At 46.1% G+C, this 54,908-nt stretch overlaps 2 protein-coding genes across 15 annotated transcripts; one reads left to right on the forward strand and one right to left on the reverse strand.

Annotated features, from left to right (window-relative positions):
- Window positions 1–5,135: 5,135 nt before the first annotated feature.
- LOC133347596 (uncharacterized) lies at window positions 5,136–18,011 on the forward strand. 6 transcript variants are annotated; one of them, XM_061560005.1, is made up of 4 exons: window positions 5,136–5,427; window positions 10,948–11,020; window positions 12,240–12,479; window positions 15,175–18,011. In XM_061560005.1, the coding sequence occupies exons 1-4, from the start codon at window positions 5,400–5,402 to the stop codon at window positions 16,094–16,096; spliced, it is 1,263 nt and encodes a 420-aa protein (XP_061415989.1). In that variant the 5' UTR covers window positions 5,136–5,399; the 3' UTR covers window positions 16,097–18,011. The 6 variants fall into 6 exon arrangements, with proteins under 6 accessions (XP_061415989.1, XP_061415990.1, XP_061415991.1 ...); XM_061560006.1 differs by having other exon boundaries at window positions 12,249–12,479; XM_061560007.1 differs by having other exon boundaries at window positions 5,136–5,403.
- LOC133347584 (lethal(3)malignant brain tumor-like protein 4) lies at window positions 18,008–50,903 on the reverse strand. 9 transcript variants are annotated; one of them, XM_061559979.1, is made up of 21 exons: window positions 50,685–50,903; window positions 40,772–40,859; window positions 39,631–39,733; window positions 39,018–39,168; window positions 38,412–38,511; window positions 36,815–36,906; window positions 35,290–35,394; window positions 34,575–34,710; window positions 33,910–34,016; window positions 33,392–33,543; window positions 32,300–32,376; window positions 30,479–30,564; window positions 29,731–29,841; window positions 29,251–29,365; window positions 28,353–28,455; window positions 27,823–27,978; window positions 26,785–27,090; window positions 25,204–25,265; window positions 23,569–23,726; window positions 20,756–20,818; window positions 18,008–19,462 (listed from the first exon to the last, which is right to left on the reverse strand). In XM_061559979.1, the coding sequence occupies exons 2-21, from the start codon at window positions 40,851–40,853 to the stop codon at window positions 19,322–19,324; spliced, it is 2,406 nt and encodes an 801-aa protein (XP_061415963.1). In that variant the 5' UTR covers window positions 40,854–40,859; window positions 50,685–50,903; the 3' UTR covers window positions 18,008–19,321. The 9 variants fall into 9 exon arrangements, with proteins under 9 accessions (XP_061415963.1, XP_061415962.1, XP_061415960.1 ...); XM_061559978.1 differs by having other exon boundaries at window positions 39,631–39,736; XM_061559976.1 differs by lacking the exon at window positions 50,685–50,903 and adding an exon at window positions 41,372–41,754 and having other exon boundaries at window positions 39,018–39,165.
- Window positions 50,904–54,908: the final 4,005 nt, after the last annotated feature.

The raw sequence follows: 54,908 nt of genomic DNA on the forward strand, positions 1-54,908 counted from the left end.
TCTGCATATATAATACCACATTCAAATCCATTAGCCTGCGAGCCTTCCCGCATCAACGCGTCCAGCGGTGCGGTGACGTTCCCACTGCGTTATATTGTCTGACTCCACCGTCGTTTTCATATCGTCACGGATCACGTTTGTGTACCGCCGCTGCTGGATGAGGTCCCCCGCACACCGTGCATTTCCGTGAGGGGTGATTTCAGAACCGGCCCTAGACCTTTGGGGGCCCTAAGCAAAATTTGGTTGGAGGCCCCTTTGATGTATGATTGTTTTCACCCACTAGCTAGCAGTGACTCTAGGGGGCCCTCTGCTGGCCACGGGGCCCTTTGCAATTGCAAGGGTCGCTTAATGGCTGGGCCGGCTCTGGGTGATTTGACCGTGCCTCGCCACGCTGATCAACGCGGGTTGGTGAAGGTGGGGGAGCATAGGACGTCGAGGCATAGTACAGTACAACAATTGGTGTTTCTCCCACTACCCTCTGCTGGTTGACAACACCTGAATTTAACACGGAGGCTTTCTCGACCAATATTATTCATAATATAGGTTTTTGGGTCAGATCGCGTTATTTATAAATGTGTGTATATCTGATTCATTGTTTATGTGGCAGATGCTATATTGGACAGACGGGACGCAACATCAGCGTAAGATTAAAAGAACACTAAAGAAACATTAAATTATCTCAAACACAGCTGTCGGCAGTGATAGAGCATGCTTGTCAACAAGAACACTCAATTGATTTTGATAACGTTGAAGTGTTGTGTAAAACTAATTATTACCGGCCAAGACTAATTAGAGAATCCATTGAAATTGAGAGAAACAGAAATAACTTAAATCGCTCTGACAGCTACAGGCTTAGTGCGGCCTGGAAGCGTATTATACAGGTAGGAACAATGTTCCACACTGCCCACCAGGGATTTATTGTCTGTCTGTGTGTCTGACCATCTGTCTGTTTGTTTGTCGTGCATAAATAAATATATAACATAAACAGCTCTTTGATTGGTGGAAACCTATTCCGGGTACGGAGAGGGGAGGTGCCTAAGGGAGGAGGTTCAGGGGAGGGGCCTAAGGGAGGGGGGGCGATAGTTAAGCGGGCTGTCTGCCTGGCTACCTAAAGTCAAGTTATTTTTCTACATACAGGTAGGAACAACAGGTTCCACACTGCCCACCAGGGATTATTTGTCTGTCTGTCGTGCATCTTATTCGCTGCGTTAACTCTCCCATGCCACTCGACGCCATCTTGATGCCAGTCCTTTCCCACCCCACCACCTCTGTGCTCTCTCCCTCCCCCACCGATGGTGCTTCAAACAATGGCGAATAGGCTTCAACGTAAATATAAGTCTTCTATAAACAATGGCGAATAGGCTTCAACGTAAATATTAAGTCTTCTATTAAGAGTCTTCAAGGCGGTACGTGACTCCACAGATATTTGCTTTATCACTAAAAACACCATGAGTATATTGATACGCTTTTTTCTCGTATCTCTTGACGCAGAATAAGCTGCCTATGCACATATAATATCGTATTGTAAGTTAGAGTACTGGCGAAGCGTACTCAGTGTTTTGTATCTCCTGCACTTTTATTATCGATTTGTACCGTTTGCTTATGGAATATTGTATTGATTCCTAAGTCATGGAATCTATAATCTTCTACTTTTTGAGTACTTGATCAAACTGCTTGGCGCATGGCACGCATTTTTACAGACGCATCTTGCAATGTCATTGTTCTGATCATTATAGATACAATATAAACAATATAATAAACGTACACCACTTGGTCAAGCCACGGCTAGATGAAGGCCTAACCACGCCATGTCAGTCATTGAGCTTGTTTTGACCATATTTCACTCCGGTCATTGTGGGTGTGCTGAAGATTGGTAATGGTTTTTTTAATAAGCTTTTGTGCATGCAATTATCGCAACACCCTTAAAAATTCAATGAACATCCCTAACTGGACATGTGTGCATGGTGGCAATGGCTGCCTGTGGCCATGTTTACGATTCAACTGGAGCCCCCCCCCCCACTCCCAGCACACTTTCCAGTTTTTCAATTAATTGTGATAGATTTACAGTCATTATTTCATTATTATTATTTTTCATTTTGACCATCTCTATTTTAATTCATACAGTTATTTTTGGTTACTTTACTTTCTCCTCAATGCAACATTGCAAAAATGCAAGTAGAGTTTTAATTAGGCTTGGCCAAGACACATCGTGACTTAAAGGGATAATAGCAAGTGGACAGAACTTGGGATGGAATGTCAACCGATGGAGAAAACACGTGTGAGAAAATAACCACCACAGAGATGAAGCAATGAGATCATATCATGCGCATGAGCTGGGTGGATCACAAGATCATGAGGGATGGTGACAATATCGGGGAAAATATTGGGGAACCTTTTCTCCCAGCAGTATATTGAGCATGGCTGATGATGATGATGAACATTGGCATGTAATGTACATGCATTGTAAATAATCTAATCTCACGTGACTTGTTTATTTGTCAGGAGCATAATCAATTTCAGTTGATGAATTTATTTTACGTGCCTACTCAACGTTTTGGGTAGTTGCTACATTTGTGGGTAAGACACGAGGTTGCCATTTCTTAATTTGAAAAAAATAGATTTGGCATTTCTTATTTATAAATTATTCTGACATGTTACATACATCGTGAGTGTGAAAATGGATAATTGACAGTATTTTATTATAATACAGCTATTATTGACAGTATTTGAATCTTATACAGGGAGCGATTTTACCCCCCCGAGCCTTCAATATTGACATCTTGATAAGGGCCAGCCACATCAACGGGGAACGCCATTTGTTTCTTCCAAGACGGTCCTGTCGAGGTGCAACGCCCGCAGGTGACCTTTCTCGACTGCGGCGTCTACGCCCTGCTCAACATCATGCACCTGGTGCGCCATCACGACAACATCGTGGCCGTTCAAAGACCAGGTCAGGTGGATTGGCGCGCGTGGTACACGCAGGAGGTGGCGTCACAGCACAGGCGCAACCTGCTGCAGCAGCAGCATGAACTTTAAGACCTACAGCAATAAATCAACAATCATCATCAGATGCAATAGTAACAGCTACAACCTCCAACATGACTACGGTATCCAACACGGATCGCACGAATGCGCTGTCCAACCAAGTTCCTACCTGCCCACTCCGAAGGAACGTGTTGTTATATATTTATTTATGCACGACAAACAAACAGACAGATGGTCAGACACACAGACAGACAATAAATCCCTGGTGGGCAGTGTGGAACATGGTTCCTACCTGTATAATACGCTTCCAGGCCGCACTAAGCCTGTAGCTGTCAGAGCGATTTAAGTTATTTCTGTTTCTCTCAATTTCAATGGATTCTCTAATTAGTCTTGGCCGGTAATAATTAGTTTTACACAACACTTCAACGTTATCAAAATCAATTGAGTGTCCTTGTTGACAAGCATGCTCTATCACTGCCGACAGCTGTGTTTGAGCTAATTTAATGTTTCTTTAGTGTTCTTTTAATCTTACGCTGATGTTGCGTCCCGTCTGTCCAAAATAGCATCTGCCACATAAACAATGAATCAGATATACACACATTTATAAATAACGCGATCTGACCCAAAAACCTATATTATGAATACAATAAAAATTCCTTATAAGGGAAACATACCAATGAATAACAATTGAATGATTACCAATCTATATAATTACAATACCCTCCCCCTCTTTGCCTCGAATCACTGCACCAGATTGAATTAAATTAAATGATGACGTCACCCTGCTGCTGCTCTATTCTAAGACCGGAAGCAACAGGAGAGCTTCACCATTCTTGCCCGATGAAGCTGATTGTAATCACCAGCGAAACGTCGTACTCAAATAAAAAAATGCTGTTGATTCTCTCTTCAACACACCGGTGGGCTAAAGAAGTGAATTATTTTGTCCTTTGAAAAACGTGACACATTTTTACTGTTTGGCCGTGTCAGGTGGTGGAGGGTTACGACACATTTATAAATAACGCGATCTGACCCAAAACCTATATTATGAATAACACCTGAATTGTTGTGTTGGTTGCATCGTGAAGACGAAGAAAAATGAATGTGTCATTCTGTCATCGCGCCGCTGGTTGAATGTTGTTGGCGTGTTGGTGTTGGTCTGGGCATGTACGAAAGTCAAGGTCTCATTTTTAAAATTAGTCCTTCAATATTCAGCTCTTGTCCCACGGTGACCTCTGTGCATGGGCCGTGACCCCCACCCCACCCACCTCCACAACCCCCCCCCTCCACAGGCCCCCCCACCCCCCCTCACACGAGGCCATTCATTGAGCGCTGTTAAATTCAGGAGAGGGGTTTCACGAGGGGTGGTCATGACGACCACAGCTTTCAACAAACCGCAGTCTCAAAAGGGGGAAAATAGAGACAGAGACAAAGATCCCCCGTGTAGCCTTAACATGCCGTGGGGGCAAGTGCTATTAACGAGCACCTATGAAGGCCGACACGGCACACGAGGGGGGTGGGTGGCCAGCACCACACCCGGCCGCCTTTGTCTCCCCAGTGGCGATGTTTACACACCGTACCAGGTACTCATTTGAGGCTGAGTCGACCTAGGGGAGGCCCAGGACCGGTTCAGATAATCGTCACCGGTGTTGGTTGGGTCGATGGGTTCGTAGTGCGGCACGCTAACCACTACACTACCGATACACACAGAAAGACAAAGAGATACAAAGACAAAAATACAGATATATACAGAGTCATACACAGATACAAGACGCCTACATACACACATAGACGTACATACACAGATATTAAAAAAAAATACAAAGAGGCAGATATACATATGCAAGCATACAGAGGGACACATACATAGACATTGGTAAATATGTACAGACACACTGAAACATGTCCTCACACACATACTAAGATATTCCCATATATCCTACAACAACTTTTGAGGAAAGGGCTGTTAGCGAGCAACTATGAAGGCCGGAACTGGACGACTGACACACACACGCACCTCCTATCCACTATACACACACACACACTCCTAAACACACACACACACACGCACACTTTCACCAACCCCTCTCCCCTCCCCTACACACACACACTCCAAAAACACACACACACACAAATTCCACCCCAAACAAACCCAGAGAACGTGTTCACGATTTCCCGCACCCCTCCATCTCCCCACTCTCTGTCTTGTCCGTCTCCGTCTCTCTCTCTCTCTAACTGATCCGATCAGCCTCAACTTAGAGGTCTCGCCTGCATGAGCTCACGAACCATGTCGATTCTCTTAACGCGCGAGGGGGTTGCGGGCGAGAGGCGCGGGAGCGACTGATGAGCCGGCAGCGGTGACGGAGAGACGGGAAGGCAGCGCCGAGAGGAGAGACGCAAGGGAAGAGAGGACCGCAATGGGTGAGCTGGGACGTGGAGCCATCGGTATGTGCCCGCCACGGTGGCGAGATCTTAACTACCTCGCCTGCTACGCAAGGAGGTCGTGGGTTCGATCCCGTCGCGATCGCGACGCCCGCCGTATATTTGGAACTTGCGTGCTCTCGTGGTCGCGTGGAGTTTTTTTTCCCCCCTCCGGGTCCTCCGCGGTGTTTGCCTCCACATTTCGAAACGTGCGCTTCGAGGATTTGGCCGCTCAAAATCGCCACGCGCGATGAGCCACTTCGTTCCAGCTATCATTTGTCGGCCAGGTCGCTTCTGAAATAAAGAGCTGTACGGTCTATAGCTCAGCGGGCCTGACCTGGTCAAAACTTCAAAAGGAATTTTGTTTGGTTGGGTTGTCGGATCACGCTGAGATGGGAGGCGCGCCTAAATGCGGGCAGTACAGAAATTAGAAGAGGTGCCGCTGTATGTTTCGAGTGTTGCCCACACGCGTGTGTGTGTCTGAAGGGAGAGGGGGAGGGTGTAGGGGGGGGGAGTGATTTCTCCCGACACTCTCAGGTCTCATCCGAAACGCAAAATATGTGGTGGAACCTCCCCCGTCAGTATCCTCCTAACAACGAGTCTTGAACCTCAGAGAGGGCGCTTGCTCTCTCTCTCTCTTGCGACACACAGCATTGGCGAGTGCAGAGGTGGTTGTTAGTGCGCTGCGGCGATGCAAGTCCGATATAAGTTCGACCCTCCGAGCCGCGGCTAACGGCGAGTTATATCTGAACCGCAAGTCTGCACTAAGCAGTGTGGTCAAGTGTTGCTCGCTGTTGACGCACTTATGGTCGACTGATCGACGAGGGCACGCTGGGAGGCTGTCATCCAGCAGTGGATTGAGAGAGAAAAGGGGCTTTGGTTTCGTGCGCTCGTCACAGAGAAGGTCGCGGGTTCAAATCCCGGTCGGACTTAATCCGTCGACCAATGTGTACCACATGTACACATTCATATTATTGGTTCTTTCGGTAAAGTCACGTAGAAGGGAAACAACAAAACAATATAAACATAAAACAATACAAATTCTCACGACGTTTCGACTGCAACACAAGCAATCGTCATCAGGTGTGAAATCCACAGCAAGAAAATGTTTTAAAAAAAATCTTGTTTATATTGTTTTGTTGTTTCCCTTCTACGTGACTTTACCGAAAGAACCAATCATATGAATCCCTGCAGTCACGAAAGCTTTAAATCAAAATGTACACATTCGTTGAAGCGCTTACGAGTTAGGGACTTACTCAGGGACAGATAGTATTTAGACCTCACATTGAAGTTTGTATGTGTACGTATGTGCTTGCTTTACAGCACTTGCCACAACAGTCTGTGAAGACTTATACTAGGAGGGGGTGGGGGGGGGTCTTAGTGGCTTGAACAGGGAGACACTTGGATTTGATGTACAGCTACCAATGTCACATATTTTGTGCGCATCGATAATAATTAAAGCAAAATCACAACTCGTTCCAAGGTCATCAGTGGGGAGCTGTGATCGATCGCTAATAACTGTTATCATATACAGGCGCGTCGTTTTTGTCTGGCTTTTGTCGACTATGAAGATGCAATTCAAAATTAGAATATTCATACTGGAGGAATCCGATGAGCCACAGAGCTCTTTTTCACAAACGTCCAGTTTCGATTTAAAGCTTTCGTAACTGCAGGGATTCATCTTCTTGGTTCTTTCGGTAAAGTCACGTAGAATGGAAATAATAATGAATCCCACCCCGTAGTGGCGGTTAAATTTAGATTTAAAGCTTAAAATTTCGATTTAAAGCTTTAAATCGAAAGAACCAAGAAGATGAAACGTCCAGTTGTTTCGGTGGAACGTGAAGCGGTCATCCAGGCTCTCAAAAAACCGAAGCCCTTGTAGACGTAATTATATATATTTTAAAAAAGCTATGCTACATGGAGTTACTAGATTCCATGAAGAGAGTGGCAATTTACAAATCAGAAGAGCAGTTCCGTGAAAAGCATACGCAACTCGCCAAGGCTAGCCGCAGCGAAACATTTTTGAAAAAACATGTTGTCATGGAAAATTAATTGAATAGATAAAGGGACACGTAGAAAGTATTAGCAACGTTAAGATGCGTCGACTACACAGTCATCGTGCTCCTTACCCCGCCCACCCTTGGCAAACGATTTATTTATTTACGTGAAGCACGGCACTCTAAGTACTTCGTAGAAAGGCGTTTTACAAATGTAAATTTGAATGATCCATTATGATTATAACGAGTGATGAAAATTGCCTTGAGGATGTGGTTTGAAGAACACAATTACGGTTTGCAACGCGCATGGGCTCGAGGTAACTGCCGCACGAGCACAACACGAAGGGAAGTCAACAAAGCGTAAATCGTGCGCGCAGATGGAGACTCGTGTGATGACACGCAGGCGGACAGGAGGAGGCAGGATAGAGCGTTTTGGAAACCCGAAGATAGATCATGGAATAGCAGCACACCGATGTTGCCTGGAGGGGAACGTTATCGGAATATTTATCCTGGAGGAATCCGATGAGCTATAAAGCTTTTTTTTTCACAGATGTCCACTGGATGTTACCAGTTAGGACACGTTGATCCGAAACGCAGACAATGACGGAGAAAAATGGAGCGCAAAACGCACGGTTGGCTACGTACGGTGTTAAAGAAGTTCAACAAACACACATATGGGCTTAGGGGCCGTCCATAAATGACGTCACGCACCTAGGGGCTGGGGTTAGACATTTGTGACGATGTGTGACGAGGGGGGGGGGGTTGAAGCAAGTTTTATTTTCAAAATGGAAATATGGTTTTGGGGGGGGGGGGGCAGAGCTTTGCGACGTCATATTTGAGGGGGGGGGTCTGACTTTTTGTGACGCCGTGTAACGAGGGGGGGGGGTCAAAAATCGTCAAAAATCGTGTGACGTCATGTATGGACGGCCCCTTAGAGATGTGCGTGCTGGGAATTCCACGAAGAGTCAGAGACGAGGAACAGAACAGATGAAAGAACAAACGCAAGCAACCTACTTACTGTACTGCCACATATAAGCCGTGGAGATGGGTGTCGTAGCGGTGTGACGATGTATCGATTAATGTCCACTAACACCCATTAATGAAACCACAGTACACGCATCAAGTCGCCATGTATAATGTTCTTTTTAAATCCTTTATATTAAGTTCGCTTGCTTGCTTGCGTGCGTGCTTGCTTGCTTGCGTGCTTGCTTGCTTGCTTACGACCGTGCAAATCTTTCGGTCGTTTTTTAACCCACTTCCCGTGATCCAATCGAGCTGACATTTTCCACACAGACTCGTTGTGCCAGACAATTAATGTTCGTGAAAAAAAAAATTCCCTAAATGTTACACTTTTTAGGCAAAATTTTTTTATTTTACATATATTCAAATAGAACTCATTCATGGCTTTGGCTGAACGTCACAGTGTAAGAGCCCAGAGCGTAACCCCTCCACAGGCCGTGGCGGAGTAGCGCAGTTGGTAGCGCCCTTGCTTCCCATGCCAAAGGTCGCGAGATTGATCCCCGCGTCCTCCACAGGCGAATATATTTTTAAATCTTTTATATTAAGTTCGCTTGCTTGCTTAGGACCGTGCAAATCTTTCGCTCGTTTTTTAACCCACTTCCCGTGATCCAATCGAGCTGACATTTTCCACACAGACTCGTTGTGTGTGACAATTAATTTTCGTGAAAAAATTCCAAAATTTTACATTGTTTAGGGAAAACAAATTAAATATTTAATTACCAATTGCTTAATGGTGGCAGACAATCATCTGACCCATAGGTGGCAGCCATCTCAAGCCAGAGGACGAGAGGACTCTAGCCGCCACGCATATAAAGGATTTATAGTGAAAAACTTTGTTTTTACGGGTTTACTTGTTTTTTCAATTCCAATGCGCTGTATTGCAACGTACCCCCTTGCGGCCGCTAGAGGCCGCTATATTCACGGCAATAACTTCGTTCCAACCGATGCGTGATCCACAAACCCAATCTATGAGTTGAAATTGGCTGGACGTGATGCACCACCACTAACTACCGCCACCACCATCACCCACCACCACCATCACCCACCACCACCATCACCCACCACCAACACCACCATCACCCACCACCACCATCACCCACCACCCACCACCACCACCCTCCACCCACCACCACCCACCATCACCCACCACCACGACCATCAATAACAACACCACACCCGACGGTGTTGACATAAGGTCGTCACTTATGCGATGCAATTGAATGAGATCTCGGCAGCCTGGGTTAGCCTGAGACCACAGGGCATACAGGAGGGGTGGGGGGTCTCACGTTCTGAAGAGCACTCGAGTCTGGGTGCGGTATAAATCAGGCGAGAGTGCTCGTATGAGGTGCAGTCCAGTCCAGCCGACCGAGCAAAGGCAATTTACAAGCCGTCAAGCCAGTATGTAACGTGAGCCTCTGCTTTTTTTGCTCCTTTTCCGCACGTACAAATCGACGCACGTGCGCTGGTATGCGGTGGAGTAGTATCACGGGTTTTTTTTGTCTTAACAAAAAATGTTCAATTTTAACGTATGTCATTAACAATCTTGCCCGAAAGCAGAACAGATGTGGGCGTCGATGCTGGTGAGCCGTGTGGTATCAGAGTTGATTGGTTTTGGGATTTTGTGGTTTTCGGGAAATCATCGTGAGTAATCACGGACAGATGGAGAGACATGGACGTGATTAATTTCCTGGTTCGCAGCAATATGCATCCTCGTGGCTTTGTTGATAGCGTACGTTCTAATGTTGGGATCTTGCCAATGCAGAAAATGCAAGGCCCAATCGCATTTGCTTTGACAGGCAGCGATACGGTGAGCACATTGATAATGGAATTAAATGTTGCATTTTAGAAAAATGTTTACTTATTACAGAATATAGGTATATATTTGTTAAATCCATAGTATGCATGGTGGGTTTTTTCCAGGTACTCCAGTTTCATCTCACATGAAGACAAATACTCGTGAATAGCATTGGTAAAATGTCAAAATGTGGTAGGACCCTACATAATTTTTTTATTTAGATTCAGCAAGGCTTTTCTGGGCACACAAAGGAAATTATTATTAGGAAGGCTCAGTGCACTCAATGTGAAATGAGTGGCACGTAAACACTTTGATGTGATTTCACAAAAACGCAATGATACCGTAATAGAGGGCTACTTAAATGAAGCATAGCATATAATTACCATTGCCCGGTTATTGTTTATCTGGCTGAGTGCCGGGCTCGCAAATCCAGCATTGACCCAGCACATTGCCTTTCAAAAGTCAACATCAAATTCCCGATGAGTTATGTGTTGGTGTGTGTCAGGAGGCTGCATCCAGCAGTAGGTAGATCATGGCTGACGATGACGACGATGAGGATGAAGTGTAATGGACGTTTACGCCGGACCGCGAGAAAATCGAATGGATTGGGGAAAGCCATTGTCCAGCCGAAGACGATGGCCGTTGTGGTATTCATATTGCCGAGTCAAAGGCTCGCACGGCAGCAGGGCCGCGTTTTTCTCTAAATGTTCTCCTTGGGGTTGTGAGTGACAGATCCAGCGAGGGACGGGGTGGTGCTGGCGGAGAGGACGGCACCCCGGCCACTTCCACCCGGCAGCCGCCACAGGTGACCACGGTCTTGATTTGAAGCTCTCGTGACTGCAGGAATCCAGACTCTCTGGCTCTTTGGGTAAAATCACGTAGAAAATAATAAACCCGTAAAAACAAAGTTTTTCACTATAAATCCTTTATATGCGTGGCATCGGGGCGGCTAGAGTCATCTTGTCCTCTGGCTTGAGATGGCTGCCACCTATGGGTCAGATGATTGTCTGGCAGCATTAAACAATTGGTAATTAAATATTTAAAACATTTTCCCTAAACAGTGTAAAAATTTTGAATTTTTTTCACGAAAATGCATTGTTACGCACAACGAGTCTGTGTGCAAAATTTCAGCTCGATTGGATCACGGGAAGTGGGTTAAAAAACGACCGAAAGATTTGCACGGTCCTAAGCAAGCAAGCGAACTTAATATAAAGGATTAAAAAAAAAACCACGCCGTTTCGGTCGCAACACAAGCGTCCATCTTCAGGTGAGAAAATGATCTGCTGTTGTGGCTTCATATAAAGATCAGCAGATCATTTTGTCACCTGAAGACGGACGCTTGTGTTGCGACCGAAACGTCGTGTTTTCTTTTATAATTTTTTCTATCTACGTGACTTTACCGAAAGAACCAGAGAGTATAGGTGACCACATCTTTCTGATGGCTCCCAACGCAGTCAAAGGCCGACCCTTGCTTGGCGAGGTCGTACAAAATGCCCCCCCCCCCCCCCCACCGCTCCATCTCTGGAAACGTTCGGGAGATGTGTAATTCGCGCGAGTGGGCAACGCCAGCCGTGAGATCGATTCGTGATGGCGTGAGACAACCGTGGAGAGAGTTGTCCCCACCACAGTGGAGAGATGTTAACAACCTCGCCTGGTACACAGGAGGTCGTGGGTTCGATCCTGACCCCTGACGCCTGGATACGTGGAGAGCATGCTCTACCCATGGTCACGTGGATTGTTCTCTGGGTCCTCCGGTTTTTCCCTCCGCATTTAGAATCAAAGTGCGTTAAGAGTATTTGCCAGTTATACATTTCCACGCGATAACGCACTTTGTTGAGCTATCATTTGTGGCGAGGTCGTTTCCGAAAAAGAACGCTATAGCTCAGTGGGCCTTACTTAGCAAAATCAAAATAACTTAGTTTAGTTTCTCCATAGCAGAGATGCCAATGACAACTGTGTTGAGGTTTTGTTGTTTGTATGTGCCCATGCCAACTGGGCCACCGTGACCCACGGCCACCTGCAAGGGAGTTCAGCTTCGGGGCCCTCTCGCTGGGCGAGCCCCTGCCACCCATCGCCTCCGCCTCCCCGGGATTGAGCCGCACGGCCCCGGCCAGCCCGGCCACCTCCACGCGCCTCCCGGCCACCTCCACGCGCCTCCCGGCCAACCGGCCCAAGTCGGCAGTAGCCCGCAGACCGCCCAGCGGGGCCGTCACCACCGTCATCACCGTGTCGCCCAGGAACCCGCCACCGCACATGGTGATGGGGTGAGAGCAGGGTCGTCGACCGCCCCCCACCCGCCCCCTCCCCCCCGTGAGGGTTGTAGGGTTATCAACACTATATTGAGCAGGGGGTCACTGAACACGACCAGTGTTAAGCCTATAGGTTCTACATTCGCATATGGTTACTACGTTCAGTGCCGGATTGAGCTAGTGCGGGGTTTGTAGCAAATATTATAAAGTGGCCCTAAATAATAAAAAAAACACGTAAATATTTAAATACACATTTTTAACTTGCATAATAAAGTAATTGTATTATTTCATTTGCTATACAGCCAGACAATACGACAAATCGCTAACCTTAAACACCCAGTCGTTTATAAAAGTTGAAGGCAGTATAGTACTATAGTAATAGAGCATGTGTAGAATCACTGGACCGGAATTGATAGCTTGAAAGCATTTCACGCGGGGCCCTTCAAAGTGCGGGGCCCGTAGCATATGTAGCTACTTTTGCGACTAGGATAATCCGGCACTGACCACGTTAAGCATATGGGTCCCGTGTTAAAGTCCATGGGCCCAATGTTCGTCCGTAGTCCTCAAGTAAATTCCCAACCATCACTGCATTCATGCTCTTGCACACACACACACAATAACACTGCTAAAGTGAATTATTATTGTGTTATACTGCTCTGAACCTAAATTGTTGAAACAAGTGAAATGCATATTGTATGCCTATTTTTTCTTTTTCATCAAAGCGATAATTGATAATATCATTGATAGTCTTTGGTCGTTGATGGATCAGTGGTAATTGGTCTCTATTATTGTCTGGCTATGATGAGGGTCACGGTGTCCAAGCCAAAAGCCTCAGGCCGGTTCACCTTGCTGTGCAAAGGTCCCCGCTACGGCGTGCAATTAAGGCACTTTACACACCAATAACATCGCGCAAACACCACTTGTGTGCAAATTACCAAAGGTGCACACACACACACACACACGGGTGAACAAGCTGAAATGACCTTGGACCAGGGACTGTTTCGGGCGATCTGCGGCAGTGAAATTTAGCAGCGCGCTTGCGCACCTCCGACTGGCACGGTCGGCTACGCACGGCGAGAAATAAATTCAACAAAGCGATGCTGAACGACGATCAGGCAAATTTCGATGTAAAGCTTTCGTGACTGCAGGGATTCATATTCTTGGTTCTTTCGGTAAAGTCACGCAGAAGGGACTTTACCGAAAGAACCAAGAAGACGATCAAGCAGTTAACTCTCGATGATCTGTGAGCGGATTTAAATGGTGTTGCGGATTAAACGCGCTCGAGACAGGGCAAAATAAAGATACACGCGCGCCGGTTTATGATTAGCTGTTTCTCACTCGCAGAGTAGTCGGTGACCGTCTGCAAAGATCCACAAGTAAACGGATTACTTCAATAAGCAATACAATGGGCACATTCGACATCATCACGCCCCACTTCTACGTGAACATATACAGGGTGGGCCAAAAGTCAGGACACGTAGGGTTGTTATATTTATTTGAGCGAATCACACAGGGGTGATTCCATTCATTTAAACCAAATGTTCAAACCGACTTACCCATAACATAAATGCATGCATGAATTCTCTTTTGACATTAAATTCGGATTCGATTTTTATTTTTAACCATTACAAGTGTAAGCTTTGAACATTCATTAATTGTGTTTAGTCTCAACTCATTAATTCGGGGGGCTTGGTCGAGTTTTGTAAATTACGGATTTGAGGTCACCCCCCCACAGGAAGGAGAAGAACAATATATATTAATGATAACAGATACAAATATTAACTTAAAGAATAAACTATTAAAACAAAATGTTTCATGCGAGTGTTAGATAAATGAAATAACCCTGTCTCCTGACTTTCGGGCTAGCCTGTATTACATTTTCATGGCCTAATTTACGTACGTTTTCACGCACCAAATTAGTTCTCAGGCATTAATGAAAGCATAGTTTATGTTTTATTTCTGGAATTGTATTACATTTTAGTGCGACTTCTCATTGGCCAATATGGAGTCATTGTTCCACCTATTGTTAAACAATTCGAGGCATGAATACTTTTGATAACATTTGGAGTAGATGTCTCCTAGCAATTGTAAGTAGGCACTTAAGTTTTATAAATACACGACTGTTCAACGATTTAGCAATGTCTGTAAACAAAATATGTAAACACAGGGTTATACTTTGCACGCAACACATTTAAAACAACCTCCGTATCACGACCGCTACGTTTCAACGGTAATCCGTTCCCATTCTCAACATCAGTTTGAACTTTCAGTTGAAATTTGTATTCTAGTTCTGCCAAAAAATCTCGTCTCATTCCCAGTTGCCTGCCATTCACAAAATGCTTTCAATTCTGGTCCCACTGGTTCTAACTTGACGATAATAACGCTGCGCAGGACCCTGCTGAGAGAAGTTTGAGACTCGACGACACGTTTCTTGAATAGTCCTTCCATGCGTCATGTCCACCGCGGTGAACCGCTATGCAATTATACGAAGCGATGTCAACACATTCGACTCCTGGTTGATATCCACATGAAGGGCCTCGTTAAACAAAAAGACTGGTGAAACAAAAGTATTGGTTAAACAACAGGAGCAATGTTGCTCATACGTAACAGGGATACATCAATGACGTTGTCACCGCACCGTTTTACAACACGTGGCAGCACGGCCACCAGTGAGACCAATAACATCCGCGGGACGTTGCTGCCGTTACAGCCGGAGTTACACGCAGTTCCCGGACGGCACGGGCACCCCGCAGGCGTGGCGGGAGGTGCGGGCGGTGCACAACTTCCCCAGGGACGCGCCCGCGCCCATCGAGTCCCAGCCCAAGCGATCGGGCAATGTCGGTGGCGGCGCCAACACCAACATCGTGGGCGCCGCCAGCCGGGTGCAGGTGGTGCGCGAGGGCCGGCGGGGCCAAGACGTGGGCATCGCCATTCCCGTGTGGCCCAAGCCCGGAGGCAGGGTATCGGCAATCCGGCCGGACCCCCGCGGCAACGCCCAGCCTCAGCGCCAGCACGGCGCCGCCGCCGAGCGCCCGCCGCTCAGCCCGCTCGCCTCCTGCTGCGCCCGCATCTGGCACTACGACGACGGGCACCGCTGGTATTCGTTCCGCGGCAAGGGCGTGGGCTGGCTGTGCGTGCTGCTGCCGGCGTTGCTGGTGGCCGGCCCCGTGGTGCAGGCGCTCAAGCTGATGCAGCTCAACGGGCGCTGCGAGCGGTGCTGGGCGCGGTGCTGGGCCCGGGACCCGCTCTACGACTGGTTCAGCTGGCGCGACAAGGGCCCCGGTTGGCGTGCGATGCTGGCGCCGCTGTACGCCCTGCTTGTGCCCGCTCGTGGTCGTCTTCGTCATCTTCACCGTGCTGTCGCTGGCGTTCTGCGATTCGGGGACGGCGGGTGCGGACGTGGAGGCGGGCGGAGGTGTTGGTGGCGACGGCGGCGGCGGCGTGGGAGGGAGCACCATGCCCAACGGTCGACCGGATGCAACCAAGCCTCACGGCAAACAAGCAGCAGCGCGCGAGCCAGCCTGGTGACCGCTGGCACTCGCAACGCTCACGACAATAGCGGCGTGAAAAGCAGTCACACGTCTGCGGAAGCTCACACCGAAGAAAAACTGCAAACGATTGTAAAGCGATGAGTTGTGTCGACTGTTTTCTGAAGATGCAATGCTGCAAGGTTTTATGCGAAAGTGCTCGATCAAAACCTCTCCCTGAAAATGAGTCAACACCGAGTTGAGGATTTTTTTTTATGGGAAAGTAATTATTATGCAGAGGGATGGCATGTATTGAAAACATGAAAACGCAAAATACTCTTAAAAACATAATGCAATAGAGACAATGACAAATACGTAGAGGTTGTTACGCTGACAAACTTCACATGAAGTTGCTTTACGTGAATTTTTTTTAAAGAAACAATCAAAGCAACATTGTATGCACGTATGTGTGTTGCTGTAGTATAAGGGAGTGGTAGTGTGCTGCGCTACGAACCCGGCAATCCGGTTCGATTTCTGCTCACGGTCGACACCCAATGATGAAACGATCCTGGGCCTCCCCTTGGTCGACTCAGCCTCCAATGAGTACCTGGTGCAGTGTGTAAACATCACCACTGGGGAGACAAAGGCAGCCGGGCGTGGTGCTGGCCACCCACCCCCTCGTGTGCCATTCTGGGCTTCATAAATGCTCGCTAACAGAAATTGCCCCAACAGTCTGTTAAGGCTATACGTGGGATCTTTTGTCTTTTGCTGTAGTTCACGCAACCTAGGTCTACACTGCACTGTTTGCTGTGCGCTAGCAGTCATACAGTTGTTTGTAAACAATGTGCAGTAATGGAAAAGTGTCTTTTAAATACTCCGTTTGCGGGAAACGACACGAATTGCCAGCACGGCACGTTGATGCGAAATTAGGAGCAATGTGATAGTGCCCACTGAAGTGTCCAATTGCCTAAATGTCAAATGGCCCCAAAAGGCAATTTCCTGAAGCGCCTGTGATGTCATAAGCCTAATTAAAGTGCGCATTTAGAGAAGGGAAATAAAGCTTCGACAGAAAGGTCATCCTTCTACATTTTCAAGGCGCATGCTGTTTAGCACTCGAACGAGGTCTGTTTGGCACAACATCCGTACCCGCACATTTGGCTGCATTGTCTTTTAAGCACTTGAATCCATCAATTACACTTGGGTGCATCCCAACCAGGGCAACCGTTGTCTAAGACAGCTTCTCCAGCTCATGAATACTAAACAAGACTGCGATTGCCAGTTCATCTATTGGAGGCACATGAAGAGGCATTTTGCCTACATTAGAAAACAATATTTGCAAAATTGTATATTAAAAAAAACTAAATCGACCTGGCTACTTCTCCAGACCAGGTTTGAAAAAAAGAGCTCACTGCCTTGGGTGGCTAGACTACTTGTTGTAAGACATGTTAAGAAATATTCTCAAGGTGGTCATTTTGGCGAGGTCTCCTAAACTGCCAGTAGTCTCTCGTGACCCCTCAGCCCACGACACATTCTGGCTTAACCACATCCACCAGTATATTCCCACTCAATTGCAAGTCATGTCTACGGTGCACTATTTTAAGTGGTAAAACTACGAACGGAAATATGGCCCCAAGTGAGCTGTGGGGAAATTCTGCAACAGACAGTTAGTGTACATCGACACAATCACATTCGCATAAAGAGACATTTGTAGCCATCTGGGCAGCGGCCATTTCACCTTCTACATTTGAGAATGCTGATTAGGGAAACGTTGTTAATAGAAAGGCAACCCTGGGCTTCTAAACCAGGTGTCAATTTCCTGACTCCATGCTCACACCCTACAGAGACTATTTTTAATGAATTCTCAGGATGCATAAATTAAGACTTCAACTCTGCGTGGAACAAATTTTGCATTATACCCTCAACTTGCAATTTGTCATTATACGCTCAACTTGTAATGTGTAAATGCATTAGTGCACAATTTATGTAGCAATGCAAGCAACTCCATACTGACAGATGTTTGGTAATGTTTGCATGTAACATGTTACCACCTTTGGGACAAATGCAGAAGACAGTGCATGACTTTCCATCATCTCTCATTTATTAATGGTTACGGTACAATATCACCTTTTACAAGGGAACTGAGCATATGTTAAAAGTGGAAACTACAATTTGAACTTATCTCTGCACTTTTTGGTATCGTTGTAGATAATCAACTGAACTAAGCCCTCACCTAGTGTTTTTGTATTCAAAACACAACAGCAACGGTTTGCAAGCCGAATGAAAATATGGTCCCATACGATAGCAAAGTCAAAGTTCAAATCTGGTATAGTTTTAGCGACGGCACACAATCACAGGTTTTTAATTTAAAAATGGGAGTTTATTTATTTATTTCACGGTTAAAAAAATATAAAGACCTCACCTTAATAAACACAAGTTTACGAGAACAAAAACACAACGGTAGCACATCGAAAGCAACAAAACGGTTACAAATGTAAAGTGCTCTAAATAAAATGTAACAAGCGGAACCTTACTGTGGCACAGCCCAATATCACTCGCATGATTTTCTCAGTTTTCAGTATTAACGCTGTCGTGTTTTTTTTAAGAAATTGAAATAAATATCAACCATATATACAAACAACTCTGTAAGGAATCACGTGTGAAATTGCGTGTTTTTTTTTGTTTTTTAAAAATAAAATAAAAAATACTTCTGAACAACTTCTCTTTGCAAGGTCACGTGTACATGCACTCGTGTATTTACGCGGCGTTACACACACACACACAAAAACCCAACCCTGTCAGAAGTGGCAGCGAGGCCTGAACAGTACTGTCGCATACAAGTTCTGAACGCACAGTGTTTGGTGATGATACTGCCCTGTCATTTGCACCAAGGTCAACAGAGTTAATCGTTCTGCTTGAGGTGAATAGCGCGAGGCACAGTTGAAGCTCTTCGTGCTGTTATTTCACATTGAAAATAACATGCATTTCACTTGCTCTGCCCGTCACACTTAATAGCTGCCATCCCCACAGCGGTCGCCTGGATTCCTGTTACACTTATAGGTTATTTGCTGATGAGACATACATCCCCGAGACCGTATCTATAGTACTGAGTTATGAATATCCCCCGAATACAGACTCCCCGAACAAACTGCACTCAAACGCAGCGACAGCCGCAGCTTCGTCACCGTCAACTTAAGCTGCGTCTATGCGCCGATAAAAACACAACGTCTATTAGGGTCAGGCTTACGTAACATCACTCTACCCCCTAGCCCATTTTCCCGGCGTCGCCTGGCGGCCCTAAGCGAGCCTCTCGTGCACGCACCAGCGAGCGGCCCCTCTCCATCATGGGCGTTGGCAACGCTGGCAGCGCTGGCGGCGCTGACGGCGTTGGGGTCAGAGCTCGGTGCGCGAGTCGGCGTTCTGGAACATGAGGATGGAGTTGTAGATCTTGAGGGCGGGCCCCAACTTGATGGCCATGATCTTCACCAGGTCGCACTGAGTTAGCAGCAGGAAGGCGGGCCCGTCAATCTTCTGCTGGCACGGGGGGGGGGAGGGTGGAAACAGGAGTCACTCAAGATAACCAATGCATAAGGGGCTAGCTACACAGTGTTCACACACGCAGTGCTGGTTTTGCCAAGTCATCATCGGCCATGATCAGTTCAATGCCACATGAAGAAAACAACAACCGCCATTTGCCACTAAGTGGTGGTGATGTCACCACGGCGCTTGTGCCAGGCTATGTGCACGTTGAGGCCACATGAAGTGTCGAACGCCCGCTGTCCGGCAAAACAACCCCCTACCTCCTCGTTGGTGCCGGACGGTAACGCTGTGGTGAGCAGTGCCGTGGGGGGAGGGCCAATTTCGATTGGCCATCCCCCTTATGGCGTTTGTAGCCACCACAACGGCTAAATTGGGGCTCGGGACGGGTGCGAGGGGCTGGTAACCCCTCCACCTTCAAATAAATTACGATACCGTGGAAAAAAACATGAAGACACACGCATGAAGACATACAGTTGGCTGCGTATGGTGCTAAAGAAGTTCAACATACATATGTATCTCACGTTAGAATATCTGCATCTGCTCAGAAAATCCAGCATGGTAGGCTTGGCAGCGTTTAAGACAGCTGTGATAATTCCTCAGATTTTACCAAGAGCTCGCCGCTGCAATGATCTACATACAAACATTTTGGAAATAAGAGCGTTAAAAAAAATTCAACGTTATTACTTACTGACCCTTGCTCGACACAAAATTAAATAGTACAAATTAATTATATAATGCAAAGCCTATAGCACCTGGCAGTTCACAAGCATTATTTCAAGCAAGCCTAACTGTTGATAAAGACACTATGTTATTAATGGTCTAGAGTTTGATTCTACTGATGAATGATGCACTCTCAGAGGGCTGTGGGGCCACAATGGGTTGTGTAATAAACGCATAGCTTTTTTGTGTGGAGAGATACAAGGAGACATATTGTATGCTTATATATTGTTATTCACGTTCTCCACGACGACGCTGTTCATTATTGAGTCTAAATAGAAACGAGGGATATCAGGTTTTTCCAGGACACCCCTCAACTCGCAGATTCACAGCTACCAGTAGAACCCTGTGTTGTTCCATTGAGCTCATGGTTTAAAAAAAAACCCATCAGGGCAAAGCATTTCCGCAAGCACACACAACACTCCTCACACCTGCACAGTTGAGTATTGTGCAATTTGCATGCAGTATTGTGCAATTTGCATGCAGTGCTAATTGTTCATACTTAGCCAACTATTAAATCTGAACATGGAAAAAGCACAGCGGATGTCAAGAGTGTGTGTGTGGACTCACTTCATTTTGAAAGAACTTGGCTTGCTCATCACAACCCGGTAGGGCACTGATGAATTTGGCCACCTGCCGGAAGAGAACGCGGTTTCATAAAACGCTTCCCTGTCTCCCCTTATGCAACGCCACGTGGATCTACAATGAGCAGCAGCTGCCGGGGGCCGCCCCACAGGCTTCAACCGAGAGCCGTTTTCTCATCGCCCCCTGCTGTTTGTTCTCTCTCGTTGATCGTCAACCACGTGAAGTTAGCCCCCGGTGCCTTGTTTAAGCAGATAAAGAATGCAACCTTTAATTTGTTTCTTTTCTTGGCAGGAAGGAATTTTGCATTGCTTAAGAATGTACATGTGGCGGTGCTGTATCTAAAGACAATTGTGTTTTATTATTATTATTATAAAATAAGCTGCCAGCTCATTGGCCATGGTTATCACAATGGCAACAAAACAGAAGAACTGTTCCTCAAAAGTAAATATTACAAACACAATGAAAGCAGCTTTTCAAAGTATACAGAAAATGTCATGAGTGTCATGTTTCACACCTGCTAGGCATCCAAGTGCACATGCGTAATGAATCTAGATGCTTCCTGGACGCAATGGTGTACCATTGAATGTAACAAACATGGGGAAAGTGTATACACCATTGGAACCTCATTTGCCAGTAAAAAATATGATAATTGGTTTTTTACCCTTCTATCTGGCAACAAAACTGACACCTTTTTTACAAGGAGTCATCTGGTCCAACCCATGTGAGACTAGGCTCTAAGGAAAGCTGTCTCGGGTGTGGACCAATCAACTTCAAGGACAGTGCATATATAATCAGAGTTATGTTTTTTGTTTGCATTATGGCTGCAGGTATTGTGGTCTATGCAAACATGACTCCTTGTAAAAAAGGTGTCAGTTTTGTTGCCAGATAGAAGGGTAAAAAACCAATAATCATATTTTTTTACTGGCAAATGAGGTTCCAATGGTGTAAATGCTTACCCCGAGCTTTCATACTCTGATTGTGCATTGTCTTTGAGTTGTGCGCCTTTTGGCTTCATCTGGTCCAACCCATGTGAGAATAGGCTCTAAGGAAAGCTGTCTCGGGTGTGGACCAATCAATTTCAAGGACAGTGCATATATTATCAGAGTTATGTTTTTTGTTTGCATTATGGCTGCAGGTATTGTGGTCTATGCAAACATGTCTCCTTGTAAAAAAGGTGTCAGTTTTGTTGCCAGATAGAAGGGTAAAAAAACAATTATCATGGGGAAAGTGGTTCTAGATTTGAAGCTTTCGTGACTGCAAGGATTCATACTCTTAGGTTTTTTTTCGGTAAAGTCACGTAGGTAAAAAATTAAATAAAAATTACTAAAAGTAATAACAGAAATAAAATAATAAATCACGACGTTTCGGTGTCAACACAAGTCTCCGTCATCAGGTGGGACCGTCACAGCTAGATTTGCTGCATCAAGTGAGGCAGAGATTCCAAGATACAAATTCTTAAATACAATTTAACGGGGGAGGAGGGAGGGGCTTATCTGAATGTGGTGGTCAATGAAAGGAACGTATTGGGAGGGAGGGGGGGCTAAAAGAGAGTGAATGTGGAACTGTTGGACCTGTTGGTGCACATTCTAGAAGAGAACGAAAATGCCCATGTTGTTTTACCCAGTGTTGGTTGACAATCAAATACAAAAAGGAGAGTGATGTTAAACGCTGGGGATGTTAACACTCGGTAAAGTAAAAAAGAAAAACCTAAGAGTATGGGGAAAGTGGATTTTTTTCCAAAAGGGACTGCTCTTTTTCATCGGGCTGTACCTTTTGCATTGCCTGTGGGTTAGTGCCACCACTTAATTTTTTTTTGCCATCTGCTCCGGCTTTACTGAATATTCGGAAAATATGCAATATTCAGCCGAATATCTGAGAAAGGCCGCCAAAAAGATGTTCACAGAAAGTCTGAAAAATACTTTGATGCACAACAGGGGTGCAATTTCCTAAACCCTGTTAACAGATTGGTGTTTGTCACGTGACAGAAAAACGATTTTAATTCCCAAAGCTTGAATGGAGCCAAATGAAGTGAAACAAATCTTTATTATGATGGTTTGTTTGTGTAGTCATTGGTAGTTGAGCCGAGACAATTTACTCACTGCACTTGAGAACCAAATTTAATTTCAGGCGGCTGAAACTGGTTTCGAATCCCTGCATTCTGACCTCTTATAGCCAGCCGGCCACGTTCAGAAAGGGATTCTGAAATAAGTCTGTTTGGAGCTTCGAGTGTCACTCCCTCTGGGTACTCTGGTTTCCTTCCCATATGCTGAACACTCATGAACAGCATTGTCCAAATAACCCAACGCAGGACCGTCCAAAAAATTAGTCTCGAGACTCAATATGGGCTCTCCGGGGTAGTACATGTTGTTTATGCCATTTATTGTGAAAATTCCGTCACAGTTCCTATGATCACGGTTTCATTGCTTTCATGGCTTTATTTTGGTGATTTCGAAAAGTGTATTGGTTTAGCCATGTTTGTTTGTTGTAGTACAGACTTAAGACTGATGGCCTTAATCTAAGTTGTCTTGTGGTTGGTGTTGGTTGTTTGACTTGCATCCCACTGGGATGTTTGCACACAGCGTTGGTGTACGGTGATTTTTTTTCTGCAATATTTTGCTGTCTTTTCTTGGATTTTCTGTTTGCACTTAGTCACATATTCACTTTAAGATGTTTTTTGTTCATGTTTTTGTTTTTTGTTTATTGCGGTTGCACCAGATTCAAGAGCCGAATGGCTCAGAGGGCTATACCTAATAAATGAACTTGAACAACTGGCATTGTGGCATCACACACGCACGCACCTCATCCACCCCCCACTTGGACACGTGGCAGGCCGTGATGCCGGCCACCTGTGGCAGGATCTGGCAGTGCTGCTCCCAGAAGAGAGGCAGAGAGCGCGCCGGGTTGGGCGACAGGGCAGACAGGAACATGGATTGCTGCAGAATCCCGGCGTCCAGCTCTGCGAGGCGTGGGACACACGGACAGTCACACGTAGCCAACCGTGCTAAGCGGAGGTGCGAGGGCAGGACAGCAAACACTGGCGCAGCTGCGCCACTCTTATGTGCACGCCCAGGTGCGTGTTCACTTCTCCCCTGCTGATAAAATGTGTTTCGTCCCAAATTTACCGTAACATGGTCGAGAGGTGTAATCATGCCTTGGCACACTCATTGATATAAATTAAGGTCAAGATAATAAAAATAATAATATAATATCATGCAGCCCTTTGTCAATCCACGACTGGATGAAGGCTTCCTTACACACTGTGCTGGTCACGAGAGGCTTATTTGGCCATACCTCATACTGGTCAGTGCGGATTGAAGGAGGACCAGTCCGGGTTCCTAGCACAATACACTAACCACTGAGCCACCACTCCGATCCTAGCATGTGATATGTGCTTTTAACTAAAAGTGTAAGAAACAATGTTTTTCGATTTATATAGTGTATTTAGTGTGTTCGCATGACCCTCTCAGCCATTGGCAACTTATGTTCACTACAATGTTGATGAATAATTTATTCACGGTAATAATTCATCGAATCACTGAGGCGGTAAACCATTACATTAATATGCCATATCCTTCCACTCTCAGCCCTTCAGCCTCCAACATCCCTTTTAAAACATCCCTAAAATAATTCCTCCTCTTTCCTTAGCTCTCGAATGGCACAAGCCTCCTCCTCTTTTTGTAGTGTCCTGAGATACGGTTGCAGTTCGATGCTTTTCAAAGCTAAATCATATTGTAACAGCAGCGTGTGCACTCTAAACAATAAAAGCCTTGTATCCTTTCAAATACTTTGCTAAAAATATAAAGGGAACGTGAGAGTGATTTGTCTCGTCGTGAGCATGACGACCTCAGGAAGTGTCATCAGCAATTCAAGTCAGTAAAACAACATGGCAGAAGAGACAAATGGGAAAATTATGAAAGGGCTATCTGCAATGACCAGCTGAGCTATGGGAGTTATCTATAATGCACCCTTTGCAGTTGCCACTACTACTGCTCACATTTATATACTTCAGATGAACTATATATTCATTACACAGGAATGTCGTATCGAGAGAAGTGGTGAACCCAAGCAACCCGACTACCGATTCCCAGTCAAATATAACAACAGTGGTGAGTGATATTGGCACTCCTCTTCAGCAACCCACACTGACAAGTGTGTCGAAGAACAGTCCAACAAACCTCCATAACTGACATGTACCAGGGAGGCCCTTATCCAGGGCTGGATTGATTGACGGGCTGTCGATAATTATATTATTGTGTCACATACAAGAACAGAGTGTAAACAATACCCTGTTTGTTTTACCGCAATTTCCTCCTGTGATGTTAACTGGTTTACACCGAGCATCGAATAATTCCTATCAGCAGTGTCCAACTCAGCAGGTGTCTCACTACACCGACATGACCTAGCGACAGAATAATGTAGGCGGTGTGCAATACCCTCAGTGACATTCAGCTCCAATCCTGTAGCATTCTGTCCCTGCTGTGAAGACGGTGCAAATCTGCAGGGGTAGGGGTGGGGGTAGTGTATAAAATATAAACAGGAGCTGATAATCACAAGTCATTTTATGGTAGCTGAACAGTAACAACAATTGTGCATTTCAGAAAGAAGCCGTGGAGAAGCCTTATAGTGAATCATAACACAGCCGCCGTTTACAGAGTGTAAACAGTTTGGTAATCGGCTCACGCGCTCGGGTATGGTAGGGGGAACAATATCTTTTGTTAAACTCGGTTCACAAGCCGTTATTACGTTAGATGGAGCTTTACTGGCCTCCTGCGCTCCATTACATTCGGTAGAGCGGTGAATAAATCACTCCCACGTCCGCAGATGCTTACGCAACTGATACGTGCAGCATACAACCTTGTAAGAGTTTACATTGCCAGTTACACACAGCGTATCATTCAATAAGGCTGTTCTCCCGCATGCTTGATGGAGTTAAGAGGACTGTTAAAATGTAATCAGAGGTGTGGTAATCTCAACCTGCTGGGCTTCACGGTGACAGGAGATAGTAGGACACAAATGATTTCTGACCTACAGTGCAGGCAATGCATTTTTTTTATGTCATCACCATGACTACGTTGTTTTCCCTGAGTAAACATTGATTTAGAAAAAATCTAAATATTGCAATGCTGGATACTGCTTAAAATATGTTTCTCGACTCAGTGAGGTTTCCTTGAACGAATAAATTGCAAGTGTCCGTCAAAATGTTAATGTCAAAAGGTTTGAAAGACACACAACTGTGTGAAGTCAATTAGAGCAAAATGCATTTTACTGGAAAAACAAATTAGGTTTTACACTGGTAACTAAAATTAAACTAATCACTGCATTAAAACTGAACACGACTGTACGATGTAATCTTAAATAGTAGGCTAACGTTTCAGGGCAATAGTCTTTTTTCAGAGTAGATCTCGCTCGTAGAGACATTGAGTGACAAAGTTTTAAATCGTACTTTAGACTTTTAATTTAAGACTGAATGTGAACAGCCAATGGTATTTTAAAGTCCTTTTTTGATACCACGGTGATGCTTCAAAAAGATACCATCCCAGCAGCCCCGCCATGGAAACGGAGTCTGTACGTTGACCTGCCGAGCAAGACCCACGGATACAACGCTGCCCAGTCACAATACACGTGGCCAGCCGACACCATTCCGCCTCCAACAGTGAACAAGTCAAGACCCCACTGCATGTTCAGGGAACCGATCTCGTCAAGGAGCATAAGCCATCACGCTAACTCCGGTCATCCTCGCAGCGGCTTTTGGCTGGCCCCTGAACAAAGACAGTCACCGAATTATGCGCTTTCAGATGTGCTTCTGCTGCCATCTGGAACGCTCTTCCTTCCCATATATTGGGAAGCCACTGGAGCTATGCACTTTTAAATCTTGATTGATAACGAATTTCTTTTTTACTGATTTTTTTGTTTAGCTTGTTGTTTTTCCCCGCACTTCCGATTAGTACAGTTGGCCAGGTACGGTGCGAAAGAAGTTCAACATACATACATTCACACAAAAGCTACAAGCCAACCTTGGTTGAGGAGTTGTGGTGCTGAGCGAGGGCGATGGCGAGGACGTGCTTGACACCTCGTTCTTTTCCTCCTCGACGTCGTCATCATCATCGTCCTCATCACTGCTGTCTTCTGCGCCCTCGGGAGATGTGGGTTGAGACTGTCCCACTGGCAAGCATCCCTGTTGCTGCTGCTGTTGTGGTTGCTGCTGTTGCTGCGGCTGTTGCTGGTCAACCACCAGGGGACAGCCCGAGGGCCGGTGGTGGGTGCTGAAGCGGCCGGTCACGTGGCCCGAGCCGTCACAACCCGGTGTGGGACATTTCCTGCTGAGGAACGAAAACGGCCAGGGCGTGAAACGGAACCAATGACATCGTGACGGCACTGGAATATCAGTAAAGCCTCGCTGAGGCTTTCTTAGATAAATGTGGAAGGTTCTACATAGGGAATTCATTTGTAAGAGGTATTTTGTATATGGGAGGAAATCAAAGTACTACCAGAGAAAACGGGTTTACCAATCAACTTCTTGTACTAACATCTACCGGTAGGCGAGGGTTATTAGGTCAAACAAATGTGTGACCAGTAGGGCCTTGCCTCAATAGGGCTGTGTTTACAGGCGTGCGCCACTACACCCCGCATCATGTTGAGTGAGACATGTTTGGTGTAGGAAGCTATGATGTATGGATCATAAACTTGGACACTTAACGAAGAAAACAGAACAAAAACTGAAAACTGTGCAAAGAAGCGTGGAGAGGTGCAAGCTTGGAATTACACTGTACTAAATAACGTTATCACAGGCTGATAACATCAATTTGACTGTTACAAAAAAATGGTAATGGGCAGGACAATGCTAGAAGAGATGGATAATGGCCAGTGGATAAAAATAATGCCGGAGTGGCAGCCAAATTATGGAATGCCTTTGAATGTGCAGGTGCTATAAAGATCGTTGCATCGCAGGAACGCGAGACTTGGCAACGGTTTCGGCATGCCACCATTCAGCAGTGAATTAATCATGGCTGATGATGATTACGTAGGGAAGGCAAGTGCTTCAGGGTTCTTACTTTGGGATCCCAGCAGAGCAGGAGTCTCCAAACGAGTCGGAGCGCTTCCCGCGAGACAGCGACGCCGTTGTCAGGGCTGCACGCTCCAAGCCCAGGCGATCGGGATTCGCCCAGTCCTTGGTCAAGTTCATCTCCGAGTAGGGGCAGCCAAACGCGCTGTCGAGGAAAGGACGTGCTTTTACTGCACATGTGTGACGATGCATTATCGATCCGTGGATTAAAATCTATTTTTTTTCAAGCAAGATACATTAATCGAATTTTGCGTGTGACAAACGAGCGTTTAAAAATTAAGCAAATAATATGCAAAACTATTGATCCCCATCAGATGAATATGGATTTTAACCAGTGGCTCTGGGCCACCAACAGAGATGAACACTAGTCCATTCAAATATGGAGAAATTTTTCTTTTTTTATCTAATATAGTCAACATCATTATCTAAGAATTTAAATGAATAAATAAATTAACCCAGCGTTTAATTCACTGCAGTATATTTTCCACCGCTGCGTGTTCTGCTTCCTATGACGTGTACCTGTGATGACCAGAGTATTTTGCACCCCTGATGTGCCCCACCCCAGTGCATCCGGGCGTGGGACAATCGTTTGGTCCGGGAAGAACGCTCACATCCTTGGTACCTTTTAGGCAAACAAAAACTCAAAGCGTCAGTCTCACACACAGTGCTTTAGCAAAATATCACATCAGGAGGTGTGGTGGTGTACGACCATAGCCCAGCACTCTGCAGGCAAAGTTTGTGGATCACACAGTGTGGAGTGGAGTGGTGGCACAGAGGTACACACACACACTGAGCTATGAACCCAGGCATTTAAAGAGTTTAATTCCTGGCCAAGGCTAACATCAGTGGCAAATTAAATTGGATTTAGTCCTGGCCTCTCACCCCACCACTTCCACCAGCCAACGCTGACCAGCGTGAAGTATGATCCAACAACCCCGATGACCAACACAACATGGAGTTCTTCACTCAGCAGCAGATTGACATCTAAATTAACAAAACTGTTACGTTAACGGGACGGTTTGAAAACATGAATAGTAAACATGCCTACCGCCGATTCAATGTCAGGTACGTACTGTGAGTTTAGAAATCAAATTGAAACTGATGAATTGTGAGTGTAGGAATAGATTGAAAATTATGCCCATAAACATTCTTTGTTAACAAGCTGAGCAGATGTGCAGTCAGAGACGTCCTTAGGGTACAGCGAATCGAGGCGACCGCCCCGGGCCCCACGCTTTCGGGGGGGGGGGGGGAGGGGGTGGGGCGCCACGTTTTGACGTCACGGTGTCAAGATGAAATACTGCCGGTTTAGTTTGAAGGTACCAGGGGGTCCACACGGTGTGATTTGCCCCGGGCCCCGCACCCCCCTATGGACAGCCCTGTGTGCAGTGGTTGTTTCTAAAACGGGGTTCGGCCTCACCGATGGGAGGCTGTAGAGGATGACCAGTGCGGCTGCACCAGCCGACGGGGTGGATGTCCGGACTGTCCGCCTCCAGCCAGTAGTCGTACAGAGCCTTCCAACCGTCGAAACGCACCTCCGGGCAAACACACATGCGAGTTCCTCAACTGGGGGCCCCGTGGACCATATGAGGCACTGTGGTTAGAGTTCCAAACTTGGGAAACGTTTTTATGAGGAATTTTTAGCACTGGTTCAGGGCCACCAAATGAGATGAACACCAGCCCACAATCAAAAAAACACTTTGTGGGAAGTCACGAGACTGTTCTGTGGAGTAAGTGGCCTCTATCACAGATATGTGCAATGTCTACTGCTGGCTCAGGACTATCAACAAAGGTGAGCCCCATCTCTTGCTCCTTTGAGCAGAAGGATGCATTGGTTTGTCACTTCAGCCACAATGCCAAGTGCATTGAGCGTCCCAGAGTAAACGCAAATATCTGTTACCTTGATGTGATGGTCATCCGTCGCCGCTACTGAGGCTGCGCGGATGAGCACGGGGTTGCGGCGATCCACCACCTCGACCTTCATGCCAATGCGGAACCCGTGGGGTGGACGCTGACGTGAAAATCGAGAACACAAAAATTGGAGGTGGACAAGTGTTTCAGGGCAACAATGCAGAAAATGTTTGAATATCCTTGTAATGGAGGGGAAATCAAATATCTCTTGACAATGAAGTTGCTTACAAAAATGTAAAGCCAATTACTGCTCGGTACGTTATTATTGAATCAATCACGTAACATATGAGCATTTATGTCTGCAGTATGCTGATTTATATCAAATCATCCTGAATGCGTCTGAACATGTTGTGGCCCTGATAACTTCGCAGGGTTTAGCCCGGTTAGTAATTCGGGATGGGCTGTGAGGTGGCCAAGAGATGACAGAACAGGAAGTGCATTCTTGAATCTTTCTATGCAGATTATTTTGTAATCAATCTGTGCAGAGCTATCTGTGCTAATCTATCTGTATGGGTTCTATCTGGGTTCTTCAGTTTTCTCTCACATGCAAAAACACGAATGAATGTATTGGGCAAAAATTGCAATGTAGGACGCTCCTGAAAATGTTTTAATATGACTCAAGAAAGAAAGGGCATTCTTTTTGGAAGTACTAATGTTGAATAAATATAGATTTTTTTTTCACTATTTTAAAAAAAATGTCACCATCCTTCACGTGTATGTATTGAGGCTAACGTTACCGGCTTAAAGACTCTCGCAGGCACTGGATCGGCTCCCATTTCCTCCAAATATATTTCCCAGCTGAACTCCCTGTCCTCGGGGTGCCCTGGGAAAACACACACACTCGCTGTCTTCACACACGGCAACAAAACGACAGTCAAGCAGCAAGGCGGCCAGGCAATAATCTGGTACCAACAATGGCCCAAACTCTGGAGTCCTCTATTAAAATGTTTTCGGCCAATGTGTTTACAGATGGTGCAAGATACTAGAGCATTTGGCGAGCTCAGACATGGGAGCATAGAAGTAAAGCACAACAAATTATTTCGCTGCACTGCCCTCTGTGCTCACCACATGGCCCTATTGCCTAAAACAACCGGATGTGCGTGGTGATTAGCAATGTAAGTAGGAAAAGATACAAACTTCGAAAGACTGTGTGAACTCCATACTAGTTAATTAGAATTAACACGAAGGAAGGTAACAATCAATATTATTTTCAAAAGTCTACCAAGGATACACTTTTTTACATCCCCCTCCGTACTCTGCAAAAAAATATAACGTCAAATACTGATTGTAAGAGAAAGAGCTTCATCAGTCTTCCGGTGTTTTTTTTAAGCGTATGGCTTGGTTTCAGACAATTTCCCTTCTGCACGATTTTTATACAAATGACGAATCTTGATCACGCTAACGATCCCTAAGTTGAGTATCTTAACACAATTGTTGTCTTACATCATAGACATGTAGCTGGATCAGGGCTACTGACCACCGTGTTGTGGATTTATAATTCGCTGGCACAACTTGGATATATATGGCATATAAATGCGACCACTACTCAAGGCACTGTAGAGGAGGAGTGGGCATATTTATTTTGTAGAAAGAAAGAGGCAGTCAATCATAGGCAAAAGGTATTGAGCATGGACTTGATCAGATGCACGGAGTCACTGGCCTGATGGATGGGGGCAGGGAGTTCGAGACAATGAGTGCACCAAAAGGGAATCGGTGACATCCGACTGATCAAAGGTTGACTGCAATCTTCAAAATAAATGCTTGGTTGCCGGATTGGAGAGTGCGTGAAGGAAAGAGTGCGACGAGAGGGGAGAAGTAGGAGAGTGCGTGCAGGGAAATAGGGAGAGATGAAAGGGGAGAGGTAGGCAGGGGCGAGTCAACTGGGGATCTGACACCCTGTTTTGTGACAATGGCAGAGAGACATTTTCGGTAAATATATCATGACCAACGGAATTTGTCATATCATATTTCAAGTTGAAGACAAAGTGGATAACTGTGTAATAAAGCTCGTTGAGGCGACTTCTGGAATCCGTCTTTTATTCAACTTATGTTACAGTTACTTCACGCTGCTGATAGGCAGCGTGAGAGGGACAGATAGAGAGACGCAACGCCACGTGGCAACCCGGAGCCCCGCTCCCGCGTGGCCCCCCTTCCTCTGTTCGTTCCCGTTCTGACCACGTGTCGTTCGTCTCCACCCCTATTTAATACCCGGGTCACGTGGTACGGTTCCGCCAATCCTCGTTATCCTGCATGGAAACTTCCAGGCTCCCTCGTCAGCTCCCGGGACCACGCCCCTGACTCATCTCCCCATTGGCTGTGGCTAAAGCCAGCAGAACCAATCCTTATAGCTGTCACCTTTCCATCACATCAGGGCCATGCCCCCAGGCTTCCCCCCATTGGCTGTAAACCAGGACCGGCAGAGCCAATCACCATGACGAGTTGTGATACGTCAGTGAGCCGGATATATCCTCATATTACAACTGTAAATGAGGGAACCTATGTGGCCGGCTCAAGGGTGCCATTTGGTCAAAGAGTCGACCAAGTGGCCGGTAACTCACCGAGAGGTGGGGTTAGGGGAACGTCATTCCGCTGGCACCAGCCAACGGGGTGTATGTACGGGCTGGTTGCATCACACCTGGGCACAGAAATACGGGGCAGCATCGGGTTCATAGACAAACGCATGACTTGGCAAGTCTATTTCTATCACCAGAGGTTTCATAGGTTCTTGGTTCAAACTTTTCAGAAGAGTCCGATGATACTTACATTTTTTACCACATTAAAACAGAGGAAAATATCAAGAACGTTGAAGACATACTTTCATAAATGCTTCTTTGATGTGGTCATCCCAGCAAGAGTCACTTTAACACGCAGGAATATGCACGTTATCACTTGTAACCTAAGGGTTTATACAAATTCTATCAAAGACTGTAATTCTGCATTTAACCGCCACTAAAATTCATGTGCTAGCACAGTATGTCTCTCACTCACAATGCAGCTGTCAAATTTCAAATGGGTCAATGTCCTGAACATAAACATGAATTTTTCATATTATGTTATCATTTTAAAATGTTGTTACCTGACACCCATTGACAGGAATTGTTGAAATTCCAAATACATGTCAACATCTTCTATTTATGACAATCAAATGGCTTTGCTATTCATACATTGAAACCCTGCAGCCACTATAAATTCTCCAGAGACCACAATCGGGGAAAATAAACAATTTTCTTGCTGAATGGAATCATGATGCAGACATCAGGGTGTTTAATTGGTGGCGAGCTACTGCGCAATTACCAAGTGTGCAGGAAGTCAAACTGCACTGGGGCCCAGGCACCAGCCTCATTTCAAATATTGTTTTTCAATGGGTCCATGCCAAACACGCCAGCGTTAATCACTTGCATAGACACCTATTGACCTACGTAGACTTACATCGGTGGCATAACTAACCCACACCACCGATTGGCGCGGTTGGCTATGTATGGTGTGAAAGAAGTTCAACATACATACATATCGAGTGTGCAGGCGATAAAACTGCACTGGGAGCTTGCGCACCAGGCTACGAAGAGCCGGGGAAATTAACAGAGGAAAGTCCATTGAATTCCTTGCACTGAGGCCCTTGCCACCGACGCTATGCCACCGAGCGATCGTACCAGTAGTCGTAGGTGTCGTCCCAGTTGTCGAAGTGAACGAGGAAGCGGCTGTCAGCATGGTCTGCGACAGAGGCAACGCACACCAGCGACGGGTTCTTCCTGTCCACCGCCTCAAGCTTCGCTCCCTCCTCGAAGCTGTGCGTAGTTGCCGGCTAGATGATAACCAACAGCAAAACGGCAAGTTCAAAAACGTAATGCGCCCCCAAGTGTAATTGAAAGATTGAGCTGAGTGACACACGCGAAAATTTTGGCAGTAGCGGTTTAGGTTACGGTATGAGCTACAACACCAACTACATTTCAACACTTGCCAATTCAACCCAATTTTTAAACCACGTAACCGCGCACCAATTTTGGAAGCAAAAATTGTGCCAAAAAATGTATTTCCATTGCATACATGTCAAAGTGAAATGATTAAAAAAACGGCAGCCTAATATTTACCAAAATGCGCACTGTGAAACCTGGTCCCCAGACTACACAGATAACATTATCTACAAAACCAAAGAACTGAATTGTGGCACCTGTATTCCACTCGCCCTGCTCTGGCCTTTGAAGAGATGCTTCGGGGCAGCCTGGGCCTTGCACACCTTCAGGTAGGCAGGCCAGCTGAACTCTTCCTCCGAGTAACCTGCACATCAATGACAGGGGGCACATTCAAATAATTAATTTGTTTTTGCCCCCTGCAAGTTCATCTTCACTGTCTTATCGGCATCATGTCACGAGATGAAGAACCCACTCGGGTCTCTCGGAGTGTGGTATACTCCTTCTGTTCGGGAACAGCACGTGAAAGTGGATATCGCAGAGCTACCTCCGAGATGCCTTCAAGTAAATCTCTGGTCCACACATTATGGGACTGTACTTTCCCACCCGCTAGGCCACTGAGAGTAATGTTGGTTTGCATGGCGGTCAAACTCATGGCATTAATTCTCACGAGCTGGAACATAGTCACAATTAATTGCAGAACCACATTTAATGCGCAATTTTTTTTGCAGTCATTGTGACTGGGCTGAGACCATCAACTCACTACATTTGAGAAGACATTTTAATCACAGCCAGCTGCCTGGATTCGAACCAGGAACTCGGTGCTGCCAGCTTGGCACTCGTGACTCCTCAGCCATCACAAATGGATGATTGTTAAATTTTGCACTTCATTAACAGCTCAACCATCGACTTCTAATAGATTCACCTTTGGGTGGTAGGAGGCGGTGCCCGGTTGTGTTGCACCAGCCGGCTGGGTGGATTTCCAGCGAGTTGGCATTGACCCAAAAGTCATAATTTTCCAAGTAGCCATCAAAATGAAGCCTCAGACGATAGCCTAAAACCTGCGAATGTGTGTAGGTGGAGAAAAATCGGGACACAAGGAAACCATTATCCACTAACACCCGCGATAAATCCTCAACATAAAATCTCAACATATTAAATTCGAGGTGCTCTTGGTACTGGCCTTATGAGCTGTGGGCTTTAATGGTGAAGCCTAATAATCTTAAAGGTGGCTTAGTCTGGCTGTGTTCAACTGAGCAATAAAAGTGAACCCTCCCTCCCTCCCCCCATAATTAACTAATATGCTATTACTGAACCAGACAGCTGTGTAGTGGGGCATCTGTACAGCTTCAAAACTAACCCACATTTTCAAAACTAACCCACTGCTTCAACATTAACCTACAACCTAACCAAATACATACACAGACAGCCTCAACACTAACCCACAGCCTTGGCACTAACCAACAGCCTCGAAAATAACCTACAGCCTTAACACCAACCCACAGACAAGGTGCCCCCATTCACAAGGTGACATCCCTTCACCCCGGTTCATTGCATCACAGGCAGTAAAACAGTGCCCAAGTTTTTTCTGCACCGCTTCTACCTGCAAAAGCACCGAGCGGACGCAAACACGCACTGACCTCAGTGACGCTGAGCACGCAGTGAAGGGATGGGTGCTGCGGGTCAGCCCCCTCCAGCCTCATCCCCACCTGGAACTCGTTGCTGCTCGTTGGGAAGGTCTGGCACTGCTCACGGACCGAACGATACAAAGATCACCCCGTGTAGCCTTTAACAGACTATTGATGCAAGTGCTGTGAGCGAGCACCTATGAAGGCCGGCATGGCATGCGAGGGGGGTGGTTGGCCGATATACACATACACGACTGTCATGTGAGAAATCCCACAAATACCCATATTGCAAACATAGGTCAGTCATGCACCTCCGATTAGCACGGTTGGCTATGTACGATAAGAAAGAAGCCCAACATACATACAAAATGCCATAATAAAGGTTATTGGGTAAGATCGTGTAAATAGATAAATGTGTCGTTAAAACCAACCACCACCCGATACAGCCAACTAGTAAGTGTTGTAACGTAAACAGAACATGCCGGTGTGCCGTACTAGTGACAAATTGGCATGTTCTGTTTACGTGACAACCCTTACTGGTTGGCTGTGTTGGGTGGTGATGGGTTTTAACGACATATTTATGCATTTACGCGATCTAACCCAAAAACCTCTATTATGGGTGATATTGGTCACGAAAGCCTATGTGTTAAACACACAGAATGCCATTTAAATAACACTTCATTCGCTGTGGATAAACATTTGGATTTTATCTTAATAATGGTCTTTTAAAACTCGCATCATAGTTAATACAATATGTCTCTAACATCATTCTGTCTGTTAACATAAGTGGACATGGATAACTGCCGGTTGTCCAGACGAATGACAGAGTAGCAGTTGAAAGGGGGAAACATGACAAGCGAGAAAGAGTCTACCCTGAAGATGGAGTGATGAGTTAATCGATGAGATCAGTGATAAGATCACCTCCATCTAGTTCCCGCCAGGAGCTAGATGACAAAATGTGACATCGCAGGATCGTGAGGTATGGCAACGGCTTGGACAGGCCTTCAACCAGCAGTGGATAGATCATGGCTGATGATGAGTAAAAGTGTACAAGTATATCCCCATGGATAAAGCATTAGGTGATGCGCACATCCATTAGTGGGGCAATCAACAGTTCCATTACTTCCTTTTAAAATATCCAAGCATTTCAATCGACTGCTATTAATTAAGGGTATTTTTTTATTGGGCTGGAGATGAAAATTCCAAGCATTTCATTGCGGGGCCCAGTCTCTCCACTGGACTACAATTGTTAACTTCCCACAGTGATACTAATTTATCGACCCCTGAAAGCTGACGATTGCATGAATTGTCCCCCAAGATTCGAAAATCACAACCTACGAATTCCGAGTCAAAAGCTCTATGATCAGCCATTGAATCTTTGAACGACCGCAAAAACTGCTTCCCTATAAGCGGCCCCGAAACTAAGATTGACTGCAAAGGTTTCCATGGCTGTGCTGTACAGCTCTCCAATGTGTTTTCGGGTTGTTACCACGTGTTGCTCTGCGCGATGTCAACTATTCCGCACGTCAACTCTAACCTCTGTGAAGAGTTTTAGGGGTGCGGCGATCGCCTGTTCCGCTTTAATATAGGCATCCCAGGACCAGTCCTCTTTCCTGGCTGCCTGGAGTGCTGCATCACACACACGCAGAAATGCAGGCATGGGAGGCGCAAAGCAACCACGTTTGTAAAGCCATTACATTATCAGATGATTAATGCCATAAGCACATTTAAAATGCTTGTCCCTATAGTAGGCCGAGTGGCTCATGTGGTTAATGACTGTGTCGGAGCACAAAGCCGACAATACTGAAATCCTGGTTTCCAATCACGGTGCCAATCCACGCATGATTAAACAGTGTCCCCTCAAGTGTTGTCAATTGATGGTCTCAGCTCGGTCAAATGAACCTGCAGTGTTAAGCCCAAATATGAAACTGGGGGTTTTCTATTAATTTGGCAATATTCCAGCTCTGGCAGTGAACATTTAAATGTCGGTATAGTGACACTGTTTGCAGGAAACAAGTTCCATCTAGCGTTGGATGAGAACTATGGAAGTGATTTCAAAAGTTTTTCTGTGACACTTCCAATATTCAACAGCCATTCCCTGACACGATATGGTGCTCTGCTCACTGTGATAGTTTCCAGCAATAACACAATTAAAATATCACTGGAAATCTAAATAATATACTGGTCTCTTAAATCAAACATTTTGTCAACTGTTGGCACCAGGATATGTTATTTGATCTGCCAGTTGGGATTATACGGTACTGTTTTCTTAACCGCTACTAAGCCATGAAACAAACTCAGCTAACATAAGAAACTTATGACGGCTTTAGAGCCAAGAGGAGATTTTGTGCCAGAGCTAGATACATTATGAAGCCAATGTATTGCACTGATGCTCTTTAGAGCTGGAGTTGTAAGTTATTTTTTCGTACATTTGGATCTACATTTGAAACTTGTAAATGTTTTAGTGGAGTCTTCAGTACGATGGTTATAGCTGTAAAACGTACAAAGATGCAAAAGAACGATCAATGAAACACACGAAAGAGATAAAAACACAACATATAAAAACAGTCCACAAATTTAATACACTTATAAAATGGTGTGCAATGTTATATTTCTTTCATTTTATGCATTTTTTATCAAGTAAAATAGACCAGGAGTGACGTAGTTGCGTGTAGAAAATCTAGCTTGAATACAAGTTTTCCAATGACTTCTAAAACAACATTATCTTTTTCTGTTAATCCATGCAATTAGTACGGCTTTTTACAGGCTTTCCTGCCATTCTCAGGAGCCAGAAAGTAACTTAAAAATGTGAAAGAATGCATGTGAATCTGTATTTTTTCATTGCATAAGTAATGAATCAAGAGAATATTTACAAGAGAATGTTAGTCAGATGCGTACGTATTAAAGCAACATACAATAAAAAGTAAAAAACTGGCCGAGACCGATGATGGGAGCGACAGCCAAAAGATGGAACACGTCCAAAAAAATGTTCACAGATGCAGAGATTAAATCAGCTCAAGTGCAGGTAATTGATGGGTTGATGCATAGTAAAATGGTGGTGGCTTGGGGATGCCTTTATCAAGCTGTGGATAGAACATGGCTGACGATAATACATTGAATGTACAGCCTCATACCATCACAAACGCGTCTCTGCTTACAGGGAATCTCAGGCAAATGCTCAGACGACTTGCACTTCATTTTCACCGTCCTGGGACTTCTGTCCTTGGAAACACTCTGCGGGTGGAAAAGTTTTATTCAAAATTTTTTTTAAATGATTATTGTTTTTTTGAGCAATGAAACTGCACCAATGGTATAACTCATTCACGAAACTTTTCACAAACCAATTCCAAATGTCAAATAAAAAGCTTCATGCTAAAATTGTATCCAGTAGTATGAAAGCATTATTTTTCAATAGTAGATAAAACTTTTTTTTCTTGACATACGAATTAACGATCAAGTGCAGGAGAACAGGCTCGGAAACTTTGATGCCAAAGCAATTAGGGTCCAAATGTCACATTTGCAAAAGAAAGTGTCTCCCGTGATACAATTTCAAATTGGTCAATTGTCTTCAATAGTTTAAAGATTCATCTTGTTATTGATCGACGTATCATACTCAATATATCTCAGCAGAAGATATTCAGATTCTAATTTTAATTTCAGTAACGTTTAAATGCTGCCAACGATTGTTAATTTTGGGTGCACAATTCAACAAATACAGAATTTGCATGCCAAGGTCGCACCTCACAAAACCTTGCGCTCCAGTTTGGCTTATCATTCGGCTCGCACTTCAGCAACACGCTCAGCTTCCTCCTCCCGATCTTCCTTTTCTTATTTAGTCGCTCAATCACCGAGGCATTAACCCTGCCCACACCGCCACCTTCTGCGAGCCTGCTGGAGAGAGAAATAACAATCACCAACAACTGTCAACAATCTCTAAAGGTACACACCAGTACACGTACAGCCAAGTTTGTAAATCCACTGCTCAATGAAGGCCTCCCCACAATTGTGATTTTTTTTTATTGAAATCAATCACAAACCTGGAGAGTGGCAATTCATCGAATCGCTAGCCAGGCGAATCATTATATGCCTAGTATAAATTCAACAACATGAAGTTAAAAAATAAACAAAACTCTTTTGACTCATAAACATTCACAAACCATGTTATAAACATACTATGAATAATGAAATATCATCAATATAAACCATTTTACGTATAAGCGGCAGTCAAGTAACACAACCCACAAAAACACAAACGATCGGGCTGAAACACCCACACAACACAGGAAATGAAAATACCATCATCCAATGATTGCACAAGCGGTATCGCACTCTACGGCACACATCAAAACTAACCTTGCCAGTTTTCGGCTGCTATAGTCGTCATTGCACAGCAGAGTACGGTGACACTTTGACTCCAAGCTTTTGCCAAAGCATTTCCAAACCTCGCTCCGTGCAACTGCTTCCAAATCAGATTCGAAAATTAAACGATGAGTATAAACCATGTGAAGAAAAATGCAATTACAATTAAAGTGTGCAAGCCACCTGGAAAATATTTTGTTTGGCATGTATTAATGGAACATTTAACCATAGATTTTTGCCAAGCACTTTCATTGATTATATTAACTTTCAGCAAATAACTTTTCAGCAGTGCTTTAGTCAACACATTGATCCTTATGGTATGAAAAACAAACAACACACGGTATGATTAATTACAGAAGGGGTTTTCAACTCCACTCCGTATACCTGCCCCCCGCCAGCCTGTATTTTGTGCAATGCTTAACAACATTCCCTCTAATGAAATAGAAATGAGTTAACACTGTGCAGGTGTTTGCTGATAGGTAAACATAACTACCTGGACCTTTGGGAACGAGTTAAAACAATGAATAATTGTAACAGCAAGTGACACAAAGAACTGTAATGGACACACTTGGGAGTTCTGCACCAATACCTAGTCCATGGGCCAAGAAAACACATTTCACTTTAACACCTAGGCTTTCGCGACCAATATCATCCATAATACAGGTTTTTTGGGTCAGATCGCATAAAACCTGTATTATGGGAAACATTACACTGTGAGTTGTAAAAAGAGTTGTTTGGCAAAAAAACAAAAATTAACAAAACTAAAACACCGATTTACCAGTTTTTGCCAAGTGGCTATACCTTTTGTTTTGTTACCTCAAGAAGAAACAATGTCTGATATGGTACATGGACGAGAGGTTAGTTACAGGTTGTGGCAATAGTCAGGCTCAATAGTTGTTTTACAGGAACGTACTGTATAGTGTTGTAAATACGAGCTGAGTTTGCTAAATCAGTGTGGACGTGTTTAGAATTCTTCAGAGCATTCTGTGTGAAACCGACTGAGAGGTGTGTGTGTATAAACAAACGGTGCAATCTTCAAGCAGCTGCTGTAGTTTATTGCATAGATGTGGCTACTGACGTTTTTGCCATACCATGTAGCTTAGTACCATGGACAGCTCCCAGCAGTGGCTCATACCTGTTTTCTGAGCAGTGGCAGCAGCAGAACTACCACTCGCTCGTCCCTCCTCCAGCACCTCCAAAGCTCCAATTTCATTCATGCAGAACTTTAACGACGGGATAGCAAACAGGCAGCGTTACGCGTTACTCGCACTCGGGGTTTGCTCTCTTAAGAAATATCAATTACACAGTAATGCCAGGCACGTACAACCGATCTGTCAATCCACCTGGGGATCAGGGCCTCCCCACACCAGGCAAATCGCGGAGGTTGTTTGAACATACTTCACCAAGCTGGTCAGTGCGCGTTGGTGACGGTGGGAGCATAAATATGGGAGCCTACATAGAAGTATAGTACATGATGGATTATGCTGCACTGCCCTCTGCTGCCCACCACTTTGCACTGCAAGCCCTAGGACAACCTGTTTGTACATGGTGGCCACTCATCCGAGCACTGTTTTAGCATCAAGTTAAGCCTCAGTTTAATCACAGACCTTCTGAAACCTGGATGTATATATAGGTTCTGAAAGCTGATGACTTACTTAACCTGACGTAGTATTAACCCCCTGAGTCACTCAACTGCCTCACTTTACAATTTAATAACAAAAACAAATATAAGTACCTTGATAGAACTTCCGGGTAGAGTGGCAATGCCATTGGTCCACTCCATGGCACTGATCACATCAAAGTCTTGGCTGGAGGAGCTTCCCTCCGAGCCTCTCCTCAGACACAGTTTCTTGTTCTGGCTCATTTCACCACCACCAGTGCCCTGGCTCAGGTGACTCTTGCTTCCGGCACTCGCCACCTCCTTGTGCATCTCCGCTCCTTGATGGCACATCCCTCTCTGTCGTAAAGCTGGCAGGGATCCCACTCGCCGAGCCAGACTGCACCGCTGGACCATACATCATATCCTGCTTCTTAAATGACCTCAGGCCCATGCCCGCGCGGGCTCCCGCGACCGGGTCGTGTGCGGCGCTGACATCATCCTCCACGCTCCGGCTCCTGTGCTCACTTCCACATTTCCTCCATGACGAGCTGCCACCTACCACCCCCACTGGGTTGCTGTGAGCCAGGGCCTCATTGTTTACAGTGGAGGCACTGGACACAGGTAGCGCTAAATGACGGGGGGTGACTCCCGCACTACCAACCCTACTTACAGTCACAAGCAGCCCCGCTGGGTCAGATGACACGGCAGGTTCCTCACTGGCCAATGCCTCACTCAGCTGAGGTGCTGCAGATATAAAAAAGGACATCCTTACATTTAAAGATGCTTCATTTGTCCATCAGCCTGTCAATCAGTCGTAACACTTATTTGATAATTGTTGCTGTTGTACGGAGTCAAGTGGGGCTTATTTTGTCTGGGAGGAACCAGGAACCTATGTTAATGATGGTAAGAAATGTACGATCTATGATATTTGACTATAGGTACATTGAAAGAAACCTGACCAAAACATATCCATCACGGGAAGTGCAATGGGAGAACAATAACACTGGTTAGTGCACTGTGCTCTGCACCCGCTGATATCGGTTTGATTCCCAGCACCAGCTGAAATAAGTGGAAAATTTAATCTGAACTTGGTCCTGGGGGCCCCCACTTTTCACCAACACACATTGATCAGCAAAGCTGGTAACTAGATTTGAAATGTTCATGTCACAATCAGGTGTGTAAGAGATGCTATTGAATATGTTAGCACAATAATATCGATTTTCGACACGTGTAGGTCAAAGCCCTATTGTAACATAGCGGCAACCAAAATGGTCAGTGGTAAGCAGACTTTGGTCAGTGTTAAATCTAAAATGATTCAGTCATAAAATAGGAATGGCAAAAATAGCTCTGCATCTAACTTTAAACTGTTCTAACTGTTACTCCCATAACACTACACCATATACTCACATTAATATAGGACGGAGTCCTATAGTCAGTGCTCATATTGCTTTAAAATAGGCCGTGGTTTAATTCTAAATAACCTATAAAACCTCAGATGTGTTTTTGGGTTGTGCTGTTATTTTCTGCATGATGCACGACGTTTTGTTCCACATGTTCGGAGCCTATTCAGGAATTTACCCCAGCACATGGTGCAAGACATCAGCCATCATGCAGAATGTGGTAGAAGCTGAATAAACATTAAAGCAATACTGCACAACCACAACAAAACCTAGTACAGCACTGCTTTAATTTGAAATAATCTACAAAGCTATTGACACATGGCTCAGTAAAACACAGGGTTCAATGCCACACCCTCATGCTGCCCGATCCATGTATATCACGGCTCACATTTGCATGCCACCCACACATGTCCACTGTGACTCCCACCCCCGTCACGATGCAAAACAAAAGGACCTTGTGGGCTGCACGCAGAGAGAGAGACCGCCAGCTGCTCAGAGGTCCTGCCGCTCACAAGCTGCCCAGCGCTCATCTCTCCCGAGCACACGTGGTCCCCATGAGCCTAGGGGAAAGGCGGGCGAGCCACACAGCGCCGTGCCCAAGATTTAATTTCAGCTGGTGTATGTCCAGGTCAGGGATGCAGAAAATATTTGCGCGCCCCGGCACACCACGCCCGGCTGTGGATACTGGTCCCGTGCCACCTGCTACAGCCTACCAGCGACCTGGGAAATACTAAGTGAGAAATTAAGCCATGGCTGTGATGCATTGTGCAGACACCCAGCGGGTTCATTAACGGATCCACATTGTGCAGTGTCTAACGTGAATAATAATAATAAGACAAATACAGAAGTGTTTACATGTGTGTACGTTGAACTTCTTTTGCATCGTATGTAGACAACCGTGTTATTGTAAGTGCGGGGGTAGGACAAACGAAACACAAAAAGCAGTTCTAAAACAATTTGTTTCAATCTAAATTTAAAAGTGCATAGCTCCAGTGGCTTCTTAATATCAGAAATAAGAGTGTTCCAGACAGCCGCAGAAGCGTATATGAAAGTGCGCGATGCAGTGACCATCTTTGTTCGATGGTTAGCCAACAGCAGCTGCGAGGATGACCAGAGTTTGTGTGATGATTTATTCTCCTTGACGAGATCAGCAAGGTATTGTGGTTCTTTTGTGGAAAGCACTTTGTGTGTAATGAGTACAGCATTATAACAATGAATTGCTCTGTTCACACCCAGAGATGCAATGAATTGTCATGATTCAGCATCATGGTTCCATTCAAGGAAAATTTATTTTTAGTCTCATTTGAATGTCTCATATACATTGTTTCCTTATTTTGTCTGTCTCATTTGTAGTTTAGTTTTTTTTTCCACTGGCCTAACTGTATCAGCAATATGTTCCATAATGAATTATTAATTCGTTCATACACGATTTTAGGTGTGATTACAAGCGTAGGAGTCTAAATTAATCAATAAATTATCACGTTGCATGCCTACAAAAGGAGACTTTTGTTTTATGTTCCCAGAAAGTTCTCGTGAAACAAACATAATAGCACATAAAAGGGTGTTTCCTTAACCAAGCAATTCACTCATATTATGCATTCAACAAATTGCCCCATAACCGTACTGCGATAGGAAATATTTTTACCATCAGTCTCTCTCCCTCTATGGAAGTACGTTAGATCCACCCTGGCACATTTCCGCACCATAATGAACATTCAACCCGCAAGGCAATCAACGCATTGGCTATGACCACAGTAATGATGCTATGCAAAATACAACTACTGCACAGTGCAATGGACGTTTATGGAATATTAAAAAAATGGTTTGCGAGCCGCTGCATTGCAAAATGAGTCACAAGTGTGTCTGTTTGTCAAGCGATTTTATTTTAAAACGAAGGTGCAGATTCCTTTTGGACGATGCAGAAAAACTTGATCATTTGTGATGAATGACAAACTTGCCTGAAGGTGTTTATTAAATCAACTATTGCTCCACAACGATACCACGTACGACTTGGCACCAAATATCTTTCGCAAAAAATATGAGTCATTATGTTTCTAAGTCAACTGACAGAATGAATCATGCGCTCAAGAAAGACCAGTGCCAAAAATGTTAGGGTCAGTGTATATTTTTGAGTTATAATGATGGCAGTGTTCATGCCAAAAGAGAAGCGGTTATCATGCAGTACTGTACTGCACTTTAAAATACACTATTGGTATAAGGTTACACAATCACTGCTATTGGCAACATGACCTATATAATTATATTGAAAATCTTAAGGTAATTTAAAGTCATAAATGACAGTATTCATTTCAGCATTGTCCTTTAAAATGTCTGTGTATTAATATTCCCTTTATCAATTATACTGTAGTCCTGAATGTAATAACATATTATAAGTAGCTCAATAGATCTCCAATTAGAACATCAATTATTCAATATCAATTCATTAACAAAAACCTCGCCTAATTCACTGTCCTAAAGGCATGCAAATGAAAAAAGATTACGTGTAAATACGTCCTGCACTTTCAAATGGATATAATTTTAAATGCAGAATAATTAATTCCATCCCATAGATTTGTCCTAACCTTTTCACTCTATAAACAGCATCACTTATATGAAAAAATCTAAATTAAAACCCATTGCTTTATTCGTGTTAATTACACTTTCTATTGCTATTATTAACCAAGTGATGAAATAAACCTATTGAGGCACATGCCTATTTTGCGTGGGCTATCTGTAAGTAGTTTTAAGTGCACACAATATTTGTAACTAGTTTTGATTGAACAAATAGACGACATTTAACAATGTAATCCAAAAATTGAGGCAAGGCTAAGTAAAAAAAGTGAAATTACACTAACATTTTAAGCTAACAATTTTATGTCATTTATGGATAATTATTCATTCACGCCACTCTCATTACAGTATTGAAATGGTTAAAAATATAATTATCATTAAGGTACCACCACCCACATTTTGACTACGACTATCTGTTACTGTATTTTAATTCATTTATCTTTAACAACTTATGTCATTGTTATGATAAATTAAAGTTTATAATAAGTACAAGGGCCACAATTCCCAACTTACCCATTTCAATAAGTATCCTGTTTAAATAGCATTTTGTGTTCCAGGACCTTCCACTGAATTAACATAATCCCTCTCTGTCATACTGTGTTGGTATGCTTTTGGTAAACTGGATATATCATTTTAAAGGAGCACACCCAATATCCGAGGGGAGAATAATCTTTTCCTCATCTGTAAAGTGCATAATGGCAACAAAAGCTAAAAAGACTACTGCAACGCCTTACTGGTTGGGATACCGAGCAAAGTAGTGGGCAGACTCCAGCTTGTCTAGAATGCAGCTGCTAAATGACTTTTTACACGTACACCATTCCGTGAGCACATTACACCAGACATCTTATCTCTTCATTGGCTACCGGTCAAATTCCGAGTGCATTTAGAGATACTGCTATTAACCTATAAGGCTTTATAAGGGCTCACCCCACATTGCTTGCAGGAACTAATAAATGTTGCTATAATCCATAAAGGTCGTTAAGATCTTTTGATCTCCAACTGCTCAGCACTCCCAGGTCTAGGTTGCCGCTCTTTTGGTGATCGGGCTCTTGGTAGTGTGGCACCCAAGCTATGGAACGCTTTGCCACTTGAAATCAGGCAATCAGTCGGTAGATATATTTAGGTCTGCTTTGAAAACCCATCTCTTTAAACTCGCCTTCCCTCTTTAGTTTGGTCGGTTGCCCTGGTTCTGTTTTTGTTTCCTGCCATTCATGCATTGTACATTGGGATCCTAGGTTGGAATGCGCATTATAAATTTGAATTATTATATAAGAGAACAAACGAATGTCATTGAATGTTAAGTATGGACAAGAAAACATCCCCCTGAGAAGAGATGATGGGCGATGGATGAGACTAGAGATGACATGGAGCAATGAGGACCAGTTCACGTGCACGTGTGAAATTGATTGTGGCATCGCAGCACACAGCAGGGAGGTGGTGGGGGGGGGGGGACCTTCATCCAGCAGTGGATAAACTACGGCGCACAAAAACGATGACGATAACTCTCGAGTCATATTGCTATCATATAATGATTACATCTAAAAACATATGAGCGTGGCGACTGTGTAATAATTCAACAATTGTGATGTTGCCATGATAACTTTTTAAGATTTTCAGAACTGTAATTGCAATGCAGTAATACTTAGGGTTGCTTTGATATCCTAATTATTATACCATAATCACCACCTTTATTTCCTCAGTTGTCTACTTATCTTCATTGAATCAATGAAATCTTCACTGTAGTGGTAATTGATAACATCACATTGTAATGATTTTCACTAAACACAAAGTACCGCTTTTTGCACTGTAATGCATTGCTTTACAAAATTTGCAATACAAATGAGATAAAATGGGACCTTTGTGTTCCAGTATCAAAGCATGATAAAAAAAAAAGGTTTTACCCATTCTGGTAATAAAACAGGAGGTGTTAAGATGTTCAAACACAAAATAAAAACCTTTTCAAGTAATCAAGTTCGCATTAACCACAAGTACTTTGTGGTGAGCATGCGAACAAACATGCTCTGATAATATATGGCCTTGTCTTTGAAACTGACTGGCCTACACCTGATTGGCCTACACCATTACAATGTGATGTTATCATGAGATAGCAGTAAAGTACGTATCAATAAACAAAACCTCAACACACCGTCGGGGCCGTCCATAAATGACGTCACGCGATTTTGGACGATTTTTGACCCCCCCCCCCCCTCGTCACACGGCGTCACAAAAAGTCAGACCCCCCCCTCAAATATGACGTCACAAAGCTCTGCCCCCCCCCCCCGAAAACCATATTTCCATTTAGAAAAACAAAAATGCGTATTTAATGTGGCGCTGCACTCTGATGTTGTAGGAGAAAACATTTATTAAAATGTCTACTTAATTAAGTAGAACGTGTTGTCTATATTTATTTAAAGTTGCGCATTTTTATGTGACGTCACATTTCTCACCCCCCCCCGTCACAAATGTCTGACCCCCCCCCCAGGTGCGTGACGTCATTTATGGACGGCCCCTTAGCATATCTTATTCGTGACAGGCATCGGTGAGCAGATGGTCTGACACAGTGTTTTTGAATACCGTGTGTCATGTGTAACATGTGCAGCGTTTGTGTCAATCCCTTCTTTGACGAGGGCCTCCCCGCGCAGTGAAGGTCGTGGGGGGGGGTCACATTGACCATACTTCACCACGCTAGCAAGTGCGGAAAACTGTAAGGCGCGCAGCACCGACGAGAGAAAGCATACGAATACAGTCGTAGTGGAGTCTAACAATGGACATTTCTTCATTGGCTGTTCACAAGGGTAGCCGCGCAGCCTATAATACCTGGTATGCATATCACACCTGTCAAACCAATATCAGTGCCTACTTTCTTACAGACCAATTCTGACCTTATTGGTCATCCCGTGCCCTTATAAATCTCAACGTTCGTCCTACCAAGTCCCATCACAAGGGAGAAACACATACAAATCTGCACTTTTTTTGCCCGTATTGAGACGTCTGTACGCCGTACAATCCTGAAAACTCAATTTCCCTATACAGGAATACGGATAAACCGCATGAATTACTGTGTATTTTTTTCAAAATATGACACCTATTCTATTAAATACGCCGTCGCTCGTAATCTATTTACCTCGGGCACGCAGACGTGAAGTCGCATTTCCCGATAAGAGTCTGAAGCGTCGTACAAAAAAAAGAGGGCCCACACAGACTTTTGACATCGGGTCAGTGACCCCATCCAGCAGTGACCCCATCCAGCAATGACCCCATCCTGCAGTAACCCCATTCAGCAGTGACCCCATCCAGCAGTGACCCCATCCAGCAGTGACCCCATCCAGCAGTGACCCCATCCTGCAGTGACCCCATCCTGCAGTGACCCCATCCAGCAGTGACCCCATCCTGCAGTGACCCCATCCAACAGTGACCCCATCCAGCAGTGACCCCATCCAACAGTGACCCCATCCATCAGTGACCCCATCCAGCAGTGACCCCATCCAGCAGTGACCCCATCCATCAGTGACCCCATCCTGCAGTGACCCCATCCAACAGTGACCCCATCCAGCAGTGACCCCATCCAGCAGTGACCCCATCCATCAGTGACCCCATCCTGCAGTGACCCCATCCAGCAGTGACCCCATCCTGCAGTGACCCCATCCAGCAGTGACCCCATCCTGCAGTGACCCCATCCTGCAGTGACCCCATCCATCAGTGACCCCATCCTGCAGTGACCCCATCCAGCAGTGACCCCATCCTGCAGTGACCCCATCCTGCAGTGACCCCATCCAGCAGTGACCCCATCCTGCAGTGACCCCATCCTGCAGTGACCCCATTCAGCAGTGACCCCATCCTGCAGTGACCCCATCCTGCAGTGACCCCATCCATCAGTGACCCCATCCTGCAGTGACCCCATCCAGCAGTGACCCCATCCTGCAGTGACCCCATCCTGCAGTGACCCCGTCCATCAGTGACCCCATCCTGCAGTGACCCCATCCAGCAGTGACCCCATCCAGCAGTGACCCCATCCAGCAGTGACCCCATCCAGCAGTGACCCCATCCAGCAGTGACCCCATCCAGCAGTGACCCCATCCAGCAGTGACCCCATCCATCAGTGACCCCATCCAGCAGTGACCCCATCCAGCAGTGACCCCATCCTGCAGTGACCCCATCCATCAGTGACCCAATCCATCAGTGACCCCATCCAGCAGTGACCCCATCCAGCAGTGACCCCATCCTGCAGTGACCCCATCCAGCAGTGACCCCATCCAGCAGTGACCCCATCCAGCAGTGACCCCATCCTGCAGTGACCCCGTCCATCAGTGACCCCGTCCAGCAGTGACCCCATCCAGCAGTGACCCCATCCATCAGTGACCCCATCCAGCAGTGACCCCATCCATCAGTGACTCCATTCAGCAGTGACCCCGTCCAGCAGTGACCCCGTCCATCAGTGACCCCGTCCAGCAGTGACCCCATCCACCATGACCCCATCCATCAGTGCCATCAGTGACCCCATCTAGCAGTGACCCCATCCAGCAGTGACCCCATCCATCAGTGACCCCATCCAGCAGTGACCCCATCCATCAGTGACCCCATCTAGCAGTGACCCCATCCAGCAGTGACCCCATCCAGCAGTGACCCCATCCAGCAGTGACCCCATCCAGCAGTGACCCCATCCAGCAGTGACCCCATCTAGCAGTGACCCCATCCAGCAGTGACCCCATCCAGCAGTGACCCCATCCAGCAGTGACCCCATCCAGCAGCGACAGGCCACTGCAGTGACCCAGCGCAAAAGTTAACTTTGGCGAGGACTCGAAAGTCACCGCAATGCCACCGTCACATTCGGAGAATAACACAACAGTGGCATGGCCACTCGTGAACGTTAATGCTATTCTCGGTTCTTTCGGTAAATAATATTGTTTTATATTTGTATTATTTTATTATTTCCCTTCTACGTGACTTACCGAAAGAACCAAGAATATGATTTCCTGCAGTCACGAAAGCTTTAAATCAAAATTTAACGTCAATGTTGTTTCGAGCCTACGAAGTTGTCCGCAACGGTGTCTGTACAACAGACGTGTAAGTAAGTGTTCGACCTTTCTTTAAGCCGAGTGTGTAGAGTTATTGTAGGCCAGGGACGGGGAATAAAACCAAATTGATCGATTATAGCGATCGATTATAGCGCTCCGGTGACGCCACCGCTTTACAAAGTAGCCCGGCCAGTGACATCACCGGAGCGCTATTACGAAGCGTTCGCAGGTAACTTTAAAGTGGTTTTTTTCGTGTATTTTTCTTCTCTTTTTACACCCACCAACAAAAAAAACGCGTGGCTCGCGCATTTTAAATAAAAACGCGCGTGCGGCCGCGGCGTTTGCAAGCCCAACAACACACGACACGTCCCGTTCAATCGCGAGAAATTTACGACGAAATTATTTAACAACAAAAACCATCACAAAGTGTTCACCACGCGACACCCACAGGCCTCAACTCACCAATCAGGTTCTACGCAGCAGCAGCAGCAGCCGCCGCCCCCGGGCCTCGCGGCGATCCCAGAGTGGTGCTTGCAGGCTATTGCGCGTTATCTTGACCCTAACGAGATTTATATTCGCGTTATTTTGGCGTTATTCTTTATTAATTTCGCTCCGTTTCCATGTCCCGTTCCCGCTACGCGCGGAGGCGGAGACGATTCAAGATGGCGGAGGGAGGGACAACCCCTGCGGCCCCGCCCCTCGCTCCCAGTGGCCCCGCCCCATCCCCCGCGCGGCCCCGCCCCTCAACCCCCCGTAGCCCCCACCTCGCAAGCCCCGCCCCTCAACCCCCCGAGCCCCCCACTTCGTAAGCCCCGCACGGCCCCGCCCCTCAACCCCGTAGCCCCCATCTCGCAAACCCCCGCACGGCCCCGCCCCTCAACCCCCCTAGCCCCCACCTCGCAAACCCCCGCACGGCCCCGCCCCTCAACCCCCCTAGCCCCCATCTCGCAAACCCTCGCACGGCCCCGCCCCTCAGCCCCCGTAGCCCCCACCTCGCAAACCCCCGCGCGGCCCCGCCCCTCAACCCCCCTAGCCCCCATCTCGCAAACCCCCGCGCGGCCCCGCCCCTCAACCCCCGTAGCCCCCCACCTCGCAAACCCCCGCGCGGCCCCGCCCCTCAACCCCCGTAGCCCCCACCTCGCAAACCCCCGCACGACCCCGCCCCTCAACCCCCGTAGCCCCCACCTCGCAAACCCCCGCGCGGCCCCGCCCCTCAACCCCCGTAGCCCCCCACCTCGCAAACCCCCGCGCGGCCCCGCCCCTCAACCCCCGTAGCCCCCCACCTCGCAAACCCCCGCGCGGCCCCGCCCCTCAACCCCCGTAGCCCCCCACCTCGCAAACCCCCGCACGGCCCCGCCCCTCAACTCTCCACCCCCTCTATTTCACGTTGGTCAATAAAACTGGCTTAAAAATACAATAAAAATAAGGACGACGTTTCGGGCAATGGCCCTCATTCGTCGCTCATGATCTATCGTCCTCCATAGTTAATGAGCCATAATAAGGGCCATCCCGCACCTCCGATTAGCAGGGTTGGCTACGTGCGGTGCGAAAGAAGTCCTACATCCATACATCTCCCGAAATGCCGCCTTTTGTGTATTTGTTCTTGACGGGCGTGTTGAGTTTTTGTTGTTATTTAAATCCGCCCGTGAGCCACAGCATGGCTGCACAATGGCTCTTTCTGGACCACTCAAATCCACATATCCCCCATATGCACAACTGTGACTCTTATAATCCCTCCACGGATTGCTCGAGCTTTGCTCACGGACATAGTATCGTCTATTTTCTCTCTCTCGCTATCATTTATTCAAAGCCTCGTAGACAGTCTTCAGGACTCGGCGGAACTGTCCTGCGGTATTTGTTGTTGTTGTAATGTTGTCCTCCCAACTCCAGTTGTTGCTATGGGGCCGTCCATAAATGACGTCACGCGATTTTGGACGATTTATGACCCCCCCCCCTTCGTCACATGGCGTCACAAAAAGTCAGACCCCCCCCCCCTCAAATATGACGTCACAAAGCTCTGCTCCAAATCGCTTTAAACTATTGTCATTTTAGTGCGTATTTAATGTGGCGCTGCACTCTGATGTTGTAGGAGAAAACATGTATTAAGTATTAAGACAGACCTGTTCTTCACCTGAGGACGGCTGCTTGCGTTGTGGCCGAAACGTCGTGAGAATTGTATGTTATTATGTTAAATTTTTATTATTTTATTATTTCCCTTCTACGTGCCTTTACCGAAAGAACCAAGAAGATGAATCCCTGCAGTCACGAAAGCTTTAAATCGAAATGTATTAAGTAGTCTATTTAATTAAGTAGAACGTGTTGTCTATATTTATTTAAAGTTGCGCATTTTGATGTGACGTCACATTTCTCAAACCCCCCCCCCTCGTCACACATCGTCACAAATGTCTGACCCCCCCCACCCCTCCTAGGTACGTGACGTCATTTATGGACGGCCCCTATGAGCGCGATGTCATGAGACAAAGGCATTCCCAACCCAGAAAACACGACAGAACTACTTCTAAGGGGCCCTTGGGGTGGTAGCGAACATCCCCTGCCACACGAGTGCTCATCACGCGACATGCAAACCAAACGTTTCGTAAGAGCTGGAAATTACCTTAAGTCAAAAAAACACCCAAGAGTGACGAGTCTTGAGACAATCGAATCGCTATTACTGTACTTGAGAACTGCCAACATAGTCCCAGGATTCTAAGCGGTGTCGGCCCTAAACAGTTCCTGTTCAAGGAGTTGTTTTCTCATTTAGAGGTAATCGGATGATCTAGACCAGGGGTCCTCAAACTACGGCCCGCGGGCCACATGCGGCCCGCCGAGGACATTTATCCGGCCCGCCGGGTTTTTTTGCCGCCGCTGCCTGTCTGTTACTTTTTTTCTGCATGAGAAGGACGGTCATTGGTGGAAGAGGGAGAGGGGGCGGAGTTCCCCCCAATCAGACTGCATTTGTAATGCGGGCGTAAATGGGCGGGGCGGATATGACGATCCGAGAGGGAGGAGTCAGGGTGACGTGGGGGAGAAGTTATAGCGGGGAGACAGGAAGCTATCTGGGTCAGTCGGGGGAGTGAAGGGTGGTGAACACGTTGGGTGGTCGCCGTGCCTCAGCCTGGTGGCTGAGGGGCTCATGACGGCGCCAGCCAGCGGGGTGGAAGAGAGAGTGGAGGATTGAGGTTGGAGATGGCGAGATAGCCACAGAGGCCACGAAGGGCTGAGGTAGGAAGTGGCGAGATAGCCACAGAGGCCACGAAGGGCTGAGGTAGGAAGTGGCGAGATAGCCACAGAGGCCACGAAGGGCTGAGGTAGGAAATGGCGAGATAGCCATAGAGGCCACGAAGGGCTGACGTTGGGAGGTGGCGAGATCGCCACGCACGGAGGAACAGGGAGCAGCGATGGAGCTGCTGTGGGGGGAGCCGGAGGGCTGCACCAAGAGCCTGCAGCGGAGCTGCAGGAGCGTGGAAGGCTACGGGAGCGAAGGCAGATGTGGGGCTGCCAGGGAGAGAGTCTCAGGAGGAGTGCCGTGTGGGAAGGAGAACGCGAACCCCAAATAAAGGACACGGAGTCAGCAAGAAGTGTCTGAGTCCTTTTATTACACTGGAGTCAGAAGTGAAACGGCATCTCAAAACAACTGAGAGAAAGAGGAAAAAAAGAATATTCCTGCTACATCATCCGACGACGACGACCTTCCTCAGACGGTGGACCTGCCTGCGATGGAAGAGGAGATCCGTTCTGGAACGAGTACGGGTCCGGGTGAGCAAGGTGTCGCCGCGTCGGTGGACCTGTCAGCCGGAGGACGCCAACTTACGATGGAGACAGATGGCGATGCAAATGGGGACCTTGAAAATCGTGCTGGCGCAACTGTGTGATTTCACCACGCCGAGGACGACGACGGGGAGGCCCGGTGGTGATCCGCAGGCCTCTGCCTTTCCTGCGCTGCCAGCGCCATTGCCACGTGGCACGAAGACGCCATCTTGGGCGTGGCAGGGGAGAAACGGCGGGAAGCCGCCATCTTGTCTTCACCGCGGCGGGAGGACGCCGCCATCTTTAACATCGCGGCGGAGAGGCAGCCTTGCGCTGCCATCTGGAGGTGCCGCGGGGTGAGCAGCCTGCTGTGAGCTGCTGGTTTTCGAGGGGGTGCTGCGAGGAGAAGACGCCGATGCTGCAGCTGCTGGGGCGGGAGCTTCCCGTCCTGGCTCGGGTGCGTGACAACGGAGCCGTCAAGTCGCCGAACGAGTTCTGCGAGGCGTCTCAAGTTGCCACCCTGCCGTCCTCTTCTTGCTGCAGCCCCGGGCGAGTCATAACGATACGCACCCGGCCTTAACACACACCTCACTCATCTTTCGAGGGCCGGGGGGCTATTTTGGTTTTCTCTTATGACTCGATTGTGCGGAGCGCGGTTCGGACTGTGTGTATGTGTGTGTAATAACGATGAACGCGCTATCTGCTTGTTGCTTGGTGTCAATATAAGTGTGTGCGTGTGTTGAGAATGGACGGAGAGTCTGCTGTATTTGCTGAGTGTCAAATTGTGTGTGTGCGCTGCTGCGTGGAGTTCTTATCTTGATGGTGAAGTTAATTATTAACTTGGGAGCGTCGGGTATCTTGCGCTGTATTATTTGTGGGTTACCTTGTGCGATGGGCTTAATTGGAAAAAATATATATATATATATATATTTTTTGGTG

This window comes from Lethenteron reissneri, chromosome 26 (genome assembly GCF_015708825.2).
Source record: "Lethenteron reissneri isolate LAM-NWPU_2019-01 chromosome 26, ASM1570882v1, whole genome shotgun sequence".
NCBI classification, from domain to species: Eukaryota; Metazoa; Chordata; class Hyperoartia; order Petromyzontiformes; family Petromyzontidae; genus Lethenteron; species Lethenteron reissneri.

Excerpts from the sequence above, each read along its gene's own strand:
- LOC133347596 (XM_061560001.1), top strand. The coding sequence starts at position 9,761 with ATGAGGTGCAGTCCAGTCCAGCCGACCGAGCAAAGGCAATTTACAAGC. Across the intron at positions 11,021-12,239 it reads CCACCCGGCAGCCGCCACAG|GGAGTTCAGCTTCGGGGCCC; the intron begins GTGACCACGGTC and ends GCCACCTGCAAG. Across the intron at positions 12,480-15,174 it reads CCACCGCACATGGTGATGGG|CCGGAGTTACACGCAGTTCC; the intron begins GTGAGAGCAGGG and ends CTGCCGTTACAG.
- LOC133347584 (XM_061559972.1), bottom strand. The coding sequence starts at position 41,650 with ATGGTCCAGCGGTGCAGTCTGGCTCGGCGAGTGGGATCCCTGCCAGCT. Across the intron at positions 39,737-40,771 it reads TGCCACTGCTCAGAAAACAG|CAGTTGCACGGAGCGAGGTT; the intron begins GTATGAGCCACT and ends CTGATTTGGAAG. Across the intron at positions 29,366-29,730 it reads CGGATGACCATCACATCAAG|GTGCGTTTCGACGGTTGGAA; the intron begins GTAACAGATATT and ends GTTTGCCCGGAG.